The 67,920-nt window shown below is 42.5% G+C and overlaps 4 protein-coding genes and 1 long non-coding RNA gene across 9 annotated transcripts; 1 reads left to right on the top strand and 4 right to left on the bottom strand.

Moving 5' to 3' along the window:
• Positions 1–1,913: 1,913 nt before the first annotated feature.
• On the bottom strand, positions 1,914–4,702 carry LOC149306020 (uncharacterized). Its single transcript, XR_016271710.1, has 4 exons — positions 4,613–4,702; positions 3,025–3,196; positions 2,730–2,920; positions 1,914–2,199 (listed from the first exon to the last, which is right to left on the bottom strand). It is a non-coding gene; the product is annotated as an uncharacterized LOC149306020 (long non-coding RNA).
• Positions 4,703–24,678: 19,976 nt separating this feature from the next.
• DUS2 (dihydrouridine synthase 2) lies at positions 24,679–36,077 on the bottom strand. Of its 5 annotated transcripts, none has more exons than XM_089540810.1 (16): positions 35,995–36,077; positions 35,065–35,201; positions 34,617–34,662; positions 33,785–33,876; positions 33,189–33,232; positions 32,648–32,708; positions 31,862–31,909; positions 31,175–31,240; positions 30,271–30,341; positions 29,916–30,002; positions 29,401–29,569; positions 28,924–29,045; positions 27,679–27,822; positions 27,236–27,323; positions 26,206–26,279; positions 24,679–25,529 (listed from the first exon to the last, which is right to left on the bottom strand). In XM_089540810.1, the coding sequence occupies exons 2-16, from the start codon at positions 35,188–35,190 to the stop codon at positions 25,301–25,303; spliced, it is 1,467 nt and encodes a 488-aa protein (XP_089396936.1). In that variant the 5' UTR covers positions 35,191–35,201; positions 35,995–36,077; the 3' UTR covers positions 24,679–25,300. The 5 variants fall into 5 exon arrangements, with proteins under 5 accessions (XP_089396936.1, XP_089396937.1, XP_089396935.1 ...); XM_089540811.1 differs by lacking the exon at positions 35,995–36,077 and adding an exon at positions 35,329–35,675; XM_089540809.1 differs by lacking the exon at positions 35,995–36,077 and having other exon boundaries at positions 35,065–35,675.
• A 216-nt stretch (positions 36,078–36,293) lies between these two features.
• On the top strand, positions 36,294–38,550 carry LOC149306018 (putative ATP-dependent RNA helicase DDX28). The gene has a single exon (XM_089540400.1). It carries the CDS (start codon positions 36,450–36,452, stop codon positions 38,061–38,063), a length of 1,614 nt encoding a protein of 537 aa, XP_089396526.1. The 5' UTR covers positions 36,294–36,449; the 3' UTR covers positions 38,064–38,550.
• A 1,749-nt stretch (positions 38,551–40,299) lies between these two features.
• LOC149306017 (galanin receptor type 1-like) lies at positions 40,300–50,911 on the bottom strand. Its single transcript, XM_089476733.1, has 3 exons — positions 50,219–50,911; positions 46,642–46,707; positions 40,300–40,617 (listed from the first exon to the last, which is right to left on the bottom strand). Exons 1-3 carry the CDS (start codon positions 50,909–50,911, stop codon positions 40,300–40,302), a joined length of 1,077 nt encoding a protein of 358 aa, XP_089332859.1.
• A 7,199-nt stretch (positions 50,912–58,110) lies between these two features.
• On the bottom strand, positions 58,111–67,704 carry LOC149306016 (dipeptidase 2-like). Its single transcript, XM_089540818.1, has 10 exons — positions 67,607–67,704; positions 66,268–66,394; positions 65,529–65,658; positions 65,127–65,274; positions 64,033–64,099; positions 63,316–63,492; positions 61,899–61,986; positions 60,904–60,979; positions 60,191–60,326; positions 58,111–58,227 (listed from the first exon to the last, which is right to left on the bottom strand). Exons 1-10 carry the CDS (start codon positions 67,702–67,704, stop codon positions 58,111–58,113), a joined length of 1,164 nt encoding a protein of 387 aa, XP_089396944.1.
• Between the last annotated feature and the right edge of the window lie 216 nt (positions 67,705–67,920).

The raw sequence follows: 67,920 nt of genomic DNA, 5'->3' as shown, positions 1-67,920 counted from the left end.
CCGGTAAGGGTCTCACCTCCTGCTGACGTCACTCAATGGTCAAAATGTGACAGGAGCAGCTATTGGCTTTTGCTGTGGCCACGCCCACCCAGTTAGTCCCACCCACCAGCTCCGCCTCTTTTCCCTCACAAGTTGAGAGTTCGATGACGTCAAACGACCAGAACCTCGTGACTAGAAAAGAAGGGGAGTCACGTGATTTCACTGGCTTCAGCTTTAGGGTCATATATTGAAAATATAGGGAAGGGGGACACTTGGCTTAACAACAGTCTGTTTAAGAGGGACCCAGGAGTCCTAGCAGGCCACAAGCTGAGCCTGAGCCAAGAGTTGTGATGCAGCAGCGAAAAAGGCCAATGCGATCCCAGGCTGCACCAATAGAAGTATAGTGTCTAGAATGAAAGGTTGTAATAGTGCCATTGCATCCTGTTCTGGTCAGGCCTCTCTTGGAATAATCCTGTGTCCAGTTCTGGGCAACACAGTTCAAAAGGGATGTTGAGAAGCTGGGGCCATGTGTCCAAAGCAGGGAGACTAAAATGGTGAAAGGTCTAGAAACCATGAAGCCCTTTGAGGAGAGACTTAGGGAGCTGGGGATGTTTAGCCTGGAGAAGACAAGGTTAAGAGGTGATATGAGAGCCCTGTTTAAATATTTGAAGGGATGTCATATTGAGGAGGGAGCAAGCTTGTTTTCTGCTGCTCCAGAGATTAGGACCTGGAGCAATGAGTGCAAGCTCCAGGAAAAGAGATTCCAGCTCAACATTAGGAGGAACTTCCCGACAGTAAGGGCTGTTCGACAGTGGAACAAACTCCTTCCTTGGAGAGTAGTGGAGTCTCCTTCCTTGGAGGTCTTTAAGCAGAGGCTGGATGGCCATCTGTCAGGGATGCTTTGATTGAGAGTTCCTGCATGGCAGAATGGAGTCGGAATGGATGCTTACTCTATCATTCTATGACTCTAAGTACTCCATAACATTGAAATATATATATATCTTTACAAATATAATGACTTTAGGTCAATGAGTTAAGAATTTTATATATTTGATATATACAGTAGCAACTTTACATCATTCTGTAATGTCATGTTATTATATATATATATATATATATATATATAATTTTAAAAAATAAGAAAAGGAATAAAAACCTGCCGAGCGACATAGAATCTAGAATGTTCCCTTATAGAAAGAGAGAAGGCCTTAATTATTAGGAAACGTCAGGAGGAACAAAAGAGTAAATATCCCATTGTTGACGTACCGAGATATGAATTGTAGGAACAGCTGCCGTATCATTTAACAGCAAAAGAACTGGATTGATTAATTAAAATAATCACTGTTTTTGGTTGCTGAACGACATGTGCGCATGTGCAGAAATGGTCGAAGACTTTCAGAGCCGACATCTATAGTTTTGTTGTGGGTTTTTCGGGCCGTGTGGCCATGTTCTAGAAGAGTTTATTCCTGACGTTTCGCCAGCATCTGTGGCTGGCATCTTCAGAGAGTGCTGGCATAGATGTGAGTGGGCTGTGTGTGTGTGTGTATATATGTGTGTGTGTGTGTGTGTGTGTATGTATATATATATATATTATATACTGTGTTAGTGTGATCACACCCTATATATATACCCCACTCACTTCCATACCAGCATCCTCTGAAGATGCCAGCCACAGATGCTGGTGAAACGTCAGGAATAAACTCATCTAGAACATGGCCACAGAGCCCCAAAAGCCCACAAAGCAAGTATGGATGCCGCCATGAAATCCTTCAACATCACTTAAGAATACTATCCTCAATCCCCCCTTTTAGGCTCAAGTGTCCCTCTTTGTGCCGGAGACCTGAAACGTTGGGCGAAGAGTTACTACAGCCTTTAGTCCATGATGTTAAAGAGACACAATTCACCCTGGACCTACTGTTTTTTAAAGCGGTATTTATTATTATTTTCCTTAAACTTTAATAAAACAAACTAGACAATTTAAAAGAGTTATTATTATTTTCATTAAAACCATTTTATTTCCAAACCTTGGCGCGTGTTGCAACACGCTGCAAATTAAAGCAAAACAAAAGCAGTATTAAAAATTGCTGGGTTGGGGGGGGTGGATGAGTTTAAATTCAATGTGTATTTGCTTTATTTAGTCTAACTTTAGGCTGGCAAGGTCTTGTTGTTCCTCGCTTTTCACACCTGTTCATCTCTTGGCTCTTCTGGGTCAGGCTGGTGCTGCGAAAACCAAAGAGAAATGGTTAGTGAAACAAGAAGAAGGTTGCTGGCAAACGCGTGTCCGTCGTACTTTGGCTGCGGAAACGCCAAAGATAGAGGTCTGGCTGATGAAACTTATAGAGATGGAAGAAATGGACAGCTCTTTTAAATCTGAAAGGTTGAGAGGAAATGGACAAAAGAATGGTTTCCAATGATTGCAATAAAACTGTGGTATTAAAGCAGCAAGGAAAACTAGAGAACGCATTATTAGATTGACTAGAAATGAAAATGACATGTGAATAATAGGTTTTAGGTAGAGGAGTATTTATCTTACCTTTTTGTAATTTTGAAAGGGAGCAATAAGACCAAAAAATGTTATTCTTATAGTATATGATGCTTATTGCTAAGGGAACATTGGAAGTTTTGTAAATGGATTTGACAAATGAGACGGACGGTGAGCGTTTTTGTTTTAAATTTAGTGTGGAAATGTATAATATGAATACATTATCATTATTAACAAAATGGAGGGGGGTGGAGAGGAAGTCTAATACCTGTCTGGGCATATTGTTTCCTTCTACGTTTCCATTGTTTCCTCCTTCTACATTTCCGTTGTTTCCTTCTTCTACGTCTCCGTTGTTTCCTTCTTCTCTTCGTGGTGGAGGGTTTGCAAAGTCGTATCCTGCATCTAGTAAGTCTGCCAGATCTTCTCCTAAAATCAGCTGTTTATAAGCTTTGCACAGTTCTGTAATAATAATTATAATAATAATAATGGCTTTCGTACCACATACTAATCGAAAGTCAAGCCGCAAATATGGAGACCCAGGTGTAGAAGGGAAAGTGACATGCCTGTATTGTGACTGCGAAGCATCGCTATTTCAGCGTTCCTTGTTTTCATCATGAGGCTGAATTGTTCTTTTAGCCCTCTGTACTGTCGCTCCAGCGTAGCGCATCGGTTGCGAAGGTAATTGAGCTCCTCTTCCATGATGATGGAGAAAGGAAAAGAGATAATTTGGATTATCTGCAGAAAAAGGGAAGGAGATAATTTGGATTATCAATAGGAGGACTTGAGTGGGATCAAAATGATGATGATTATGATGGTGGTGGTGGTGGCGGCTCCTTGGGCCAGGGATCATCCGTTCCCCTCCAATGTCTATATATTACGTTTGTATATTTTCTCGTTCTTTGCATATCAAGATAAAAAGTAACGGTCAATTGGAGCGTAGTTTGCAAATTTTCCGTTTGATAGTACACTCGTCCCTCCATATTTGCAGATTGGATTATTCACAGATTTGATTAATATCTAGGTCCTCCAGTGCAACTCTGTGGTCAACCTTAACTAAAAATTGCACTGAAAGACCTAGAGATTCCTAGAGAGGACACTCTACTAGGCCTTTGTAGCTCCTCCGGCGCAGTCCAACGGTCAGTGTCTGTTGGACACTGACCACAGAGTTGCACCAGAGGACCTAGAGATCCCTAGAGAGGTGTCCTCTCAGGTGAAAACATGGTGTTCTTGTTATTTGTGGTTTTTCCACATTCACGGGGGTCTTGTGCCCCTAACCCCAGATAATGTGGAGGGACAAGTATATTTACATATAAAGATAAAACGTAACGGTCAACCGGAGCCTAGTTTGCAACATTTTCCGTTTGATAGTATCACCTACCGCTTTGAATATTCCCTCACAAAGCACACGTGGCCAACCGCCCGCCGTTCGCTCAACGAGCGGCGCGCTTTTGAAACTCTGCCCATCTTGCGACCAACTTGATACATTCCCATTGAAAGAAAGGAGTTGGCCTTCCTCCTCTGAGGCTGAGAGAGTGTGACTCAACTAGGGTCACCCAGTGGGTCTCCGTGGCCAAGCAGAGGGGGATTTGAACTTGGCTCTCCAGAGTCAGAGCCCAACACTCTAACCACTATGCCACCAAGCCTTTTAAAAATGCCGCTATTGTTATAAATGGTCTTTCTGAATGGACGTTAGAGCCGGTGTGGTTTGAGTGTTGGACTATATGACTCCGGAGGCCAGGGTTCGAATCCCCACTCAACCATGGAAATCCACTGGAGGACGTTGGGCAAGAAGCCACACATTCTCAGCAATGATGCTGAGAAACCATTTGAGTCTCTAGTTCATTCTGCCTCTCCATGTATATCCATGCTTTTCTTGCCATCCTTTCTTCCACTTTTATTTCTAAAGAGGATAGAAGTTTGGTTCTTTGATGCCAAAAAACTGGCCAGCTTGTAGCTTCAGAAGCCACTCTGGGGATAGGTGAAAGGTGGGCTTCATCTTTTAGCCTGGTCGACCCAATTCCCTTTTGCCTTGATGCTGGAAGTGAGAATAAACCCTTCCCATGATCTGGGCAACATAGCTGAGGGTATAATCTCTTCTCTAGATAGACAGAGGGGTGGATTAGGATACATTTATTGGGGGGTCAACATTACCTAGGAGCAACAGAGATCCAGAGACAGATAGAGAGGTCGAGCAGCTTGTCTCTCCGTCAGGAATGACAGTTGACCAGGAACGTCCAGAGATCTAGAACACTGAACTGTGGAGGTTCAGCTAATCCTCTGAATCCTCTTTACATATCCTCCCACCCTGAAGCCTTGCCATTCAACAACAGAACAATATACAGATTAACATGGAAATCACTCCTCCCAACCCAGGGTAACATCAGGAATAAACTCTCACTCTTCCATCTCAGGGTCACTCTCTCTATATATACACACACACACACATACACACACACACACACATATATATATATCCCACTCACTTCCATGCCAGCATTCTCTGAAGATGCCAGCCAGAGATGCAAAACGTCAGGAGTAAACTCTCACTCCTCCATCTCAGGGTCACACTCTCTCTCTATATATATATACACACACATATACACACACACATATACATACATACACACACATACACACATATCCCACTCACTTCCATGCCAGCATTCTCTGAAGATGCCAGCCAGAGATGCAAAACGTCAGGAGTAAACTATCACTCCTCCATCTCAGGGTCACTATATATATATATATATATATATATATATATATATACATACACACACACACACACACACACACACCCCACTCACTTCCATGCCAGCATTCTCTGAAGCAAAGGAAAAAATAGCTTGGCTACATATGTCTTGGTTTTCATATGTGAAATGTTGAAGAGTATGTAAAAATGCTATTTGAAAGCACCAAAATCTCCAAATATATAATATAGAGAGAGCTTTGGCATGTCCCCTGAAAACTGCTGCCTCTCAGACATTAATAAATAATAATAATAAATTTTTTATTTCTATCCCGCTTTTTGCCAGGCAATCAAAGCGGCGTACAACAGGTTAAAATACATCCATATATACATAATGCCCCCCTTAAAACAAGATTAAACAATGTAAGATTAAAAACTACATATTAAAACCGACTAAGCTAAATAAAAATCATCATGGGTAGAGTTCACTGGATGGGAGTCTTATTTGTGGCCGAGCATTTTATTCCGGGAAGGCTTGCTGGAAGAGATCCGTCTTAATGGCCTTTTTAAAGCTCTCTAGATTGGTAATTTGACGGATCTCGTTCGGCAGGCCATTCCATAAGTTGGGAGCGGCTGCAGAGAATGTCCTCTGGGAGGTCGCCGTCAACCTGGTCTTTAAGGGCTATAATACATTCCTCCCAGAGGACCTGAGGGTATGGGGTGGATTATATGGAAGCAGGCGATCCTTTAGATAGGTTGGGCCCAAGCCATGTAGGGCTTTAAAGGTGATAACCAACACCTTGTACTGTGGCCAGAAACTGATAGGCAGCCAGTGGAGTGACTTCAATATTGGTGTTATATGGTCACTCCTTGCTGTTCCTGTGACCAACCTGGCTGCCATATTCTGTACCAACTGGAGTTTCCGGACTAGGCACAAGGGTAGCCCCATGTAGAGCGCATTGCAAAAATCAAGTCTTGAGGTTACCAGCGCTTGTACTACAGTTTCGAGGTCACCCTGTTCCAGGAAAGGGCGCAGCTGGCGTATCAGCCGAAGTGCTTTACTTTTCATACTTTGTTAAATACAAAAATGATTCTAAAATCTGATTTTGTAAAGGAACCAAAGACGATTTTGGCAAAAGCAGCTATTCTGTCAAAAGATATCTCTGCAGTTAAGTTCTCCTTATTCCTTAGGAAAGAAAAGGCTGGGTTTTTGATCAATGAGGTGTTTGTCCCATTGCAATAATGTGAGCCTGAATGAAAATAACCAGATTGCATCCCATATAAAAACTCGCAGAGTCCCTCGTAAGCACTTTTATGGCCTTTCATTGCAGAGTTTAACAGCTCCTCGGAAGTTGCAAGGGCAAGATTAACTTTCTTGCGCGATTTCTTTTTTAAAACTTTCAATATATATAGGAAACAAACGCTGCCTTTCTTTATTGTTGGTTTAGCGTCCTTCCCCACGATCAGACATTACTTCACAAAGTTCTCGGTCATTTTATGTTTCTGAGATTATTAAAGGGGAAACCCAAAAAAAAAGAAATGAAATCCCCACTTCCTACAGGGTTTGTGGCTTAACCGAACAATTGCTCTACTTCATTCGACGAACATAAATTTTCACCCCAAAGTAACTGAAGTGGATTTTAATTGGAAACAACCAAACTAAGCCAGACAGGAGAGAGCGGAAAAATAGGTTTGAATGTCATGGGAATGCTTCCTTATACAGAATGGTGACCCTATACAATGTGCATAATGCAGTTTGACACAAGTGCTGTAGCTCCATCCTATGGACTCTTGAGATTTGTAGTTTTACAAGGCCTTCCCTGCCAAAAAGCATTGGTGCCTCACCAAACTACAAATTCCAAGTGTCTGTAGGATGGATCCATCGCACTTAAAGTGGTATCAAGCTGCATTATTTCCACAATGTAGATACACCTTTTGGTCTGATATGCGCTGCAGAAATGATGCAGTTGGGCACTGTTTTAAATGCCATGGCTCAATGCTATGGAAGTGGTGGATTTGTAGTTTGTGGCGGCGCCAGAGTTTTCCGACAGAGAAGACTCAGTATCTCACAAAACTAGAAATCTCAGCATTTCATAGTATTGAGCCATGGCACTTAAAGTGGTGTCCAACCGCATTAGCTCTGCAATATAGATGCAGCTCTAGACTCTTGCAACGCGTCAGAAATTAACTTTCACGCATTCCCACTGAGTTTTCTCTAATGTCATTGTTCAGAAGTCAATGCTAAAGTGCATTTTGCGATGTGAAGTCGAAGGCTTTCATGGCTGGCATCCATCTTTTTTGTGGGTTTTTCGGGTTCTGTGGCCATGTTCTGGAAGAGTTTGTTCCTGACGTTTCGCCAGCATCACCAAAGATGCCAGCCACGGATGCTGACAAAACATCGGGAACAAACTCTTCTAGAACATGGCACAGAACCCGAAAAACCCACAAAACACCCCTATGCTTTTGTGATATTGCACTAGTTAAACATTAGGATCGTTTTGTTTTGGTGCAAACATTCTGTTTTTGCCTTGTTGGTTCTGCATTGAATCTTGGAAACGATAGCTGTATTTACTAGCAATGGCTATCTTGGCTACTTTCAAGATAATGCAACCAGGTGGCCAAGTAGATTTCATACATTTCATCTTGGAAAATACTGGGTTAATTCTAACTGACCCAGAAAGTAGGAATGAAAACTTCTCAGTAATGCTAAGAGCTCCCAGGAAATACTTTGGGGAAATGAAAATGTCATATGGCTTGCCAAAATAAAATTGGTTTGCAAAGAAACAAAACCTGGGACTTATGGAGACTTCTTTCTTGGTTGGGATGGGAAGGCTGTATATTACAGTATTTCTGCATGTTACGATTTTACGTAACACAAAGAGGAATGGCTCCTTTTGTGTGCCAGCTGTGTTTTTAGAACAGTAACTCATGTACACAGTTGTAAATCATTGATGAATTGGGTGAAAGAATCAATGTATTTCCCATCTATGCTACTTGCACAGTCCAGGATCACTCATAATGTCTGTTCTCCCTCCAATTCTGCATTGATCTATATAGGAATATTTGGTATATATATCAAGCAGAGTGCAGCAAAGGTAATACAGTATGAGCTTGCAGCAGAAACAGGAGCCATTACTGAGGATGCTTTTGTGTTTTGTCTAAATGTCAGTGTTAAATGTTCAATGTTAAATGTCTTTAATGATAATAAAATTTGAAAAAGAAAAAAGGTGTACAATACTAGTAGCATGCAAAGCAACAGCAGGATAGACATGATATTCTGTGATAAGTATCGTTTTAAATGCTACTTTTTTAGCCTCATGTGATCAAGTCCTTAGTCAAAATAGGCTTAAAGCAAAAAATATCAACCCACAAAACTCAATTGCTTAATCAATTTCGATGGCTTTTCGTAGACTAAAGCCATTCCCGCCGATCTTGATCAAGACACACCATGCAGGTGCCAGCCATGAAGTTCATATAAGGTGAAGATAAAGCGTTAGAGACCTTGAGAGGGTCAAAGGAGAAAACAACAAAGAGGTAAAATCATATCGGGAAAATATAAGCAATCGCAGATAAGTGACTCAAGACGGAAAGATAAAAGGAGTTACATAGAAGCAGGATATACGTTATGGGGACGGAGGATGGGATTGTCACGTCAAAGGGTGTGTCTCAGAATAGGTAAAAATCCATACTTGCCTATGTTCTTTTCCTCCTCAGTAGAAGAGAAAGTTGTTGCACCAGATCTGGGGAGTGACATAAAATTTAATACTTGGTATGGCCTAGAAACAGTTCGGCAAAAGCCCTACAGAAGTCACGAAGGTATCTGTCTTACCACAGGAGCCTGGCCAAGCTTAAAATCTTTGGGACAGACATATCCCTCAATCCTATTGCCTTCACAGGGACCTTCTCTGTGACTGCTCCCAGACTTTGGTATTCCCTTCCTAGGGAGGTTAGAGTGGCTTTTTCTTCGCTGCCTTTCCAGCAGCAGGATTTTTTATTCCAGGTACCATCTTGGAATATAACAAACATTCAAGGGTAGCTGTGTTGGCCATTTAACAAATGCACACAAAAATCCATCAGTGATACCTTTATTGGCCAACTGAAATGCACAATATTCTTGTTGCAAGCTTTGGAAGAAGCTCCATGGGCTTCTTCATCAGGCAAGACAATACAAACCAAATAGAAGAAGAAGAAAAAACCCAATTTGACATGTTAGATGCCTGCATGCTGTTTCAGTCCTTAGTAAAGATGTTACGATGGAGAGGATAACTTTTCTGACTAACATCTCCAACTGTTTTTGGTTTGTAACCTCTTGCCTGATGAAGATGCCCATAGACCTTTGAAAGCTTGCAACAAGTACATTGTGCATTTCAGTTGGCCAACAAAAGGCTAACCGTATGTGTTTTGCTGTCATTGTAAGTATCTACTTTGTAATCTGTTTTGTGTTTTACAAAGAAAGAAATATTTCCTGGCTGCTCCCTAAAACAGGTGTGCAGAAGGGTCACCAGACACACGTCAGTCCTGATTTATTGTTTTGTTTTGTCTTGCTTGTTTCTGACCTTTGCATTGTGCTGATAAACTCCATAAACCAAATTGTAAGGGTGGGAGAGACAGGCCAGGTGGGTTGGCAACACTATATTCCACAGCTATCCCCAATCTTTTTGCAGCCACGCATCCCCACGCACGCCTGGAGATGATGAAGCTGGAATCTGACAAATCTGGGGGGCATGAGATAGTTAAAGACAGATGTTGAAAACAATGTAGAACTGTTAGAAACAAGTTCCTCCCCCCCTTTTTTTTTCTAAGCAGGTTTAAGAAAGTTGCTGAGTCTGTGCTCTTTGCTAAATGTTTCTGAGTGTTGCAATTCCTTCCTTCATCTTTACTGGCCCTCCGCCGCCGCCGCCGTTCACACAAAGTTCAGGGAAATGGAGCAACACCAAAGCCCAGTCTTTTTAATGCCTGCAACAGGAGTGTAGCTATGGGAGAGGGTCAAAAGGAAGGCGCTACCCTTCTCCAAATACGAATTTTGCATTTGGAACCCCTTTTTTGGTATGCAGGGTTATATCCTGGGTCTATTCAGGCTATTCGCATCAGTTATTCACACTACCGGCGATGCATTCTGGGAAAATCTCGATATCGATTATTCCGAATTAAGAGGGGTTTTTGACAGCCCTCTCCCCCCAACTTAATAGGTGACATTCAGGATGTGTGTAAACAACGGAGATTTAACCCGGATTCATCCTGGATTATTTTCACTGTGTGAATAACGCCTACGAAAAGGTGCATTAGAGTTACAAACGGAATGCAAAGCAGCAGCTGGACGGACAAACTTCATGTGATAAGTACCAGCCAAAGACTCTTTTATCCTTGTTAAAGTTCAAATTTTTAGCCCCTAGTCCAAAGTGTGGGCAATTTTCAATGTGTAACTCTCTGCAATTCTAAATATTGGGACCGAAGGAAAATTCAAGGCTGGAGCTGAATTCTTACAAAGTGGGGCAATGCCCTCATTCGGCCATCCCTCCCAATACTTACATCCTTGGACTATACTCATGCCTCAGGATCAAAGATTTTGATTTGGTTTGGATCCGTCGCATAAGTAAAGAGCAACCGGGGTTCATGCCCAGGAGAGGTCTTTGCTAGCAGAACTGTATGTACCCCTGAATCCCGCCAAGGCAATGGCATCAAGTGATTCTCAGCAACGGCGTGCTTCTACTTGGCAGGGAAAACGCCGGAGACAGCAACAGCTGCCCTGCATGTTGCTGGCCTCCCGCAGACTTTAATCCACCAGGTTTACACAGTTGTTGGACGAAGATTAAAGGCAAGAGCCATTTTTGAAAAAAGGAAAAGAAAAAGAGGCACTGACTGGGGAAACTATGACAACAAAGGCAGATTTAGGCTCCCATCGCCCTTCCTTTCTGCTCCTTGTGTTGCATAAAGGTTGGCATTCTGCTTCGAGACATGTGCACGCACAAGTTGCACTATGTGTGCGGGGTGAAATATTCGCCGCAGCGCAACAGATGGATTCTGCTGACAGTGGCAAAAAGACAACTGCACATACAGTACCGTTGTGTGTTATGTGTGTGTTACACACTGCAGTTGTACATTGTTGTTGCCCGCTACAGTTGTGCATTGACATGGGCTGCGCAAGGTTGCTAGCCTGCCTAGGGACTGCATAGTTCTGACGGTCTCAGGAATTTGTAGTATGGTGCTTTCTGACAAAGAAGGGTGAGTCTGTCCATATAATACACATTCTTCCTCGCTTTCTACTACCATCCACCTTTCCTAGCATCATCGCCTTTTCTAATGATTCATTTAAACTCATGATGTGGCCATAATATTAGAGTCATTATCTTGGCTTCCAGGAAGAACTCAGACTTGATCTGTTCAAGGACCTATTTTTCTTGGTCATCCGTGGTATCCTTAACAATCTTCTCTAGCGCCACATCTCAAATGAGTTTATTTTCTTCCTATATGCTTTCTTCACTACCCATCTCTCGCATCTGTACTTGGTGATGGGGAATACAATGACTTGGACAAATCCTAACATTATGCTCCATTGTGTATCTTTACTTTTTAGGATCTCGTCTGCTTCTTTCACAGTTGCCTTTGTTAGGGATGATGGGAGTTGCAGCTCTTCTCCTGGCTTTCACTCTCACCCCCTTGGTCAGCGGAAGAACAACCAGTTTGACCAGTAGCTCTGAGAATTGGCTGAAGATGTCTTCCAATCTTCTCTGGAGTCTGCTGGTTCTTGTTCAGCTCTCAAGACACCAGTCAACACAGTAGTCTTCTTAAAAAGATCTACTTTTATTCTACTATATACACTATACACAAAACAATTCACTACTCACAAAACTCTCACTACTATACTCCTCAATACCCACACTACTATACTCCTCAATACCCACAAAAAGTATTGCCATACATTATTGTTTATATAGACATTTGTCTCTCTATTCATTATACAGTTGCCACCTCCTGGGCGTGTACATACATTATGATTGACATACCATACTTGGCTCAATCTAGACCTCACATTGCATCATACATTACTGTCCACTCAATGACTCTCAGGTGATATCAATTTGCACCTTTTCACTTTGTCATTGCCTCATATGTCCTTGGCTTTCAGGACCTTCTAATTACATTACTTACAACACCTGTGTGACAATTCAATAACTTTTGCTGTGTCATGTTACTTTCAAATACATTCATATACATATTATATTTCTTGTGACTATATATCCCATGTGGCTTTTTCCTGACAGCCTTCTCCAATTCCAGTTTCTGGACTGCATTCTCCTTTGCATTGTAATGCTAGTAGGAGTGTCAATGAGGGCTTCCTTCCACCTCCTATTTTGGAAACTCCTCTGCTGGATTAAAGAACCATCTGTGGGGATTTAATGCGGGAAAGAAAACGCCTCTAGCCAGAAATGTGTGACAATGTGTGTGTATGAGAGAGAGAGAAAGAGGGGCACAGGGAAGGAAGGAAAGGCCCTTGTAAACAGAGGCATCCCAAAACATTGTGATGCCCCAAGGCAGAAAACACAAGTGGTGCTCTCCATGGTGACATATTATTTTGCTGCCCATGAAAAGCACCCTCAAATTCCAAGCCCTTCACAAATGGGATGCTTCATTTTGTCTAAGACAGTATTATGATTGTGATTACGGTTATGATTACTATTACTATATTTATTTGTATCCTGCTCTTTTCCCAGAATTGGGATTTAAGAGTGGCTTCACAATATTAAAAAACAATACAATTAAAAACATAGAAAAGAGGTCCATTAAAAAGGAATTAAATTATTACAAAGTCCCAGGAATGATTTGTTGCTGGTTATTCCCTGAGTAATGACTCTTTAATCGCGATGTGTGTGAAACTCTTAGTCACTTATCGCACAAATTTTCACAGTATAATCACTGTTTAAACCCCTGATTTTCCCCGTGTGATAAAGTACATGGGGTTTTGTTGGCAAGGTTTGTTCAAATGGTTTGGTTCGGAGTTTATCACACTGGGGCTAATTTTGTCATTAAAGAGAAAGTAAAGCGCATTTAAAGCATCCCGCAAATAAAGTGAAAATGGCGAGTAATTGTGCAAATGATGATCACACACAATTGCGCGTATAAAGTGATATCAGAAATGCATTGTCACCGAAATCCCAAAAGTGAAAAGATGCATGTTAATGTTTCTTTGTGACCACTTTAATGGCGGGTTTTGTGCGACGTTGTGTGACATTGTTTCTTACGCAGTTTTCCCGGGATATTCACAGGATAAACTCCCGATCTCTTTCGTGTGATAAACGCCTCTCTCTACAGAACAGGCCCTGTGCTATAGCTGACCCCGTTTGCAGGAAAGCTGCCAACATCAGCTTCTGTGTGGCTCTTCCTTCTTCAAATAGGGCTTAGACAGGCTCAGTCTTGGCTGCGGTGGATGGAAGGGGTATCCTTTCATTTTATATACAAGAGGGCTAAACAACCAGCTGCCTTGTTCTGACCTGGGAGGAATGCAGAAGGTGCCGCAATGCAACCGCCAGCCATAAATTATGGGGCTGCTTGCAGGGTTTCAAAGGTAAATTGGGAATTCTCAAATTTTATATCCCACTCCTCACCTTTTGCCAAGAACCCCTACCAGTTCCTTTTAGGGCTTGTAAAAATACATGATCATTTTTCTTTTAAAGCCGTCTCGCATACATGTAAACAGTCCATTTCTGGTTAGTTGGTAGCATTTAAATCAAGGGTGGGCAACTGCAATTCTGTTAGCCTGCAACTCCCTGCAGACCCAGCCAGCATAGCCGATGTTGAAGAATGATAGGATCTGTAGTCCAAAACATCTGGCCACACTTGCCATTTCTTCATCTAAATAAAATGGCTTGGGGCTAAGTTATCTCAACAACCATTTTGTCCCCTTTCAACTTGCCTGTGATTTGTTATCACCACTGAAGACCATGGGGTCCTTTCACATTGCACAAATACTATAAACCCTCTGGCATTCTGGGGTTTGTAGTTTGGGGAGGAACTAGAGCTCTTTGGCTGAGATTTCTAAGTGCCTCTCTTTGAAATGCATGTCATGCTGCTAAAAAAGATCCATATAGACTGAGGATGAGGAGGAAAGGCGAGCATAAAAAGACTCTGTAAAAAGAAGTTTCTTTGTCAGCGGCTTTGTTAACTAAGGTGTGACTGTGTTGTATATCTACATTGTAGAAATAATGCAGTTTGAGCCCACTTTAAGTGCTGTAACTTCGTCCTATGGAATCCTGGGATTTTGTCGTTATACAGTACAAGGTCTTTAGCCTTCTCTGCCCAAAAGTGCTAATGTGTATATATTTAGTATGTGTACATCTGATTTGTCCTTTTAAACTGGTGTGTATTTTAACTGATGTGTTTTAACTGATGTGGCGTGTCTGTTAATTGTAGTTGTTCCCTGGCTTGATCCTTGGGGAAAAGTGGGCAAGAAATAGTAATTAATAATATTAATACTGATATTAATAGCAACCTCATAAAACAACAAATCTCAGGATTCTATAGAATGGAGCCATGGCAGTTAAAGTGGTGCCAAACTGCATTATTTCTACAATGTAGATGTATCTACATTTAGATGTAGGAGCCAGCATGGTGTAGTGTTTTGAGCATTGGACTATGGCTTTGGAGACCAGGGTTCGAATCCCAGCTTGGCCATGAAAACCCGCTGGGTGGCCCTGGGCAAGTCACAGTCTCTCAGCCTCAGAGGATGGCAATGGCAGACCTTTTCTGATGAAACCTGCCAAGAAAACCCCATGAACTTAGGGTCTCCATAAGTTGGAAATGAACTGAGGGCACATATAGATGCATCGTATATGTCTTTTCTGCTTGGTGGATCACAGGGCTCCATGGATTAAAAAACCAAAAGAAAACCCAGAGCAGATCTCACAGAAAAGTCCCAGTTCCCTGGGAAATCCAATGCAAAGTTTACAGAGAGGACAGCAACCGCTTTTCCCCCCGGCTGCAAGAAATCTATTGAGAATTGACATGCCAAGAGTTGTTTACTGAAGCGAACTACTCTAATAGGTGCAGTACCTCTGGGAGACCCTTAAAAGAAATCCCTGAGAGCCCTGATGGAAGGTGAAACTTAAGACGTATACCAAATCCTGGAGAACAAATAGGTGCGTTTGTCGCAAAGGACAAAGGAAGGCGGGCTTCGATATGACGGTTTATGAGCTCTCTCTTTGTGTGTGTATGTGCACGACCATTAAAGACAAATATCGCAATTGCAGGGCCTGAGTTTTCCAAAGCTGTAAAGAGAAGGGAGACTTGTCCCATCAAAGGCTCATATTGTCCAAGAAAAGCTTGATAGTATGTATGGAAACTGTGCATCAAAATGGCACTTCTATCCGATGAATCAAAAGGGCCATTCCTTCTGTAAGACACCTTTAAGGTCTGTGTCTACATGGCAAATTGAATGCCTAAAAGGACAGAGTTATGACAGCGGCAACATCAAACCATGTAGCAGTCTACCTATGAAGGGAAAAGAAGTGGCAAAGCCTTTAGAAAGGTGTTTGGAGTTTTTAAAAACAGCATTTGCAGAGGGTTTTCTGCTGGTGGTGGGTAATAGATGGGACTTGGCCTGAATCCGGAGAAGTATTTGGAGATCTGGCCACCCATCTGAAGGAGCCGGATCCCTTGGGTGAGAAACGTCAGTCCGGACGCCTCTTGAGAACGCGGTTTGTTTGTGAGCGAGACGGCTGGCGTTGGCTCCTCGTTCTGATCCCAGATGGAATATTGTGAGAACGGCCAAGTTCTCCCCTGGGGCTTTCAGAAGCTGGAGGCAACGGAGGGAGCAGAAAGACGCGGTGCTAAAAATAAAATACAAATTTGTTTCCTTCGCCTCCTGCAGTTTGCTAACAGCTGTAGTCCAAAGGAAGGAACACAGAGAGAGAGAGAGAGAGCTTTTTTGCTGTGTAATAACATCCAGCGTTGTGTAGTGGTTTGAGTTTTGGACTATGGAGATTATCAGTCAGGGGATGGGACGTCTTGTCCCATCCTTATAGCGCAGTCGCAAAAAGATTTTCATATGATGTCATGCTCATCCTGTCCCTCCATTAAACTACGATTGACTGTGGTTGCGCAAAAGTTTCACATGATGTCATGTTTATCCTGTCATTGTCTTGTCGGCGAAGTGGAATTGTCCCATCCTTGCCCTTCATTTGAGCATTGACACCATGCCAGAGTTATGGGCTGGTTATGACTGGGGCTCTATGGCCATGCAGAGATTCAAACCCTGATCTCCAGAGTCATAGAAGATTATTGAATGGGAGCGAAGCCCTTCCTTATCCCATCCGTGACCATGATCATGCGAAAGACATACATACATTTGCACTGATCCTGTCATTAAATCGTCACTGAAGTGGAATTGCTCCTTTGTATTGATAGAAGAATGTGTTCATGCAATTCCACTTCACTGACAGTTTAATGACAGGATCAGCACCTGACCCCAGCTCCCAACAGTCTCTCTGAACTAACTCTTTGTTAGTTTATTGGGAAATAAAACTAACTAACTAACTAACTAACTAACTATATATATATATATATATATATATTCTGACTCTTTTATAATGGGACATCATATAAATACCCACAGCCCACCACTTATTTTCTTGTCCTTAAATGTGCATTGCTATACAATGCAAGCATTGGTAGCAGAAAGTTCTTAGGTGGGAGTTTATTGGTGGCGGAGGAATTGTTAAGCCATGAATGCCCATTACTCCATGGACCCTTCTGCATACAGGAGAGCTGGAACCGAAGTGAATGCGACACAAAAGGCTGAGTGTGTTTTCTAGACAAACAGAAACTATTTCCTTATTGCAATGCTACCTCTAATCCACATACACTCCAGCATTTCATAGATGAAAACTGGGACATGTGTGGCCAAATAGATTACGACTTTGGAGACCAAGGTTCGGTTCCCAGCTCAGCCATGAAACCCATTGGGTGAGCTTGGGCAAGTCACACTCTCTCAGCCTCAGAGGATGGCAATGGCAAACCTCCTTTGAACAAATCTTGCCAGGAAAACCCCATGATAGGTTTGTTTTAATTATGTTTTATGTTTTGATATTGTGTTTTTTAATCTGTCATTTTTTTAATACTTTCTTAAGGAGGGGAGGGATTATAATGTTTTTAATTTTATATTTTACTCTTGTTATATTTAGTGTTGTCAACCGCCCGGATTGGTTCGCCACAGGGCGGTATACAAATAATAATAATAATAATAATAATTATTATTATTATTATTATTGTTAGTCAGAAACAACTTGAAGGCCTACAACCCACACACACAAGTTGAAGTTGACAACAACAAAAATAACACTAGGGATTTAGCTCAAGGAAACGAAAATGCAAATGCATAGAAATATACTGGGGGAGATGCCATGGCAGGAAGCAAAAACACCATTGCGCATTTGCAAACATCCTATATACAGTCTGTTCCCTCAAAACTGGTGATCTGACTGGGAAGACTGGAAACCAAACCAGTGAAAGATGGGGAACTCTGGAAAAGTCAGAGGGAAGAACTGGGGTTTTCTTTTGTAACATCTTAACCACGTTACTCTCTCTCTTTCTCTCTCTCTCTCTATATATATATGGTGATCTTGAAACCTTGCCTGTTGTGTTGTGCATATTTACTTGGCCCTAATTTATGGCCTGCGCATGGATTTGGGAAAGTACAGTTAATCTATTGAGGCTGCTGGTGCCACTTTTCCTGAGTCGCTCTTTCAAACCAAAGCTCGGAATTGAACCCTGGTCTCCAGAGTCATAGTCCAATGCTCAAACCATGCTGGCTCTCAATTTGCAGCATAGGGAGGAATAATTATAAATCTCAGAGAGAACTCTGGTTCTTCACGAAATGGCAAACCTTAGTGTTCAGTAGGACGTTGCCATGATAGTTATAGTGGGATCAGAGTGCTATCATTGTGTCTTGTGGAAGGGTCCCTAAGGAATAGAGTTAGTAGGATACAGCTCTATAAAGGCCCCGCCATTAGCTGTCTGTTGACAAGGTGGCAGTTGTGTTGTTTTTAGTCACAACAATCTGATTGTTGTCCAAGACCTCAGTGTTGTTTTCACTGGGTGGGCCATGGCACATAGGCAAAAGCTGATCATCTGATATTGAGGCTGCCCTCCTTCCCCACCTCCCCAGAACTTCTATTTTGATGTCAAGCTCATGAACCTGTGCATGCATGTGCAAAGATCTTCAAACACGATGACCTTTTAAAGTCAACCGAGCTAAATATGCTGACAGCCACATCAGCGTGGGTGTCGTAAGATGTGGTTCACAGATACATTGGTGTAGGAGGAAACTAATGGAGCGCGACAGTTTTCTTGCCCATCAAGTGTAGAATCTCCCGGTGCAAGGTTTTGCCAAATAACTGCATTCTCGAAGGCTAGGCATCGGTTTCTTAAAAGGGATGTTATAAGCACGTTGCTGGCAAATGGTCATTTCTTGGAAGAAAACCCCAGCTGCATGGCTCAGGAGTCATCTTATTACCAGATCTGGGCTGTTAGAAAGAGTGTGCCATTGTGCAAGTCTAAGGAGAAACCGCTTAAGGTAACCACTTAGGCATCATCCATTTTTAAAAACACAAAAAGAGGAAATGAATCTCTCCAAACAATAAAAACAAAAGGAGCACTGCTTTGCATGACATTCTCATGTGCTAATTTATATGTACAGGGCAAGGCTAAAAATAATTGTTACAGCTTTGAGAGATATACAAATCCCTGGAGTGGAACCCAGGTGAACTATGTGTCAATTTGCATGAAATTCTCATGTGCTGATTTATAGGTTCAAGGGCCAAACTAAAAGTCATTGTTACCGCTTTTAGAGAAATTGAAATAACAGACCATGCAGAACTCTCCCCCAGCACCAGATTTCAAAGGAGATGATTTTCTTCCTATCAACTGTCTTCACTGTCCAGGTTTCACAACCATACATAGTAATGGGAAATGCTATGGCCTGGATGATCCCCACTTTGGTATGTAAGAGAGATCTTGTAGCACCTTTGAGACCAACTGTAAGAATGAAGTGGGCAGCATGAACTTTTGTAGACTTAAGTCAACCTCCTCAGATGCATTTTATATTTATTGATGTATCTTTATACTTGAGGGTCTTAAATGGTATAGTGGGCTTCAGCCTTGGAGCAATCTTCTCCATGCAAAGCGCTGCTTCCCAACTCAAACTCAAACCCTTTCTAGGTAGTGCTAGATCACCGCAGCCCATCACTGCTCCCCGTGACACATCCACTATGCCCACCATGTATTTGGCAGCATTTGTTCTCTATCTCTCTTGCCAAAATTGGTGCACATGTGCCAAATAGGTCACCTGGTCATGCTGCATCTATTAAAGAATGCTGTTGTCTTCTGCTCTCTTTGTTCCACAGGGTCAGCAGAAAAGTCAGTGCATATGAAGAAGCCAAGGAGCATCAAGTAAACAAGCAAACGGCTCCTCCATGACGGGTGTGAAGTGTGTGGGCGATCTGTTCTCATTCTCGTCTTCTGCTCGTTGTTTTGGCCAGAGGTTTCACAACCTGGAGGCAACGGGGAGGAACGGAGACAACCTCAAAGGCAAGAGCCGATCATCGCTGCATTTATTTGTGGATGCAAACAGGATGAGGTTAGCCTGTCTTCTTCTTCAGGATGACAGAAAAGTTGACTTTTTTCTGGAACAACTCACTTTCACCTTCAAATTGCTTATACATCATTTAGTTTAATTTTGTGCGAAAAGAGGAAAAAACTTTCTTCTAAAAAAACCCCAAACCCAGATATATGGTTTTAAAACTCTGCTGTGTCAAAGTTCCAGTTCATCTAGTAGAACAGTAGTTTGCAACAATCTGCAAGGATTAAAGCCTTTTTTTGCCTCTGGCTACAGCATGCCATACCACAACTCCCATCGTCCCTAGCCAAAAGTGTGGTACAAGCAGTGGTCATTCCATTATAGTTCAGGGGCAGGTTTCATGGGGTCCTGAAGATGCAGTTGGAACACGACTTCCATCATTTTTTACCCACTGGCTATGCTGGCTAGGTATTATGGGAGCTACCACATCCGGAAGGTCAAATGCTGCCACGCAGCATCAATTGCTTTCAAATCTAAACTGGGCATAGTCTCATACCCGCCACATGCAATTTTTGGATACCGTTGACTGTGCTTCTTCAGAGAAAACTTTAAAAATCCATACATCTGGCAACAGATTCGCTTTATTTGAAGCAAAGGAAGTATTACTGGCTTCCTCTTTTTCTTTCTTTCTTTGAGTCGATAGCACTAACTGCCTTATCGCCCATTTCCTGAAAGCAACCGACGGTTAGGGCAGCAAGCGGGGGGCAGAGAGAGACGTTTACTCCTAAACTTCAAATCCAGAATGAGGATTTCATACAGGTGTCCCTGGAATACTCTTTTATGGTGTCTTTCATAGCTCACAGAAAAGAAACTACAGTGGGACCTTGTTATCCGCTGAGGTTTCATTTCAGGATCCCCTGTGGATAACAAAATCCATGGATGCTCAAGTCCCATTCAATATAATGGCAGAGCAAAATGGTGTCCCTTATATTAAATGGAAAAATCAAGGTTTGCTATTTGGAATCTATACTCTTTTTCTTAATATTTTCAAGCCGTGGATGCTTGAATCCGTGGATAAAAAAATCTGTGGATAAGAAGGGCCACACAATGCAATGTACAGAGTTCCTCCGACAGTCACCCATCCCTGCATCCAGCCACTGTGCCTACAAACAGGGCTGGGGGGTAGGAGTAAGGAATAAAGGAGTAAGAGGTTTTTACAGGAGTAGGAGTAGGAGTAAAACTAAGGAAAAAAATCTTACTCCAGAGTAGGGCAAGGAGTACCCCAAAATAACCACTACTCCCCAGCCCTGCCTAAGAGGCACTAATAGACATCTTCTATATGAATTACTAAACAATTACTAAAGAAAGTTAATACCAAATCTCGCACACTATTTCACAACCTTCAAGTTGGTTTAATGAAAGTATTCTCCTAACAGGGGTCTCCCTCTATGTCTTATGGCCCAAATGTCTGCCTTTGTTTTTAAAACCATTTCTATGCTATTTCTTTTGTGTTTCAGATGCTATTATGCTTCTCTCTCCCTTTTCACGTTTAATTTCATTCTCACTTGCATCTGCGATTTTTATACGCCACTTTGGAATGACGTTTCGTTTATAAGTGTGATGCCCAAATGAACGCCAATTATAATAATGAGGTTTGACGGGCAGATTGCAATTTTTTAAAAAAAGCAGAACTTCAGGCACTCTTCAAGCCTCTCTGTGTAAACTCATTTCATTGTCATTTGCGTCTTCGACGGCTACGGAGATTTCCATGATAGGAAAGGAGGGAAGCCTCCGTGCTCCAACTTCACAGAAACGCTAATTTAAAACAGAGCTTGCAGCAGAAGGGCACCTGCAGGTATGGCCAAGGGATTAAACTAATCTAAGAGAATGAAGGATTAGCTGTGGCCGAAGATCTGCAAGAGAGGCTGTCAAAGCATGTCATGTCTCCCCTTCCCTCCCTTGCAGTGACTCAGCTGGGAAGCCCAAAGCATCGGTACTCACAGTCCCTTGCCAGCATACTCTCATCTCCCAAAGGATGTGCTGAAACCCCAACTCAGAAGGTTTAAACTCTGCTGTGTAACATGAGCAAATAAACAGATGAGTGCACGGACCATGGACTGCTTTAACATTAACCCTCTAGTTATCTGTAAACTATTGCTAAGAGCCTGACTAGAGGTTCTGCAGAAGGCCCAGACCTAGGAATCCAGGTTCCTGTCGAAAATCTGGAGCAGGTCCATAGGAGGGCAACCAAAATGGTACAAGGTCTGGAAACCATGCTCCATGAGGTGCACCCTAGAGAGCTGGATATGTAAGAGAAGGTTAAGAGGTGATATTATTGCCCTGTTTAAATATTTGAAGGGATGTCATATTAAAGACAGAGCAAGCTTGTTTTCTGTGGTGCCAGAGACTGAGGAGCTTATCACAAGGGAGGGAAGCGCCTGCATCCCAGGATTAAATCTCGTGAATATCCTGCAAGAGTGGGATTGTTTTCGATGTTGCACAACATCGCCATTATCCCAGCATTAACCCATGAATAAAGCAGCCAGATTGTGCCTGAAAATAAAAAGTGGCATGATTGGATCGCTTCATTGATGCCTTAATGCTGTGACAATGGTGAATGTGCTCAACGTCATCCGAAAACAATCCTGCTCTTGCGGGATATCCATGGATTTAATACCCATTTATTCATGGGATGCGGGTGCTTCCGTGTGATAAACTCCTAGGACACAGAGCAATGGACTCATACTATAGGAAAAGTGTAAGTCAGCTTACAAAGATGCAAGTGACCAACGGGATTCCAGCCACTAAACGAAAACTAAGACCAGAGTGCAGCTCATACAAGCACGTTAGCATCTCAGAAAGCGTTCCCCACCCTCACCACAGTTGCCCACCCTTACTATAAATGAACTGACCATATGTTAAACCAAGGCCATATGGTTTTGTCTAGTCTCACCATTTGTTAATCCAACCCGTATCAGTTTTGCAACATGAAAGGCATCTGCCAGTTTATTGAACTATCATTTCCTTCCTGTCAACACAAATGTTGAAGATGTTTTACAGCTAGCATTAAACCCAGGTCATAGTACAATGTGACTTTGCTATCCACTGGAGGTTTGGTTCTAGGAGCCCTCATGGATACCAAATTCCATGGATGCTCAAGTCCCATTATATACAATGGCAGAGTAAAATGGCAAAATGCAGTCAAGAGCATCGGACAAGTCCTTATCATAAGGATTTCCCTGATGTCCTTCCTTGCATTCTGGCTTTTTTGTGGGACAGCAAACAACGCACACACATGCAAAAAGTGTGCATTCAGCAGAAGAGTAGCTGGTGCCAGCCAGACAACAGTCACCAGTTCACAAGAGCCTTTTGGCCGTGACGCTTGCGGTTTGCGTCCCAGTTCCTTCCACCCACCCGCCCCCAAGCCACCTGCTTTCGCATGGTGACTTTGACTTGTCGCAACTGAAGTGGTGACAAAAAAAAGCCTACTGTGAATGAGGACTCCTTTATAACTAGCCAACACCTGTTTTTGCTGCACTGCCAGTCTGTTAAAAACCTTCTTTTTTAAAAAACAAACCTTGCTGCAAAGGAGGTCACAGTGGGCCAGTTAAAGAAACAAGCAAAAAAAGCACCCAAGCATTTTTGTAGCCTGATCCGGAAAGCAGCTGAGCTGCCATGTGTGGCTGCTTGGCCAATGTCCTGAAACCGCTGTTCCCAGGCAGGGATGGGGTTTTTGCTGTTCAGACTACGTTTAGCCTAAGGTTCAGCCCAGCATTTTAAGGCAGGGCTCGGCTCAGAGCCCGGGACATTCCGAAAAGCATTCCACTAATGTTTCCTTGGGAGAAGGAAGTCCCCGGCGCAGGAGTAAAGTAAGGCCAAAGGCCGCATGAGAATCTCTTCGGACGTGCCTTACAAACCGTAGGGCCAGGACCAGGAGTCCCCTCCACAGAGCTCAGTTTGGAAAGCATGATTTGGATTTTATTACTGTATATACTCATGTACAAGTCTAGAAATTTAGGTTAAAAATTGACCCCCCAAAAAAACCCTTTGTCGATTTATAAAAATAAAAATAAGCAAATAAACTGGGGTGTGGAGCCATGACAGGGAGTGCAGTCCTCCAAGTGCCACCAATGAGGGCAATGCACCCCTCAGTCCCTTGCAGCTGTTTGCTGTTGTTTTACTAGATTGTGGAGACTGATACAGAACACAGACAAAAGTATAGACATGCAACAGAACAAAATTCTCCAGCACGACAACCCCAGCTGCTCTCAAAATCAATGGGCAAATTGCAATCAACTGTGTATATTTGCAGCTGACCTAGTTTTCATGTATGAATCTAAAGCTAGTCATTGATGTTTTTTGCCATGAGTCTGCCAGAAAACAGAAACCCTGAAGGCAGCAGCAGCTTGGATATGGGCTCAGCCACAAAGCAAATCTCTCTGCTTGCTCCTTGTTCAAGATCCTTGCTGAGCCAAGGAATGAAACAACTGAACTGTATCTTACATGCCCTCTCCTGTCAATAAAAAGTACAGCAGCTCACACTCCACCCCATCTGTTCCATTGGGTTGAGAAGAATCCTGTCTTCCTAGAGATAGACAAGACATAGCAGCTTCTATATAAACACCATTGTGTTCATATAGGAGCCATTGTGGTATAGTAGTTTGAGCATTGGCCTATGACTCTGGAGACCAGGGTTCGAATCCCTGCTTGGCCAAGGGAACCCACCTTGGGCAAGTCACACTCTCAGCCTCAGAGGAAGGCAATGGCAAACCTCCTCTGAACAAATCTTGCCAAGAAAACCCCATGATAGGGTCACCTTAGGGTTGCCATAAGCTGGAAATGACTGGAAAGCACACAACTTATAAAACACAATGAAAAGATGAATAAACAGAAGTTTCAATTTAGAAGTAGATAGAGCAGTTAATTAAAATTTAGACAAAGCAAGTGAAAATCATAATTTTGAACATACAATGTACTTTTTTATTGTTAGTCAAGAGTATAATGAAAATAATGAGAGGTCTAATGTTTTAAATGTAGTTTTAAAACACACACTGTGTAAAATGTAAGGTTGGAAACCTGTATGGCAACTTCTGCTTTCATCATGATCACTTTCCCTCTTCAGCTACAAATGTGGATTAGCACCATCTGCAACTAAGCATATGGCATTAAACTGACTTTCAATTATCTGTGTGCTATTTGGTTTATCACATCTCTTGCTCGATTGTGTTACTGTTTTCCCCACAAACAGAGAACCAATGGAAACTGGTAAAGTGTTGCTTAAAGAACAGTGAGCGTTTCAGGATGAGCTTTTCTTCTTCCCCATTCAAAATGAAGTTACAGTAAAAAGAGAATTCAATGCCAAGTCCAATAATCTTTTTCTCGATACAATGGAAATGTATGTATTTGTCCCAGTCCAAAGGCACCAAAAGAAAAACAGCAAGAAGCCAAATGTTTGAAACACAATGTGATTCAAAATCCACATTTACCTGCTCCAACTGTCTGCATCCAAAAGAAATAAAGGGCATGTGGAAACTGATTGCTGCATAGTTGTAAAATGTCTGTTTCCACACTCTTGTGGCACTTAGGAAATATTTGGGTTAGGTACTCCTGGAGGAAAGTGAGGTTTCTTATACGCAGCCTCTGTTTCGAGGCTGTTTCCATGGTCTCCATTGTTCAAAAGTTCCTGGTCTTGCCTCTTGCGTTTGTTAACCAAGTGATTTGCCGCCTCACTCCGCTTCCCCTCTGGGAGGCCAAGCGTCCTTAAACAGGCAATAGCTGCTGCTTGTTCTGCTAACTTTTTGGACTTTTCCCTGTAAAGAATCAACACAGAAACTTAAGTGTTCTATTAAATACAGTTTACCAAGTTGTCCGAACTCTAAACTATGTTTCAAGTTAACTAGAGCAATTATAATTTGACTATGGCCTGTTACAGACTGCCAAAATAAAGCTGCTTCGGGTCTCTTTGGAGGAATGCTGTTTTAATGATGCATCGGTCCTAAGAGTTCGGAGGTTGCGCCAAAGCCATACTCCATTCCTAAGCACTGGAGTGCAGCTTTGGTGCAGCTTCCGGATTCTTAGGATGCATGCATCATTTAAACAGCATACCTCCAAAGAGACCCGAAGGAGCTTTATTTTGGCAGTCTGTAACAGGCCTATGGCTTGGTTCAACAAGTCATAAAACTGATGTTAATCTAAAATAGAAGCAGGTCCTTCTGAACCTTAAGAGGAAAAATGGGAGAATACCAACTTGAGGATTGCTAGGACTTGTTCCCAGAAGGTTAAATTATGGTTCAGTACTATATGTGAACCCGTCAAAGCATACAAAGTGTTTTAAAGAGTAGGAAACAAATGAAAATGTTAACTATGATCCTTCTTCTTTGTCTTCCCACTCCATTCCAGATTAAACTGTTACCCAGACATGGGTGACTACAGATGTGATGCCCCTATCTATCCCTCAGACCTATTTGGGGAAACAAAAACGCTTACCATAAGGTTGATCTATACTTTTGTTCTGCTACTGTGACAATAGAGCAGAAGAGTCTATCTCGTGGTCTTTCAATCTAAAAGAGAAAGAGCTCATTTGATGTAGACTTTATAAAATGAAACACAGATGATCCAAAAGATGGTTCTGTTGAAGTACAACATCCCAGAAACTGACGTAGTACTGAGACTCCCAGGTACCAGATGAAAACATCCTATGCTGGAGCAACCACCAGCTCCCTTAAGGCACCCTTCTCACATTAATTCAACATGTGTACTGTAGCCTTTAGTTTAAAATGCCAAATCTGGCTCATCAAGAGCAGTGGCATTTTAAATCAATGCTGAAAGCAAATGCCAGCAATAATACCATTCTATGGCCAGAAGCCAAAGACTCTCACAGCTGGTTCTGCATAGCCAAAGGGACTTGAATTCTTGTTTCTTGAACAGTTGCCCCACAATAACACATGGCACACTTTTGCTGGAAATAAGGAGAATTTCAAAGGCAGTTTGTGATGTGACATGGCTGGGCCTGCTATTGGGGTGTCCCTAATGTATCTCTGGAACATAGCCTAATATTTCACACTGCCCGAAAAACCCACAAAAAACTATGAATGCCAGCCATGAAAGCCTTCGATTTCACATACTACAAACTGTGTGAAATTAAGACAAAGCTCCTTCACAGATGTCTCAATATGTGTTTCTACAGCAAAGGGATAGCCATTCTTTCTCTATGAGGGGACAGTTTTTTACTGGTACAGCCCCTTGCTTTTCACGTGACATATTCCTTCACAGAAGAAGTCTCCATGAGGCAAGACGCTAAGTTGTCTATTTCACGCAAATACTTTAACCAGGATGCATACTACCTGGGATGCTAACTTGTGTGTGAATGTGTGAATCAGCCTAAAACTGCAATCCTAAATACACTTTCATGGGGGTGTGCCCCGCTGAATTCCACAGGGACTATTTCTGAATAGGCATTGCAAGACAGCTCTGTGTCCTTTAAGTGTAGTATTTACTGAAGAACAGAGACACTTACCGTTTCGTAAACTGGTTGAGGGAGCTTTTCTTTCCTGCACCATTCCAAAAGACACATTTTGGGTGTAATCTGTGGGGGATATTCTCGCCTGAGGATTAAAACAAGAATGATGACTATAGAAGACTTTGTTGTGGTGCCTTCAAGTCGTTTCTGACTTATGGTAACCCAGAGGCAAACCTATCACAGGGTTTTCTTTGCAGAATTTGCTCAGATGAGGTTTGCCCTTGCCTTCCCCTGAAGCTGAGAGCGTGGGACTTGACCAAGATCATCCAGTGGGTTTTCATGGTCAAGTAGGCATTCAAACCTTGGCCTTTCAATGTCAGAGTGTCAATGTGTTTAACAAAATATACTTACAATCAAAGGGGAAGAGTTGCCTCCCACCCGCCATGAACAGAAGGCATTTGCTACCAAAAGAAACAACAATAGGAATTTCTTTTGCTTACTTATCAAATCTAACTGCCACTTTAATCACATCTGTGTCTTCTATTTGGTCATCTACATCTTGGTCCGTGGCTTCTAGCGAACTGTTTTTGCCTTCCAAAAGAGCTGTTGTTTCCTCATAGAAATGGCACATCTCAAAGACTTCACTAATATAGAATTGAATAAAAAATTCAAAGACACAAAACATTTAAGTTAACGCTAGTAACATCCTCTCTAACTGAAGACCTGGAAATATAGAAGAAAACAGTGGTTTTAAAGGCAAATCCGTGGATGGCAACTGCGCAATTGGGGCAGTGGATTGTATGTAGTTCTAACCTCAAAGACCTGTTGAGATGGTAACTCTCTATTGCATGCAATACATGAGCTGATCACAGGGAGGCAGCCAAAACCACTTCTAGACTCAGAATAGTCAGACATGCTTATATTAAAAGTTGAGACTGAACTGTCTTTTAATTAGCTGGTAAATTAAAATGGTACTGAAGGATTTCAATGAGAGCCTGCAACGAAACCCCTCAATATCATCTTAACTGACAACATCTCAGACGGAATGCAGGCCAGTGACTCTAATATCACCATTTTTTCCCTATATGATTTTTAACATATTTGCCTGTTGAAGAAGTCAGTGAACTTTCAAAAGCTTGCATGATGTATTAACAGGGTAAGTTAGTCATGACTAAGTGAATACCATTGATTTAAATGGCAACCAAATGTAAATCACTGAGGTCACACTGCTATATCCACTTACCCTGGAATCAGTGAGCTTACTTCTAAGTATATAGACAGGATTGTGCTTTTGTGCCAGATCCAACCCCCCTTGGAACTCAAGTATGGCTTTTAATAATAGAAAAAGGCAACTAAACACACAGTTCTCAAGATGTAAAGAGATCTTGTAGCACCTTTGAGACTAAGCGAAAGAAAGAAGTTGGCAGCATGAGCTTTCGTAGACCTAAATCTACTTCCTCAGATGCATTGGTTCTCAAAAGAAACTCAATTTTTATACAGTACTTTTTATTTGCTGAAAGGAAAGTTTAACTTGCAGTTCACCAAACAAAATCTCTTTTTATCACGCAACACACACATTCAAATGCATGTCTTCCCTTTCCAAACTTTCATAAAACTTTAACTGAAGTTTTAGTGTGCTCATATGTATTGAATATTTAAACTTAAATAAGAAAACATAATGCCTTTGCCCTTTTCTCTGGCACATTACACTGGTGATTTTTATCAAGGGACACATAGACTCTTACCAGATTTCCTGCATGGACTGTGCTGCATGTAGCTTCTTTCCTTGTGCATTTTCTAACTGTTCCCTTAACATCTGGCACAAACAGTACTTTGTGTTGGTGTAGTGGTTATCGTATCTCACTGCCTGATTAAAAATGAGACAAAAAACAGATGTTGCTCACTCTTAGGGAGGATACGCAAAGTTTGCTTCTTTAAATGTGTAGCAACAAGAGAATCAAACACCTATCAGAATTATGTCAGGAGTAGACATAATGCTGCCCATGTGCTATATGTGGCCCTTGAAGCCCACATCAGTCCTCCAAAGCCACCCAACTCCCTTTAAATAAATTGGGGGGGTGGGGAATCAGCACTAGTTTGGGGCAATTTTTGCCCCAAATCATGCAGAGAGCCCTAAACATTTGAAAATGCACGAAAATAACCCCCCAACTCCATACATACAGACTTATTAAAAATCAAGATTCAAACAACCAAATCCATACATATTTAATATATTCCTGCATGACGTCCTTCAAGAGACATGGACCTTCCTTCCTGAAGATAGAGGGGTTCCACATTGCGGCACGGGCAATCATCACCGACGAAGCTCCTGTTGCCTTCCTGAAGGCCTCTATGTCAGAATATTCTTTAATGAAGTCATGAGATCCTCCACTGAAATAAAAATAGCATTGTTCTCATCAGCACTGGTAAAGCAAAACAGTAGCAGCTGCCCTGGTTTAGTCCTTGCCTTTCCACAAGACTAAGAAAGCCTGAGTTGTACAAATGAGAGGATGCAAAAGTAATGAGTAAGACAGCATCCTTCAACTTCCAATTATTTGAAGTGTTTGATCACAGTAGGTTAGTTTAGTTTTCAATAGTGGGTACACTCAGTCTTGGATGATGCGGTGATGACATTTTTCCTACACAAACTCCTCAGATGTCTGTGTCTACTTTGTTTTTCTTTGATTTACTCTCCATTACTAGATACAGATGAAAGAAGCTATCTCATCCCACTTACTTGGCTATTACTGGAATAGAGACTGCTTCAGAGATAGCTTTGATCAAATCGCAGTGGACAGGATGTTGAGGCCTCTCTTCTTTCTTCCTTTGCATGGGAGGGAACAAGAGTAAATAAACAGATCAAAGATTTCCACAGAGAAAATTCATCTTAGCAGACAAAATAGCATGCTAGCCAGGGTCATCAAACGCCAAACTCCTTTGCAAGAGGAAAAGACAGAATTTCTCTATCCATACAGACCAGGCTGAGGGAAGTGTAGTCCACACAAAGCCCTCCAAAGTGCCCTTTGGAAACAATGAAGCTCTCCAGACCTTGGCACTTATGTAGAACTGATGGAGACAAATGACTAGTTTACCTTCCATGAACTGCAATAGCAGCAACTCCAGTACATTCTATCTTCTTGACCAAGCTGATTGTTTCTTCTTTCTTAAAAGGGAAGACAAAATGGGCAAGTTTAATACTTCTGTTCAACATGCATAGCTCTTGCTCTATGATCTGGCCCTAGGCACAATGGCAGTTGGGGACTGGGAAAGGCAGTCAGCCTCAATTTGCATCCGCATGTTGAGTATACTATTTGAAGAGATACATATCTGTGTAATCCAAAGCCATGATATCACTGCTCTCTTGCAGAAGAGGCCTGTAAAGAGGAGAGTCTGCCTACATCCCGATAGTCAGAGCAGAGTGATTAAAATAGTACTGAGACCCCTGGAGATTTGGGTCCCATCTCCAAGCTATCTCATGATGTATATGCAAATATTCCAAAACCCTTCTGGTTTCCAAAAGCATTTTGGTTAAGGGAGACTCAACCTGTATACAATAAAGACAGCCAGGAATTTCCCACAACCTCATATTCCTCTTGAAGCTGTTAATAACAGTTTCCCAAGAGATCAGAGGCAAATGATATTGTGGTTTACTGCTTTAAGCCAACCTTCTCATGTTCACAGAACAGCAGAAACATTCTCACATGTGTTGCCTCTTCTGTCTGTTGCAGTGGCTCGTGTGAATAGATTGTTTGCTTTAACTGTTATTTTAAGAGTTTGAATGACTTCAAATTCCAAAGGTTAACAATATTTATTTTCTATTTCCATTTTTAAAAAATCATAATTGAATTTCATTGCTCTAGACAACCAGGATAACAGTGTGTATTGGCCTGTTTCTGCTCAAATGCAACAGCGGTCAACAATTAGTATTTCCTAGCCAAAGTACTGTACACATTTGTTCTGAGATCAGCTATTTCAAATACCACAATATGTTCGCACCGTTGGCAGGATTCGGATTTTGCAGGTCACTGGCTTACAAATTCCTTTGACAAGAGTAGTCAGAATCTAAAGAAAGAAAGACAAATACTTTTTCAATCTAGTACAATCTAGAAATATTGGACAAGTCTTGCTCAGCCCTCCTTGCCACTTAAGATGAGTGTTGCTCTTTCTACTATTCAGTTTTTCTCTCAGTAAGAAAGAAGGAGTTACTACAGCACTAAAAGGTTTCCTATGGCTTCATCTTATGAATGCTTCACTGTCGGTTCAAATTGCTGGACAATCATCATATGGAAGTCTCCAATATTAAGATTTCTGACAGAAACTGGGGAACATCTCATAAAATCTACTGAAGAAAAATGGGGTCACATCTCAAAATGTTCAGGAGATGGTGGTTTTGTTACTTAAAACCAATGCATTTTGGCCTTGCCTGCTCTAAAGGTTTTCAGGGGTTATGTAGAATCGAAGTTCAAAACGTTCTGGATCAGTTACAACTGCTGTTGTAAAGTATGGCAAACAAACTGTTTACATGAAATCAAAACAGTTATGTACTTTTGATACAATTCAACCTGCAGATTTCAGGACTGTCTTTTTTTACTGTCCATCTGCCCTCCCCAAGCTAATTCTTTGTTAGTCATGTCACAAAACTATAGAAGAACAAAATAAAAACACAAAATAGAAATTACTTACAGATTCTATTTTTTCAGGATCAGACAGCAGTGCCGCTCCCATACCTCCCTAAGAAAATGCACACAAATACATATTCATTATCTGAGCAGCACATAAAGCATCAAAAGCCGCTACTCTATAAACATCTAGCAGAGTAACAAGGGCCCAAAGGAAGTATTAATGCATCCCAAATTGTAGAGGAGAATCATCCTTCCTTCCATGGAACGAATACTACTCTTACTGTACCATCAGCTATTGGTATGAGGTCCAGTTCAAAGAGATGTACAGTCATCTGACTCAGACAGCTTTTTTGCTCAAGGTAATAGAAGTGCTCTAAAGGTTTCTTGTCTCCTTAATAGAAAAGCTAAAAACATAAATTATTTGCTATGTACTACATCTTGTTCTCTCTTCTGGAAAGTTCAAATCAGCTTATACAGAGCACCCATTGTCCAGAACACATATTTAATCTCAGTCAGCCTCAAGATCTGTTTCTTTGATATGTGTCTAAAAAATAAAACAAAGTCCAAAGCTCTTCAAAGCATAACCTCATGTCATGCTTTAAAAAAAAAGTCTCATGTGACATGCCATCAAGATGTTTTGTATTTGGAGGAAGTAAAGAAGAAATGGCAACAATAGAAATGATGTGTATGGAATGAAATGTCAACCAATTCAAGGACGCTATACAACAGGAATTGGCACAGTACAGTCCTCCAGATGATGCCAGACTGCAACTGCAGCTAGTACCATTCCTCACTTTAAAGCCAAATGGATGATCTCTGAAGAAATAAAGGACAAAATTTAACCTACCTTAGTGGAATATTCTTTGGGGCATCCCATGTTGACGTCAATGCCAGCCACATCGTTCTCTCTGAAATAAAGAAAAGCACAAATATGAAGAACACAGGGCCAGAGTGGTGGGCATGTTAAGTTATTCTTTTCAAAGGTTTATTACAATCTTTGAAGCTGATCGAGGGACGCAGTAGAGCCACTATATTCTGCTTTGGTCAGATCTCACCTGGAATACTGGGTCAAGCTCCAGAGAGTAGACCTACAGGGCTTATGGTTGGGGATATTTGAGGATCCAAGCAGTACATAATTCAATAGACAATAAACCACTCTAAGTGTCAGGTGATAAGTAACAGATAAATTCAAGGAATACAACTCTTGCTTGCTAATGTTTTGCTTGACCAACCTACAATGCTGGTATCAGAGGTTATCAGTTTTGCTCCTGATTGTTTTTTATCAATTTACTTGGCAAGGCTGTGCTTACTGCTAAAGGTTATGCTAAGCCAATTTTCAGCAGGCCCCAAAGAAGAAGGAGGAGGAGGAGGTGGCTAGACACACTTACACAAGTCTGGCTACTGCCAAGGCCCTCTCAGCATCTGCTGTCCCCTGAAAACAGCAAGAAGAAAAAGGTGTCAACAAAACGCTCTTATATTTTCTTTTCCAACTTTACCCCTCACTTCTTTAGCCTTTGAGCTACCATGCAGATGGATGAATACAAAGTATAATCTAAATACAAACACAAGAGCACTGATAGAGAGTTACTGTAAATAAATAACTATGGCAAACCTCAACACGAATGGAGAAACATAAGCAAATGGGAAACAGTACCTTGTAGTATCAGAATAACTGTGATCTTAACCAAACATTATTTTTAAAAACTGCTTTCCTTAATTCATTCTCTTACTGCATAAACATTTAAACTTTGCCAAAATAACAAGACTTGCACCAGACAAGCCTTCAAACAGAAGGCAGTACTCCAACATCCGTCCAAGCAGAGATCCTCTGTAAGGTAGGACATATGGCCTCTCTACTTCTACACCAATGAAGCTGCAAGCGGATCTACTAGATCTGGCTTTAGCAGACTCCCTCATACCAATTGTGCCGAGTACAGCTCCTGTTGGCTTGGTAGGAAGTATGTAGTACCTAGCGGCTTCTTACCATCTGAAAGACAACACGGTCTTTTTCCTTTTCACAGGTCCTAAACACAACTCTCTCATTGGGAGCAACGAAGTCCACAGTTCCAAGCACTTCTGCAGGACAGAGAAGTAAAGCAGAAAAACATTAAATTAAACATGTTAACAAGGATAATTTCAATTCTAAGGTTTTATAAAAAAGGATTGCTGACAGCTATTTAAAAAAAAGCATTGGTGTTTTATTTTTCATTTTTTCCAGTTCAATTTGTTGAGCATAGTATTGTTAGATTAATACGATGGTGCTTTTTGGCACAATTAGATTTCACAAAGGATAATTTGAACAATCTATGGTAATTAGTCTTGAATAGCTTGAAATCCCAGTGAATTTCAACTTTCAGGGATAGGAAAGAGACATTACTACATTGGTTTATTTCAATGTACAGGTTTTGTTTTTTATAACAACAACAACAACATTTATTTATGTCTTTCTTTTTTTACAAAAATCATAAGTCACCATAAGTCAGAAATGATTTGAAGGCACACAACAACTGTAGAACACATTAGTTTTAAAGGAATTCAAAAATTTCAACAGCATGGTGAAGATTGGATACAGCAACCTAATCCTAAACATTTAATTGACCTAATTAATTCAATAGACAATTAACCACTCTAAGCGTCAGGTGATATATTGTGGCCAGGATCCAGTGTGGGACATCTGCTGTTGAAACTGCTTCTTTTGGAGTAACTGGGAGCGGAAATCTCTCCGACCCAAAAGCCTGTTCAGGGGGGGCTGAGAAAACCCAACTACTTCACCTGATTTGTTATTCAAACGATTAAATAAGTAAGCAGATACTCGCCATTTACAATCCTCTTGCACTGAAGCATCTTTATGTCAATCAGTTCCTTAAAGAACAAGAATCAAGAGTTAAAACAATTGCGTTGGAGTGAGTCTCAGACCAAAGTGCCATGAGTGGAGAACCTGCGGCCGTCCAGCTGTTGTTGGGTTTCCAGTTATCGTTAATCTCTGGAATTAATTAGTTCCATTAATTAGCCTGGCTAACGATGAGGGTCTAAGGAGTGGGAGCATACCAACATCTCAAAGGCCACAGGTCCTTAACCCTGATCTACATAAAAGAGACCAAATCGTGAACACATTTGTCTCAACCCAGGGATATATGCCACAATATTATACTGACCTAGGATCCCATTGTTGTGGCTCTGTGCCTTCAAACTGAGCAACCCCAACCTTAGTCAGGTTGTTTTCAGCCACCAAAACCAGTTCTGGCGTAAAGGAAAACGTTCTACCTCGCAGTAGACGATGTCAGCCCCGTAATCCAGAGCCAGCAGCCTCATCGGCAGGGTCCCCACCCGCACCATGGGAGCCAGTATGGCCTTGTTTCGGAAGCAGAGCGAAGTCGTGTTCACCGTCATCTGTTTTGCGTCTGGAACGACAACGGAAGAATGAGGGATAAAACGTAATTTGAATCCTTGAACAAAAACCCCTCAATTATTGCAATTCTCGTGATAATGGCAACACAAAGGCCTGGGGTTCAGGCGCAGTGCTAAAACCTGGTTGCGGAGCTCAATGGTGGTTTGTTTCTACGTCCTCCTAAAGCTGCCTGACCCAACTGCTGTCGTCCTCCGCACTTGCGGCTTTGACTTAGGCGGATCTGATTATTTACGGCTTTGATTAATATGTCCTCTCTAGGAATCTCTGAATCTCCTCCAGTGCGACTCTATGGTCAACTTGGGAGGACCTAGAGACTGGTAGAGAGAAGGCTTGTCTAGGCATTTGCAGCTCCTCCTGAGCAAATCTATGGTCAATGTCTGGCAGATGTTGACCATAGAGCTGTGCCAGAGGACCTAGAGATTCCTAGAGAGGCTTGTCTAGGCATTTGTAGCTCCTCCAGCGCTAGTCTATGGCCAATGCTTGGCAGATGTTGACCATAGAGTTGTGCCAGAGGACCCACAGATTCCTAGAGAGGCTTGTCTAGGCATTTGTAGCTCCTCCAGCGCTAGTCTATGGCCAATGCTTGGCAGATGTTGACCATAGAGTTGCCCTGGAGGACCCACAGATTCCTAGAGAGGTGTTCTCTCCAGGACCAGTGTCTTTTATCTGCGATCCTTCCACTTTCACAGAACCATAGAGTTGGAGGAGACCCCAAGGGCCATCCAGCCCAACTTCTTGCCAGGCAGGAACTCAAAACCAAAGCACTTCCGACTGGTGATAAAGACCTCCTTCTCCGCCAAGCCGGGGCTCCACGCTTTGCCTTTTTTAGTTTCAGGCTCTCCTGCGCATGCGCGCTAACCTCGGTGTCGTGACGTCGCCACGCCACGCACGTTTCAACCAATGGGAGAGCGGCAGCGAGAGAGAGCGAAGGAGGCTGAGAAATATAATATAGCGGCGTTTCAGAGGTTTTGGACTTCATCTCCCAGACGCCTCAGCCATGTTGGCCAATAGCCTGGGCTTCTGGGAGATGAAGTCCAAAAGCCCTGACAGGGGCGTTAACGCAAACGGCGCGGGGGAAGATGACGTCAGTAAACGTTTCGCCCAATGGAGGAGAGCCGCAGGAGGCAGGCGGCGCGGGGAAATGACGTCAGCGACCGTTTCGCCCAATGGGGGGAAGCCTCAGGAGGCGCGGGTTTAAAACGTCATCAGGGCGCGCCCCAGCGCCAGTCTCTTCCCCCTCATGGCGCTTTCGGTCTGTGGAGCCCTGGGCCGTTTCCTGAGTCGGAGGCGGCTGTGGGGCGTCCTCCGCTGGAGCTCCGAAGGGCCTGAGGAGGCGGGGAAGGCGGAGGCGGTGGTGCGGATCCCTCACTCCTGGCAGCTGCGCCTGGAGCAAAGAGGGCAGCCTGGGCCTAGCAAAGGAGGCAGAGAAGTCAAAGGGGGGAAGCTACTCCTTCGAAGCCGTCGCAAGGAGCTGAGCCAGGCCGCGCGGCTGACTGTGGGCCGCTGGGAGAGGCCTCGCCTGGTCTCTGACGGCTGGAAGCACCGTCTCTCTCGGGGGGACTACTTCCAGCTGGAACGGACCAGGAAAGAGGCTCCTCAGGAGAAGGACCCTGAGGCCGTCTCTTTCGAGGCTCTGGGCCTGGAGCCTCAGCTGGCCTCACTCTTAGTAGAGGCCTTTGGCATCTCTAGGCCCACTCCGGTCCAAAGGCAGGCCCTCCCTGCCCTCCTCAAAGGCAACAACGCTCTCTGCGCCGCCGAAACCGGAAGCGGAAAGACCCTGGCGTACCTCCTCCCCGTTCTGCAGCGGCTCCTTCGAGACCGACATCTGCCTCGCAGGCTGGGCTCCGTCGCTTTCCCTCGCTCCTTGGTGGTGCTGCCTTCGAGAGAGTTGGCGGCGCAAGTACGCGGCGTCGCTCTCCCCTTATGCGCCCCTCTGGGGTTGGAGGTCAGGGAGATTGGCGGCGGGCGAGGCATCGGCGGCGTACGGCGTAAGATCCGTGGTGTCGCCGTGGACCTTCTTGTGGCCACGCCCGGCGCGCTCTGCAAGGCCCTGCGGAGGAGGATCTTGTCCTTACAGGAGCTGCGGTTCCTGGTTTTGGACGAAGCTGACACCTTGCTGGACCCCACCTTCATAGACTTAGTGGAGGACGCGCTTCGGCAAGCGCCGCTCGCCGCCACTAGGAATGAAGCTGACGACACTTGGGACCCCAAAACGCAATTGGTGGCGGTGGGAGCCACCCTCCCGAAAGGGTTGCGGGAGCTTTTGAGCGAAGTCGCCGACTTGGACGCTTTCAAAACATTGACCGGCTCCAGTTTGCACTACCTTCAGCCTCACGTGGAGCAAAGGTTCGTGCGCCTGAAGGGCGCCGACAAAGTGACAGAGCTCCTGCAACTCATCAAGGACCGCCGGCCCTCGTCCGGAGCGGTCCTGGTTTTCTGCAACAACGCAAGCACCGTCAACTGGCTGGGTTACATTTTGGATGACCATAAGGTGAAACATCTACGCTTACAGGGCCAAATGCAAGCACAGATAAGGTCCGGCATCTTTGACGCTTTCCAGAAAGGCCAGTCCGATATATTGGTCTGCACCGACATCGCGTCCCGGGGGCTGGACACCACCCATGTGGAGCTAGTGGTCAACTATGACTTCCCGCCAACCTTACACGATTACTTGCACCGGGTCGGACGCGTTGGACGCACGGGCAGCAAGTTCCCTGGAACCGCGGTCAGCTTTGTGACCCACCGGTGGGATGTGGACCTTGTCCGGAAAATAGAGACTGCCGCTCGCAAAAGGACTCGGTTGCCTGGGTTGGAACCGGTTGTTTCCAAGGCGGCCTCGCCTAAAGCAAAATAGTTCCGGACTTATTTAAAGGACCTGTGTTTTGTACGTTCTTGCTGAGCAAATGAGCATCACGGCCAATGTTCAGTCAAAGAACCTTGCGATAAATAAAGTCAGAAACATAAATGGCTCTTGATGTGGGATTTTTGAGAAGGGGGGGCTGTATGTATATATACTCTATATACTCATGTATAAGTCTAGAAATTTTAGTCTAAAAATTGACCCCCAAAAACTGAGCTCTTTTGGAGATAGGACTCAGGTCTAAACACAAAATTCATTTATGTTTCATCTTTAGCTGATACACATAGCCTGAAGGCAGTTTTATATATGTAGCTGTACATCCGGAACAAACTCTAGCAGCTGGTGTTACTAATTGTACTGGTTACTTTAGTAAATGGTTTTGAGGTCTGGCTCTGGTCCTGTTAGTTATAGAATTAGGGCTAATAACATTTGGATTGATCCAAGCTGAGCCGTGGAATGTTTTAATGGGGCTTTTTCTGTAATACAAAGACAAAGAAAACAAAATACATTTCTTTCAATCACAGATGAATCAGTGCAGCACTTTGTATGTTTAAAACAACAGCATAACACAGCAATAACAAAGCCATTGGCTTTTCAACAAATGGTTTGGATCATACACCAGTGTAGATTTTGGCACTGGACAAAAGCATGTTTGTACAAGAACACTAAGCAACCATGTGGCTTGCAGGCAGCCTGCACCTTCAGGCAGAAAAGCAGATCCTCACGTCAGTCAAACCACTTTAAAGTGCTTTAGTCCTCCATCCTTGCTACATGTAAAGCATGAATGTAATGCCAATCCTACACCTTCATGCACTTTTATCTTTGCTACTTTTGTGTTCTCTTTCTAGTTATCACAAAAAACACCTGCAACAAAATGCTGCAGCATGGAATGCTTATTTAGGATTTTCCATTTCCCTCCCACAAGTTCAACAGTCAATATGCTGAGACCTCATTCAGCTGTGAAGTTGAAGGCTTTCACAGCCAGCATCCATAGTTTTCTGAGCATTTTTCAGGCTATGTGGCTGCATTCTGGAAGAATGTTTTCCTGGCGTTTTGCCTGCATTTGTGGCTGGCATCCCCGGAAGATGTCAACCACAGATGCAGGCGAAACGTCAGGAAGAAATTCTTCCAGAACGTGGATGCATAACCCGAAAAACCAACAGGAAACCTTATTTAGCTGTTTGCAGGAAGGTGTCTTGCTCCTTCCACACCTTATGATAACCTGTTAAAATGTTTTCTTCATTGCATGGGTGTCCACCAAGCCTGATGATTCCTTCCTCTTCTTCTGGCTTCATAAGTAACAATATGAACAGAATATCAAAAATAGAGGGAATTATTCTCTGCATACGCACACGTGCACTTTTACCCACACTTAATCAATATAAGCAACAAGACAAAGACAAAAATATGGAACTAGCCCTGGTTGTTACAGATATGTTTGAAAGTGGGGCTTTGTTTGGCAGTGGTTGCTAAAATATCCGATACTGAAGAAGCCACTGAAATAGATACCTGGAATGTGAGCGTGTAGATTTGTTGCCCTGTGTAGTTCCTTCCCAGGACCACCCAAACTAGAATTGGACAGATCAGTTAAAATGCAGAATAAATTATACAGAATAAGAGAAATTGTGCACACATGAATAATTCAACTGAGTCTTGGTGCAGCTCTTGGTACAACCTTGTTGTTGTTATTTGGGGCAAAATTCAGTCCCCAAAAATTCAGCCAGTAATATGAGGCAATTAAGGACACCATTCACAAGTAGCAAAGAGCATGTTTGTGGGGATGAAGGTCAGTCTTTAGTGCTGTTAATCCACAACAGCAAATTTGAGAGACATTCTTTTGCCTGCACCTCCATTGCCTCTATCTCCACTTCTCCGTCTCTGCAAAGCAGATGCATTTGATACATGGGGATATCTTTCCACGAGTCATAAAACATCGTGGTTAGAAGTAAACACAGGTACATTGTGGCCTGTTGCAAACAGCTTAGGTGGCTTCCGTTTTGGATAATGTTGGAAGCATCTTCTAATGCTGTCCTCCTTTAAGTCGCAACTGGTCCAGCTATGCAAAATGGCCTCAACGGTGACAATGAGGAATGGATTACTTGTGTGACTTCGATGCCGGATCAAATGTTTCCTAGGCGAATTCATTCAAAATGTGCAATTCCCCACCTCTTTTCATCCTGTTTGTGTCTTTTTTCTTTTCTTTATAGGGCTTTGGCTTCCAGTTTCTGTCTCAGACATTGGTCGTCGAGTGAGTGGTGGAAAAGTTCTCCATGCGAACCCTCACCAGCTTTTCCACAGGAGGCGGCGGAAGGAGGAACTTGCACCCAAAGACTTGTCGGCAGGCTTTCCGGAAATTTTCGGACAGGAAGGCGTAGATGATGGGGTTGATGCATGAGTTCCCGTAGGCTAAGCAATGAGAGATGATGCGAAAAGTGAAGGAGGCATTGTTAAGGGGAAACCGCCCAAACTCGGCCCACATGGTAATGATGTGGTGCGGGAGCCAGGAGATCAGGAACACAGCAATCACAAGTAGCACCGTCTGGGCTGTCTAGAGAGGGGGGAACACAAGGACTTTTAAAATGACCGATAGAAAATGTGGTATCGATGTTACACAGAATTAATAAGAAATTTTATACATAGAAGCAAGGGCTGTATCTGATTTTTTCTCTCTCTTATAGAACAATCTTCTAAAAGTACAAACATACCTAGGCATCTGTATGGCTTCCACTGCAAACAGTGGAAAATATTAATGTGTTTCTCAGACATGCTCAGTTCATTTACATGTTGCACTTCAGCATAGTTTTCCTAGTCTTTTGTACTTTATATTTCTTTTTCTAGACTTAGAGTCCAGTTGTTCTAAAACAATGCTTTCATTCCACCTGTCCTACAGCTAATCCGGTATAAATACTTACAGTATATTTCAAACCATTTGTATAAAAAACAGTGCAACCACTGTGGACACGCTCTTGTGTATTATGTGTTTGCATAGGTTTGGGCTATGTGATGTTCACTATCTACAGGGCCACCGGTCTTTCATAGGCATTTTTGACTCTTTTTACTTGATTTGTACCTGCTTGCATAATTTGATGGAATAATTCTTTACAATTCATGTGTGTCATTTGGTATGGATTCATAATATTTCCAATGGATTCTGTTCAGATGAATACTCTTAAGTTTCCAGCGTTAATACTGCAAAACCCAAGTTGCAATGGTATGTCAGCAATATCTGCATGTGTAATAACTGCCAAACAGTTATGCACAAATATGCCAGACATATGTTTGCAGAAAAACCAAAGAAAATGTTGCTACATCAATTTGCACGGCTTCATGGTTTTCAGCTAGACATTCTCAGTTGTCTTCTTTCCTATGGGCCAGTTTATACATTCAGGGAAAACTAAAGAGGTTTTTCCTAGCTTCTACCACTTCCAACTATCTTTTGAGGACTGTATCTTTGCATATTGTTTCATATAACAAAAACAAGGAGAATGCCCCCCTTGTACATGTAAAGTTAACCCCAGAAGCTTAGCCTGACATGCTGTTTTTCTGTATGATAGAAGGGGGTTGCTATTACAACCCTATAATGCCTGGGTCAAAGAAAGACTCTCCTATGCAAGTCTGCCCAGGTTTCTGAGATCTTTGGGGGGGGGGGGGGCTTGTCTCTGTCCCACCATCTTCTCAGGCCATGTTGAATGGAAATTTAGGGAAAGGGCCTTCTCTGACTGCTCTCAAACTTTGGAAAACCCTCGGGGGGAGCGGCAGAGACGTTGGATAGTTTCTTCCTTCCAGTCTTTCTGCTTCCAGCAGAACACTTTTCTGTTCCAACAGGCTTTTCTGTTCCAACTTGCCAGACTGTGATGTTTGTCTGACCTTAAAAAAGATTAATGTTTTTAATGCATTTGTTTTAATTGGCCTGAATTATATGGGTAATGTAACTGCATTCTAATAATAACTTTGCTTTCAGTTATGATTGGGTTTTAACCGTGTTTGTTCTAACCTTTGTCAGCCACCTTAATAATGACAATAATGATAAAGGATAATAACTGCTTGCTGTGAGCATTCAATCTGCTTCTTCGGGAGTCCAGCAAGCCTGCACTTAGCTGACCATTTGCCAATTTTGAAGAGCCGCAGCTAACAGGACCAACGGAGACCAGTGTTACCTAGGCAGCCAGACCAAGGACTTTATCACAGGCTAGAAAGGTAGAATTTTAAAAGAATAAAAGTGTCTTTAGCTGGTACTTATCACACGACGTCGCGTCTGTCCTGTTGCAGCCTTTCTTTCCATTATTTACTGCAGTGCACCTTTTCACTGACAGGCGAAACCCGTCAATAGGCTCTCAATCTCCCTGCTGTTCCGTGATTGCCTTAATTTGATAGTTCCCTTCTTCTGCAGTTCAGCTTCTCAGGTAGTTACATTGTGTGAATGAGTGCAGTTTTGCTCCTTCCCTTTCTCCTAGCAATCATAGCAGCCAAAATATTCCTGAAGCCAGCTGCTATGTGCACATTTACACAGTAGCCAGCTTCAGGAGACGGTTGGCAACTGTGATTTCTTTCTTTCCTTCCTTCCTTCCTTCCTTCCTTCCAGAAGGTGGCATTTGGCAGTGCAGAAAACAGATCCCGCCGCAGTGGATCACAAAATTGCTATCATGGGGGAAAGTTTGTAATGAATTCATACCAAACTTGTATGTTTCTGTTCTTAAACTATTGTGATGGCTTTTATGGCCAGCATCCATAGTTTTTTGTGGGTTTTTTGGTCTATGTGGCCATGTTCTGGAAGAGTTTATTCCTGACGTTTCACCAGCATTTGTGGCTGGCATCTTCCGAGAATGAAGATGCCAGCCACAGGTGCTGGCGAAACGTCAGGAAAATAAATCTCTTCTAGAACCTGGCCACGTAGCCCGAAAAACCCACAAAAAACTATCACGATTATGGTGGGACAGAAATTTGGTGTGATAAAGTGGCTTACACACTAAACCACTTAGGGAGTGCTAGTTCACGGATAAGTGGTATAGAAACGTACTTGTTATTGCTATTGCTATAAAGTCCCAATGCTGGGCCTATAACATACCCTCCAAGAATACTGATTTGGCAGGGGCAGTCCTGCTTCATCCATTGCATTGCCCTTTTGCTTTATCCATTGCATTGCTCTTTTAGCACTGGTTCCTCTGAGCGGCTCACAATACTGCCTCTGGTCTGAATTTGATTTATTGTCCAAAAATCACTGCTGTCATGTGAACCTTGCATTGGTTTTTACATTGCCAAAGTGCTGTTCGAAGCTGTGGGCTAATTATGTTGCTCTTGGTTACCTTTCTCCTTGGTGGAAAAAACAATCATTTTGAGCTGGACCGTTCTTCGGTCACACACTGCAGAGATTTGTTTTGGTCATTCTCAAAAAAACAATTTCCAAACAGCCTAGCAGGAGGAAGATGTGGGAGATGGAAGCAGGCAGGTGGAAAGGGCATTTTTTGCTACAGAAACTGCAGTAAGCTTCCAAGATCTGGAAAAAAAAAACTTCCTAGAATAGAATTGTTACTTTAAAAATGCCAAAATCACATATGCCAGGGTCACAATAGATGTTGAGGAGGAGAAAAAATGTATAGGGGAATGTATATGAGCCAGTATGGCATAGTGGTTTGAGTGATGGGCTCTGGGAAACTAGGGTTTGAGTCCCCACTCCGCCACAAAACACCCTTTTAGCCTGTTCAGAGGTGGTTTGGCACTATCTACCTAGCTCTGAAGCTGAGAGAGTGTTACCCAGTGGGTTTCCTTGGCTGAGGAAGGATTTAAACTCTGGACTCGACTGTCCCAATCCAACACTCAAACCACTATACCACACTGACTTTCACAGATGAAGGCATAAAACACTTGAACCTTCCTTCTACAGCAGCCGTTCTCCAGCTTGGTTACAACTCCTTATCATCCCCACATTGGTCATGAGTAATGGGAATTGCAGTCTAATACATCTGAAAGGTGCCAAATAGTGCCAGGCTGCCCTAATGACCAGAGCTGTGTAGAATGCAGTTGCGCGCTCTCTCCTCTGCATCATATACTCTCACCGACATCAGAATAATAGGTGTTAAAATCTGTCATTATTTTGTTGCCGGAGATATGGCAGGGAAGTGGAAAAGCTGCGGTAATGACCAGGGAAAACAAAGCAAGGCAGAGCATCTCGGCCGAATGTACCTCCAAAATGGGAAACTGATTTCAGATTCAATACGTATCAGAGTAAATTATTTTAATTATATGCCTCTCCTAGTTGCCCAGTAACATGAGCTGCATAAGACTGATCACTTTGCAAGAACAAAGCATTCTTTTTTAACAGTGGCTGGGAAGCCAAAACGTCAGAATTGCACACCCAAGGGATCATAGTTCATACTAATAATTTTCCTCTTCCTTTTAAAGAGGTTCCAAAAAGTTTGCTGCACCTATTATTCCGTGATGGGAGAGAGATGCGAAATACTGGGCTTCTGGCAAGAGCTACCAGATAGCATTCCTCCAACATAATACAGGACATGAATGGTAAAGCAACGTGACACTATGGTTAAAATGGTAAAAGCAAACAAGCTAGGAGAGGCTGCAGCAGTTTGCTTTTGCCTGAGTCTACTGGGAAAGATTCTGTCCTTCTTCGCCTTTGTTGAGTTAAGTAAGAGCATATTCTGCACTTTGAACTCAGTTTGCAGCAACTGAAGTAGCTGAAGACAAAGGAGGAAGAGAGAGAAACTGGGACATTTAAAAACTGAATTGACAACTGAGAAAGAAGGATGACAGAGGATCAATCAGGGCTGTCCTTGCCAAACTGGCTTGTGATTCTAATAGTGCAAAACCAGTAACTTTTTCCAGGATCTGGACAATTCTTTACCTGTGATGCACTGTTTTCTGAAAAGCACTAGAGAATATGCAATGCTATTGCATCACCCTACTCCCCATCCTTTACATCAGAGATGGCCAAATTTGGCCCTTCTTCTCTAATAGGGGGATGTTAGTCCTGCAACAATACAGCCTGAATTATTATGAAAATATTATTATTATTATTGTTATTATTATTATTATTATTTATGAATATAGCAGGCAGTAATATAGACAGTTAAGGCTTGCATTCAGCTTCTCCTCCCAATTCACTGTTTCTAATCCTCTCATTTTTCCTTCTTGACAGCTGGTTTCAGTGTTTAAAGCCACTGAAAGAACACAGCATCGGTGATAAATGGAGGAGCCTGTCTTGGCTTCATGCGTGGTTTGACTATTGGACTACGACTCTGAAGACCAGGGTTCGAATCCCAGCTTGGCCATGGAAACAGCAGGTTACCTTGGGTGAGTTACACTCTCTCAGCCTCAGAAGGAGGCAAAGGCAAATCTGCCCTGAACCAAGAAAACCCTGTGATAAGATTGCCATAAGTCGGAAATAACTTAATGACACACAACAGTAACAATAGATGCACTACAGCTCACTGGCTGAGAATTGCCTTTCCCTAAATTGCAAATCCCAGGATTTCATAGAATGGACCCATTGCAGTTCAAGTGGAATCCTAGTGTTGCAATTGTGCGGTGTGAACAAATGCTAGATATGTATAATTGGTGGGTTTTTTACATACTTGTAATTGTAGATAACATATCTTTCTTATAAGAAAAGGTAGGTATAATTGGAAAAGATATTGAAGAGATGCAACCAGTAGCTGTTCTTTGCTGCTATTGTCACTAGCTTATGTAATGCATCTTCACGGTTCTTAGGTTTCATATCTGATTGCAACTAATGGGTGGGGGGGAATCCATATTCTACACAAGAGCTGCTAATGGAGATTTCTGGGCTCAAAGAACTAGAAGTCTGTGGCTGCATTAAGATATCTATGAAAGTCAATATTCCTCGTGAAGAGAGTGTCAAGGAACACTTAGAGGCCATACCAGCCGGAAATCATAGAATTGGAAGAGACCCCCAAGAGCCATCCAGTCTAACCCTCTGCAGTTTGACCCTGCTTTAATTAACATGACTCCATCCTATGGAATCTTGAGATCTGTAGTTTCTTGTGGCAAGAGATCTGACAGAGAAAGCTAAATATCTCACAAAACTACACATCCCAGATTTTTTTTAACCTCCTTTTATTCTGTATCCTCTTTTAACTGCGCTGGTTTATGACCATAATAAAGATTCTATTCTATTACCAAAATTCCATAGCATTGAGCCATGGCAGTTAAAGCAGTATCAAACTGCATTATTTCAGGCTAAGACAGATACAGACATAGACACAAGCACCCCCCACAAAACTAGGAGCCCATTCACACTATAGAATTATAGTGCTATTATTCTACTTTAATAGCAACATCCCATGGAATCCTGGGATAGGTAGTTTAGGGAGAGGCATGTGGGATTCTCAGTCAGAGACACATCTGTACCACTGACCAAACTACAAGTCCCAGGATTCCAGAGGACAGAACAACAGCTGTTCAATAAACAGAATAAAAGCACTCAAATTGGAATAAAAGCACTAGAATTCTGTAGTGTCGATGGACCCCAGGTCTCAAGATGGCTTCCACATTAAAACAAATTCAACGGAGCTGAAACGTAGAACAGGTTTCTACATACCTTTCTCTTTGATCGCTCTGATTTCCTGGAAATATTCTTCACCTTTTTATGGAGATGATATAACACCTAATGAGAGTAAGGGATAACGTGTTCATTTACTGACATATAGATCAGTCTATCTATCCATCCATAATCTTGCTACATGCAGGATTTCAGACACATTTTCCCAATCTAGAGGTTAATAAATCTTTCTCAAGAATTTGTCGGGTTGCAAATTGGTTGTAGATGGATACACAGAGCCTGTGTGCCTCAGTGGTTTGAGCATTGGACTATCACTCTGGAGATAAGGGTTTGAATCTTGGCTCAGCCACAGAATTAGATAAGATAAATATTTATTATGGGCACAGACTAACATAAGAACAGCAAAATGCAGCATGCAAAGTATGAAATACCATAACAAAACTCATAGAAGAAATAAAAATACATATCCAATGTAAGCAGCCACGGAAACCCACTGGGTGACCTTGGGCAAGTCACACACTCTCAGCCTCAGAGGATGGCAATGGCAAACCCCTTATGCAGAAGGAAACGACTTGAAGGCACGCAACAACCACAACAACAAAATGTATGTAGCCCTGAAGCTGCTATTTGCATTTCCTAATGGTACCAAATAGCAGCTCCAAAGGGACAAAAATCATAGACTAAAGAAGGGGAAAGACTTATATCTCCCCCTCTCTTCCCTATACAACGTTGGGTTTCCTCAAGCCAGAGCAGCACATGCTACTGCTTTCATAACCCAGAAACATGCGGGTTAATTGCATTCACACAATGAACATCATAACATCCTATGGTTTGTTTGCCTCCGAATTATTATTATTTGTTGCTGAGCAGTGACAGCAGGAGAAATTATATTGCCCTCATTTCCTGCTTGTTGTGGCTGCTGGACCAGATTGGTCTTAGGTTTGATCCAGCTATAGGGATCTTATATATCCTCTGAGCAGGTATATACTGTAAGACATCCAATTTCTCTGTAATGTCCAACATTTCAGCAGATTTATTATTTAGGGTTTCCAGGGCTCAGGATCGTTCAGCATTTTAAACCGGCTCCAGCCTCCAGCCTGAGAGAGTGTGACTTGATTTGCCTTAGGGTCGCCATAAGTCAAAAATGGCTTGGAGGCACATAACAAAAAGATCTCAGCCCTTGGTTGGTGTTCAGTTTTTGTGGGTCACCTCCAGGCAGGACACAAGAGTGCAAATTGTCCAGGACACAAGAGTGCAAGGATGCAAGAGTGCAAATCCGCCTTGAATCCCATTGTGGGAGAAAGGCAGGATATAAACCCTTGAAATAAAAAAATAAAATAAAATAAATTTTCAGTTTCAAGCAAGAGGAAAAGGCTGTGCCCAAATCTCCAGTTCAGCCAGTAGAGCAGCTGCTTGCAATAATTGGCAAGCCTTAATAGATTTGTTGCTGTAACTTGCAAAAATTCTCCCAGAGGACTTTGTATATACTTGTTTAGCCTTTTCTTTCCCTCCTAGTTGAGGTGCCAGGGCTCACCCTCTGTTCTGCTCTGCCTCTGACTTCGATTAAATGTTCTTTATCTCAGCTCCCAAAGAGATGAGCAACTCCTCTGTTATGTGGAGGTTATGTCATTGAACATTAACACGTAATGTTCAGAGACATAACCAGGAGCCATCCCTATGTCTCATTTTTTGACTTTGAAAACTCAGATTGGACATTTTGAACTGGCAACCCAAGTATTAACTGAGAGGGCTGGAGTGACAGTCCAAGAAAGAAAGAAAGAAAATCTTCCAAGGTCTGGCTCAGTTTAACTCAGATTCTCTTCCATCCAAATCATTCAGTAGTAATATTGAGAATTAGGCTGCTTTTCTTCTGCCTCACTGCTTTCGGTGAGCATGCTAAAGAGAAGGGCATAAATACATTTAATAGATGGACTTTCTTTTCATTAATTGGCTTAAGTACTTTAAGTCTTCCAGCTCTAATGGTTAAGTACATTCATTGCTTGGTTACAAGGACGATGTAACTGCGTTTTCAAAAGGTTAATCTACATTTTTTTGATACACTGGATAAATTATTTTTCTCCTAATGTCTTTCTTCAAAGAGAGGGAGAGATGGAGGGAAAGATTATCTACAGATTATAGTTAAAGGATCTATATGGAGCTATGAATCTAAGGTTAAAGAATCCATGGATATGGAGGGTGGACTATGCATTATATTGGCTGTCCAGGGATTGCTGTGATCTTCTGGTTCAAAGGCAGGCTTCTTAGCCACAGTTTTGGAGCATTCATTTGGGTAATTCATAAAACTGGCATAGGATGTACCATGGCACTAAGAAAGCAATCTCATGCCAACTGGATGCATTATGGTTATTTACCAAATACAAGATTGGAAACATCTCTTTATTTTGAGGTAGTGCCAGCCTCGGTGGGAGGCAAAACCAACTCAGTGCATGCCAAGTAAATACAGTCCTATTGGGGAACTAAATCCATTATATTTGACTATTTGTCTTCCACAGTGACACTTCCCAATGCCCCATAAGGAGGGAAAAGAGGAAGGTGACAAAATCTTTGCTAGCAGGGAGGGGACCCTTACTGTTTATGAGTAAAGGTGGAACAAGTTTCACCAAAGGTGTAATAAGACAGCGTAGCATAGTACTTAAAGTGTTGAATCAGGAGTCAAAGTTCAAGCCTCCTCTCCTGGAGTGAAGCTGGACAGCTTCTCTTCCTCCCAACCTGGCCTACCTTTTAGGGTTGTTGGGAGCAGTGGCAGCAATTTTTAAATAAACATAAAACAACAGAGCCTTCTACCCTTTGTTAAATATTAACACTGATTACGAAAAAATCAATTAAGGGAAGTAGACGAAATGCAAGAAGGAAAGATTATGCGTTGAAAGAGCCTGGGAAAGTATTCAAAGGCCCCATACAGATAGGCCAAAATAAAGCTGCTTCAGGTCACTTTGGAGTTATGCTGTTTAAAGGATGCATGCGTCCTAAGAGTCCGGAAGCTGTGCCAAAGCTGTGCTCCAATATTTGCCCCCTGCCGCCATTTTGAGGTTGTTATCTCCAAAATGCTCAGAAATAGTAATAGTTTGTGCGTTTTGCATCTCAGACCAAGGAAAATAAGCTCTCATTTATTCTGTGTGCAGAAATGGTTCAACTATTCACAGGCACAGCTTGGAAAAGGTGGCCATGCTGGTGGGGGATTTTGGAAGCGGTAATCCAAAAAGGCAACTTTTCCAAGCTCTGTGGTGGTGAACATGTTGACAAAGATGCAATGAATTTTCTTCAAGGGAGACAGCTTTGGCCCACTATTTGCCCTGAACCCTAAGGTTTGGCCACCCATAAAGATATACCAATGAACAGTTGGGGAATGGCATGATTTTTTCATAACTTTCTAATGCAAAAGGTAGTGTGTAGGTCAATGACACAATGGCACTTCTGGAGGTTTCACCTTTTGCATTGGGGTGGGCAGTCCAGAGAATCTGGAGGGGCTGAACCCCATAATTCACTCCAGGCTGCCATTTTCCCCACCCCTGTTCAGAACCACTAAAGATTCTGGCATGCCATCCTCAGGCTGCTGCCAGCCATCAACATCCCAACCATCCCCATCTCCACCCACCTTGGCATAGCAGCAAGAGATGAGCACCAGAGGCAGCAGGTAACCCACCACCAGGATGGTCACCTTGTAGATCTGTTTGGCAACTGGGTTCTCAGCCCAATGCTCCCAGCAGAAAGAGCTGTTGGGTGCCTGTTGGTGCCCACTCACGAGGGCTTGGTGCTGAGCCACTGGAATGGCGATGAGGAGGGACAGGATCCAGATGATCCCTATGCCAAGGATGGCATTGCGTTTGCTGCGGATGCATAGTGAGCGCTTGGCATGCACCACGGCGATGTACCGGTCCACTGACATGGCCGCCAAGGTGAAGATGCTGACCAGCATGGTAGCCATGGCAAGGTAGTGCACCGACTTGCAGAAGAAGGCACCAAATACCCATTCTGGTAGGGAGTAGATGGTGGCCTGGAAGGGGACGCAGAAGAGGAGGAAGGAAAAGTCGGCAATGCTGAGGTTGAGGATGAAGATGTTGGTGGCACTGCGTGATGGCCGTCTTCCCGGCCGGAGACGACCCAGAACGACCAGCACGAGTGTATTGCCCACCATGCCCAGAAGGAAGATCACTCCAAACAGCACCGGGACAATCACGGTCTCAGGGCCACCTCCAGACACACTGGGCCAGCAAGAGGAAGCGTTGGCCTGTTGGAACGCAAAGTCATTGCAGCTGCAAGTGGTACCATTGGTTCCAGACTCCTCCATGGAGTAGGATCACTTCATGGGATGCCCAGCCCTGCCCTGAGTCAAGCTCTCCTGTTCTCTGCAAAGAAACAAGGGGTCCGAGTATTGTTCTCCGGTGGAGATGTTAGCTCAGACTCTTTGACCTTGGTGTCAAATACTTCTCCAGGATGAAGACTTGTTGGATTCCTGGATGTTCTCTTTCTGATTACTTTCTCCAGGACTGGTGACAATGTAGATGTTCTCTCCTCCAAAGATAACTGCATAAGGAGCTGGTGGACTTGTTTTCTTCCAATTTTGAGGTCAGAAGCAGCAGCGCAAAATAAAGGGCTCATCCAACCTGGAGGCAGGAGAGGCTGCCGGCACTTTCAGCTCCTTCCAGATGAGGTGCCTGTGGATGTGGTTGTGTGAGAACGGCTATAGCTGGCAAGCCAAGCTGTTTCCAGCTCCTCCTCTCTTGTATAGTAGCAGCCTGGAGGGAGGGAAGAGGATTCATGGCTGAGCAGAGTTTCAGACTCTATATATGCTCTCAAGGGCCTTTTTGGGAGCTATTTGGGATTGAACTTAAGAAATTTCGGAAGCTGAAACTCTCACACCCTTTGGCCTCCCCCCACCTTAAACCAAACAAAACATCCATCTGTTGACCACCTTGAGACCAGTCTCTGGTTTCTTCCACATAATACCAGGTTATTTTGCCAACTGAGGCAGAAAAAGAAATACATCCCACAAATCCTTCTTCCTGACTCCAGCAGTAAAAAGAAACATTAAATAATGAACAATCAGTTGCCATTCCATGTCAGGATGCAACATGTCAGTTATTTCATCTTGACATGCAGGAAACTATTGTAGTTTTCTCCCTGCTGTAGGAGGAAATGAACAACTTTGGCTAATATTCTTCCTATATCTGAGCATCCTAAAGTGTTCCAGAGGACTTTTTTTCTGTACAGAAAAAAAGATAGGGTTTTGTGCACCTCTTTTCCAATTCCCTGCGCAGAAAACACTGCATAGAAAATGTATTTCTTACACAAAACACACCATGTGCATCCTCTGCACAGAGAAATGTTCTGGAATACTTCGGGACATTCATCAAATACTAGGGGAAAGCTGCACAACATTCTTGCTACTGCATTATTCTTTCTGGAAGCAATTCCTGACAGTCAGGACATCCATTTTTGGACCAATAAATGGATAAGAGAGTATATGCTTTCTACCCCTACTTTTCATGACCACCTGAAAATCTGCTCTCAGAGAAGCCATAGCTCTGAGCTTGTAGGACCTGAGCAGAGCAGATGAGGATAGGGATCTTGGAAGTGTCTCATTCACAGACTTACTATGATTTCAAGATGACTTGCAGACAGTTAACAACATTTGCAAGATAATATGTATTCCTGCTTGTGGAGAATATCCAAAAGCGCAATGCTGGTAAGGCTTGAAGTGAACCTGTGTCCCAGGAAATATTTTACGTTACACAGAATAACTTGTCTGCAACAGTTCCTCTGCCTAAAACAAATGTTTGTTGGAGCATTGCATAAGAAAGCCTGGGCTCCTTTTCATGTTGTTTACTGTGCAATAGAGGTTTCAGATTTCTGAAAAGCATTTGTTTTTCTCTCTGGATTTGATTATATGCTTTGTAAAGCTGTCCTTCATCAGACTTTCTCAAAAGCACTCCAGTGGGAAATGAACTCAGCACACTTACTACGGGGATGCGACAGTTGGTAAGTGGACTCCTCTGGCAACAAAACCATTAGCAGCAGAATCTGGTGTGAAATGGTTAGCTAAATAGTTTCCACTGGCATCCGTTTTCTATGAAATTTATTTTTCAAGATTGATATTGGTGGGGGCTTTTCTGGACAGTTTCTTCCCATTTCCATTCTCTCTCTCTCCCCTCATCATCATCCTCATCCCTGCCATTTCTCTCGGGTTTATCACAGGCGACGAACCCGGTGCGGAAACTAGATTTAAAGTGAAAACAGCCCACTTTTGCAGGTTGTTTTTCACATGACGTTGGGGGTTAACCCGAACAGAAAGTAGGAAAATAAACCCCGCAAATGCGGGTTGCTTTTCAGATGACGTTGAAGAGGAATAACGGGAAAATAACCCGAACGGAAAGCCAACACAGCTTTTTAAACTGAGCCACCTTGGGTCCCACTCTGGGAGAAAGGGGGCATACAAATGAAATAAATAAAATAATAATGATGATTAATAATAAGGTGAGAGGGAGAGGGAAACCAGGACAATATAAAAGTAGCTGAGAAAGTGGGAGGACAGAGGATGAATTGTCACTCTCCCTACCAAATTGTGAAAAACCAGCCACAGAAAACACATTTTTGGTATAGAAAACATCGGTCCTTTGAAATGTTTAGATCCTAGGAGAAAAAAACTGCCCCAATCCTCACTTCTCTATTATTCTTCCATCTTTTCCAATCAGGAAACAAATAATGAAGAATATTGCGAAGTCGAAGGCTTTCACGGCTGGAGTCCATAGTTCCTTGTGGATTTTTCAGGCTGCGTGGCCATATTCTGGAAGAACTTATTCCTGATGTTTTGCCTCCATCTGTGGCTGGCATCTTCTCTCACCTTTTCCTTTTCGTGGAATATCCAGAGGCGTTCCAAGAACAAGCAGCACTGTTTTGTTCCAACTTGCAAGCTAAGGTGAGATCTTTTTATTTCAAGAGAGATGGCAGCAAAAGGCTCCATTTTCAAGAGGTTGGGTTAGCCAGTTTCAAGTCCTTTAACACAATGGATGGGAGCAGGAGCACATGGCGTTTATTAATGGAAATTGCCGGCGTTCTCTGAACTACTTGCCATCATTTTTTAGACGTCTTGGAGAACAAATGAGGTGCCAGGGGACTAGAGACAAGAAAATGCTTTTTCCCCTCTCTTCAAAAAAGGGGGGAAAAGATCCTGGAAACTGCAGACCAATTAGCCTGACTTCACTACCAGGAAAAATATTAGAACGGATTATATATGAGTGTGTCTGCAAGTACCTTGATGACAATGCAGTGGTTAGTTGTTGTTGTTGTTGTTGTTGTTGTTGTTATTTCTTACCCGCTTCTCCCCATAGATCAAGGTAGGGAACAACAACCATTAACAGACACACCACAACCGTTAAAACACATCCGTTAAAATACAGATCGATTTCAAAGGACGTGCATACAATTTCAAAGGGCAAGATATACATATATTAAAACAATCCGCATTCAGAATTCATCATTCACAATTTACAAATCGCCCGGATAAGCCTGCCGAAAGAGACCGGGCTTTAATGCTCTTTTAAATTCAGACAGCGTCTTCGGCTGTCCAATCTTTTCCAGCAGGTCATTCCACAGTTTAGGAGGAAGCTGAAGGAAAAGTAGGAGCCATCATGGGTTTATCAAGAACAAATCCCAGCCCCCAAAATCTTATATCTTTTTATTTATTTATTAGATTTATATCTTGCCTTATCGTCCAGGTTTCTTCATCCTCCCTCTCCCACCCCCAGCTGGATTAAAAGTGCTATTCTAGGAAGTCCCAGTGAGTGAGAAATGAGGCTTTGTGCTGCGATCAATCACAGTCTTTAAAAATAGTTTGGAGAGGTCCTTACCTCTAATGGCCATAATCGCTCTCCAGGAGATGACAGGAACTTAACCTGGCACAACATGTACTTTCCCACTGAGTGACCTAATAAAACCTCCTGGACTTTTCTGGTGGTCTCTCATCTGAGAGCCTGTCCTTACCTAGCTTCCAAAATCAGACAGAATAAAATGTGTACAGGGGTGGTATAAGCAAAGAATGGGGTGAATGATAATTGCCTTATATTTGAAGCAATGTCACATTGAGGATGGAGCAAGCTTGTTTTCTGCTACACCAGAGACTATGGAGTTTATCACATGGAGGAAATCCTGTGCAAAAACAGGATTTAAAAGGTAGGAAAAAAACGTCAAAGCAGGTTGATTTTCACACACGTTGTTGTTAAACTTGTGTTAACCCGAACGGAAAGTAAATACAAGCCATTCCCTTTTATGTTCAGAATTTTCTGAAAGTAAAAAAGGAACGGTTTGGTCTGCTATCCCTCCACTTTCTGTTTTGGCTAACCTTAGTTTAACAATAACATCGTGTGAAAATCAGCATGCTTTTGTGGGTTTTTTCCCCCAATTTAAACCCCATTTTTGCTTGGGTTTTCCCCCATGTGATAAACTCCTAGGACACAGAGCAATGGATGCAAACTACAGGAAAAGAGATTCCACCAAAACATTAGGAATAGCATGCTGACAGTAAGAGCTTTATGGCCCTTGAAGCCCCAACGCTATGATTCTAAATGCAATTACACTTTTAGGTTTTTTTGGAGGTTGAGCAAAGCTAGTGCCCTATTGAGAGTTACACAAGCCCTGTGTGCAAACCTCAGAACATTGCCTAGGAATATAAACATTGGTGGTCGACGAGGAGTCGGAGTGCTGTTTTGCCACAAGGATCTGCACAGCTGTGCCACCCATGGTGTGAATGGTTGCACAACCACACAACCCAGTGCTGCGGCCTGTCGCACATTTTCGCCAAGAAAGCATGCCATGGTTACTTGTTTCACATTTGAAACTCTTGTTATCAGCAATTTAAAGGCGATGATAAAAGTCTCGCCTATAAATCTGGAGGTCTTCTCACCCAAACTGCAGTGATAACAATCTGGCAGGTAGGTTTTATTTTCACCTTTTTGAAAAATTCCAGGAGCAGACACGATTACCTAAATTGCATTTATGTACCGCCTTGAGAAGCAAGATCCTTGCTGGGTTTTACAAGGTGTCACAGATTGTCAATGTGATTAAAAACAAATAGAACATAGGGTATCTTACCTGCTTTATCCCCAGCTAGAGAAAACCTCGCATTTCTTTTTCTCCACAGGCAGCTAGGGACGTGTAGTTGCATTTATGAGAAACATCAGGGGAAATGCACAGCCGGTACTAGGCACCAACTAGCTCAGTGTCAAACTAAATATTTCACAGATTAAAAGTGGCTAAGAAACACCAAAGTGAGGTCAAGGTGGCATAGGTTATAAATGAGAAATAATACACAAGCTAGAAGAGGCTGCAGCAGTTTGCTTTTGCTTCAGTCGACTGGGAGTCCTCCCCTCCTCTTTCCTCTGCCCTACTGAGTTAACTAAGTGCAAACTATAGTTTTTGTGGGTTTTTCAGGCTATATGGCCATGTTCTAGAAGAATTTATTCCTGACGTTTCACCGGCGTCTCTGGCTGGCATCTTCTGGCCATGAAAGCCTTCGACTTCACATTTAATGCAAACTTTTGCACTTTCAGTTCAGTTTGCAGCAATTGAATCAAGCTGAGGACAAAGGGGGAAAGTGGGGAAAGGAGAGAGAAACTGGGACATTTTAAAAGTAGCTAGAAAAGTGGGACAGCAGAGGAATAACCAGGACTTTCTCTGTCAAATTGGGACAGCTGGAAGGTGTGCAAAATTAATATGTAGGTTGGCTCTGTACTGGGGTAAGATGTACATATCTTCAAGCCCAGATGAAATCCTATTTGCTCCTCTCATATCCTGATCTTGCTGAGCAGCTGCACCAATACAGTGCAGGAAAGATCAGGCATCATTTTTCTTGTTTGCCACTTCTGAACTGCAACACCTTTTCCAGCATTGAGTCATTGGCTGAGAAAGACAGAAGTAGGAATCAAAGTCCATTTGTGGACACACATTTGGGAAAATCTAAATGCGCATATATATATATATATACAGAGGGAGACAGAGAGTGAAACACATACAGATAACCAGCGTCAAGCTCTGGGAAACTTGCAGCTAGGTTTTATACCAGCAGTAAAGTGATTCATTTCCGGGAATCTGATTAAATTGAGCCGAGGATCATTACTGATGTTTGAGATCATGTTAGCAGTGCACCGTACAAAAATGAAGTACTTTACTGCTGCTAGAACATGCAGCTGCTGCGACAAGACCTTAATTGCTTTTGAAATGCACTTGTACAGAGATATGTGTGCTGCTGAATTTTGTAATACACACACGCACAAATATCGCCATGAGAGCCATCGAGGTTTGGGCATGGGACTGGGGCTCTGGAGACCAGAGTTCAAATCCCGACTCAGCTCATTCCTAGGAGTTTATCACACTGGGGCTGATTTCAACATTAAAGAGAGATTAAAGCACATTTAAAGCATCCCACAAATAAAGCGAAAAATTGCGAGTAATTGTGCGAATGGTTATCACACACAATTGTGCAAATGAAATGATATCGGAAACGCATTGTTGCTGAAATCTCGGAAGTAAAAAGATGCATGTTAATGCTTCTTTGTGACCACTTTAGTGGCGGGTTTTGTGCGACGTTGTGTGAAATCACTATGTGTAATTATGTCATTTTTGGGAATATTCACAGCATAAACTCTCAATCTCCTTCATGTGATAAACTCCACAGAGGCTATCATCATCATCATCATCCACTTGAACTTTTTGCCCTTAGGACCCCATCTATATCCACTTTACATCCCCTCAATGTAGTCTCTTAATAAAAAATATATTTAGTTTATTTAGTGCGCTTATTTTCATCTGCGCATTCAAATGTATATTCACATTTTAACATCTTTTTTAAAGAAACAAGGCAGGCTGTGTGTTTCTGCATTTTATTAGAAACAGCAGTCAGGACGTCCTTCAAAAACATTACATTTAAAGTGCTTTATTGCAAGCTTTTATTGCCTTTTTATTTTAAAAAACAAAGTAGGCCATTACATTAAATGAAATTATAAGCATTTTAACATCTTGTACAGAAACAACATTGTTCAAATTAGAACAGTTTTATTTAAATCAATATGCATTTAACTCAATGCATCTGTGAATTTTATACATTAAAAAGTTTTGGGAGAAGAGAAGGAAAGAGAGATCAGGGAGGGATGAAAACCACTGCATTAGGACCATTTTATTTTAGTATTAACATCCCTCTTTCCTGCACTATATTTCTGTTGAATCTCTGCCCTGGAAATAATAACTCTGTTTACTTGCCATTGTCCATCTTTACTAGTTCTGAGACGGTAAAAAACATCCAGGCAAGTATTAATCGTTTTATTTTGGAACGCACTCATTTAAAAATAAACCCACCTGGGAAATGGGAATAAAACGTTTTAGGTAGTACCAGGAGTTCACTGGAAATGTATGAAAAGAAGCAAAATGTTCATTATAATTCTCTTGTTCAGCATGATGTTCTTGCAAATGTAGCCGTCGATGGTCCCAATGCAAAATTCAGTACAAAAACGCAATCCCAGGAGGGGGCTTTAGCTCCAGGCGGCAGGAATGTTGTACATCTTCCAGTGAAATTTCCTGTTCGTTCTCTAGCATGGAAATGCTGTCATCCCGTACCTAGAAGAAGCCATATTTAGAGTTAATCAAAGAATGCACCCCAATGTTAAGTCATTGGTATACATGTACCCGATGTCACTTTTCACAGTGGAAAGTTGGCATGAAAGACCGATGAAACGTATCCAGAAAACAGAACCAGTGCATTGATATTCATTATAGCTGCATCCGCACTGCAGAAATAATTGTGATTGTTACCACTTTGACTGCTGTGGGTCAATGCTATGGAATCATGGGATTTGTAGTTTGTTGTAGCTCCAGAGCTCTCTGACAGAGAAGGCTAAACATCTCTCAAAGCTAGTTCCTCGAATTCCAACTTGGATTATTGCTGCAGTGCAGATGTCGCCTGTTAGTGTTGTTGTTGTTGTTGTTGTTGTTGTTGTGTCTTCAAGTTAGCACCCCAACTGAGGGGTTTCCAAGGCATTGGTGAAGGGGATTGAACAGGGCATAACGCTAGTTCTCTCCCATGTTAACCAATGGCCAGGAACCAGGACTCTGGACAGCGAACCTGGAAACCGTATCTAGATATTGATCTCTTTGCTTATTTAAATTCATTTTACAGAACTTATAGCCAGGCCCAAGCATTGTTTTGTGAGCCGTGGCAAACCTAACTTTGAGACTGCTCTCACCCACATCTTCTCCCCCTTCTCTACCTAAATCTAAACGGTCAGTCAGACGTTGTGGTTTTAAGTGTGACTATGCAAATAATCTCACACATTGTTCACACTGTGGAACCGCATCTCTGCACATCTCTGCAACCTTTGTTGCTCCCGCACACCAGCACTCGAATAAAGATGGAGTCAGTGATGCAAATGTCTTTAAAGCACATTCAGGGCATGCAGAGTTCGATCCCAGGTCTATTTGCATTGGTTATTCACACAGCCAAGAATGCCATTATTTTAGGAAAACCCATGAGCTCGATTATCACAGGTTAAGTGGGGGGGTTTTGCAGCCTCCCCAAAAACTTAATCGGATGCATTTAAAATACATGTGAACAACAAAGATTTGGCCCAGATTCTACCAGGACACACACACACATACATCAGCAGAAGTAGCTATGATAATGAAGCTCAGTCTTCATAGCTCCATCAAACAATGCAAAAAATTGGCCAATATAATTTTGGGGACATTTAATTGTATTAGGATATAATTGCAGTGTAATGCACTGGTAAGGGGTAGCATTTTGTTTGCGACATTGTTTTCTCTGCCTCCTCTTTCACTGCCTCCTCTGCCAACCTGGCTAGAGTTTTGCACTTCATGCAGGTGTTGGCAGTGGAAATGAGCTTCACAAAGGAGGGGGAAGCAGGAACGGGAAGTCCACAGCATGCTGCCTTATGGTACAAAATGTGCATGTGGGAAGGAATTGCAGAGTAGGTAGAACAAGAGAGGATATCCAAAGATGAGAAAAGACAGGGCAGAGGTGGTGGACATGGACAGAATGTCCTATGCTCCAGTCAGCTAGTGACCCAGGAGTCAAATGGTTGTAAGCCAAGAGCTCTCAGGTACTTAATCCCATCCAGGTCAGTCAGAAGCTATCCAACAGGATGAAGGGAAAAACAAGAGGGGAGTCTTCAGCCAGTGCAGAAGTCCTTACAGCCAACCAGTAATCTAAATAAAGGAAGCCAGTAAGGACTAAAAGGTGGAGACATCAGTCATAGCCAGTCCAAGGTCTAGAGCATGCCAACACAGAGAGTACTGCCAGTCACCAAGACAGAAGGGTTGCAAGCAACAAAGACGCCAGGGAGTCACTGGGAGATTTGTAGGCAGCTGTCTCTGGACACCAGGTGCTTAATGAGTGAGCATATCCTGTTTAACAGCCACTGGGATCTCCATAGCCTTAAAACCCCATTGCTAGCAGTGAAGCCACACAAAAATCGATAGCTGGCTTTGGAAAAAGAGAACCAGCATGACTCAAAATAGAATACAGTAATACCTATAGTAATGGCTAGCTAGCCATTTTTCTTACTTTTTCAACTTGCCGGAAAACGCGGAGGAAATTTTCTCTCAAAATGCCCTTCAGTTCGTGCTCCTTCCAGCCTCTCTTCAGCAGTTCTTTGATCAAAGCTGGATATTTGGAAACATCTTCCAGCCCTTTAGGGTATCTATCAGCAAAGCAGTCACAGAATGAATTGTTAGAATTCACATGTGAGACTGAGGCTGCATCTGCCCTGCAGAAATAATGCAGTTTGACGCTGCTGTGGCTCAGTGTCATGGAATGCTGGGATCTGTAGTTTGCTGTGGCACCAGAGCTCTCTGACAGAGAAGGCTAAAATTCTCACAGAACTCCAAATCCCAGACTCCCATAGCATTGAGTCATGGAAGTTAAAGTGGTGTCCAACGGCATAAATTCTGCAGTGCAGATGCAGCAAGGAGCAAAGACACCAATAGTTTAGAGAAACAAAGGGTGGATCTACATGGTAGAAATAATGCCGTTTGACCCCACTTTAAGTGCTATAGCTCCATCCTATGGAATCATGGGATGTACAGTTTTACAAAGTCTTCAGCCTTCTCTGCCAAAGAGTGCTGGTCATAATCAGCACCTTTCCCTGGGTTGGGCTGAGAAATAAGCCCCTTTCCCCCCATTTGGTGGTAGTGATGGAGAGAGAGAGAGAAACCATTTCAGGATTGGTTCTGTGACGGAAAGGGAAACGTCATCCATCTTCCTCAGTTTTTACTCACTTGCTCACTCCATCAAAGTCTCCACCAATTCCTATATATTCTGCACCTATCGTTGCTCTGATGTAGTCAAAATGATCTATGAAAGGAGATGAATGGTCACAGAGCATTAGTACATGGCAGGGTAAAAGAGTAAAATCATTCAGAAGGACTGACCATGATGTGTTAAGCCTGATGTCCATATGGAACTGGAGTGGGAGAACAGCATTCAAACTGCTGCCTAGCCAAGAAAATCAGGGCGTCTTTTATATGGAGAGATTCGCATCTGTGAATTGATTCAAAATCAGTTCACTGTTCCCACTATGTATTAAGGCAGTGAATCTCTCCATGGCATTCAAATCCAGTCTGAAGTTCCCATTCACCATCGTTCCAAATCAAAATGGAGGCGCCTCCGTTTCCTGAACGGTGGTTGCGCAATCTGAATTGATCTGATAGCTTACTCACACTATCGGAGATGTGGATTGTTGTGGTTCTTTTAAAAAGAAGCGCTAAGGGATCCAGTGCCAAATGCACTGGTTTAAATGGCTTTTTCGGTTGCCCCCCCCCCCAGCAAACTGCACCGAATACAATCAGTGCAAGTCTGAATGACGGAAATAAACTGGTTTCCAAACCAGGTTATTTCATAGTGTGAATGGGGCCTCACTTGGCCACTTCATTCTAAACTATTGGGAAGAGTACAGTACATGGGAAGCATGGAAGCAGGCTTTGATCCCATTGGAGATCCTACTGGTACCAACATTGGCCTCATTTCATCACCAAGGTTTTGGGGTGCTGCAACCCTCGCTTGGTTTTGATCAATTAGATCAATTTTGGACTTCATTCCGATTACATTCAACTGTTTATGTTGGCCAGGATTCTGTTATCAGCCCTATAGTGTCATGATCACGATTAAGGCTCTTCAAAAGGCACCTATGATCTAGGATATAGCAGATGGTTACATGCATCTTTATTCTTCCCTCTTCCCCAGATCTAGAAGAATTTGCAGAAGAGCCACAGACCTGCTACGGTGAAAATGTCAACTACATTCTTGCCGCAAGCAAGTATCTCAGCGTGGAAGGTCACCATTATGATTCCATTGTTTAGCTTCTGTAGAAAGGAGGAGAGAATAAATAGCTCTCCCATTCTGTTTAAGCCACAGAGACACCACAAATGTCACTTGTGTCTCCACATGACATTTTCTTCATCCTGAAGTATTTCCTGGAAACTCTCAGCATTTCCAAGCACTTTTTATTGCTACTTCAAGAATCAGTTTAAGTGATTTCCAAAATGTATTTTCCAAAATGAAATATTTCGCTACTTGGCTACCTGTCTGAATTATCCTAGAACTAGTTAAGATGGATGCTGCCAGTGAACACAGCTGTGGTTTCTAAATGATTTGTATTCATGATCCCCCATGTACTCAATACATTTCATTTCATTTATTGTAGTAAATAGCCAGCATAAATGTATTCGATAGTGATTGTTCATGGAAAGTGGGTGAAAATGTGAGTCTGCTGCATCCTAATCAACAGGAGAACACACTTTCATTGTTCACAGCAGCCGCTGCCTAGTAAGACAAGATGGGGAAGCAGGGTTGGTCCAGGAGATGTTCCTTAGGGTGTGGCCACACTACTGAATCAATGCAGTTCAACACTGCTTCAACTGTCACGCCTCCATCCTATGGAGTCCTGGGATTTGTAGTTTGTTGTGGCCCCAGGGCTCTCTGTGACAGAGAAGGCAAAATAGCGCACAAAATTACAAAACTCAGAATTCCATAGCACTGAGCCATGGCAGTTAAAGTGGTGTTGAATTGCATTAATTCTGCAGTGCGGATGCAGCCTTTGTTACTTAACTACATAAATGATCTAAGTACAATGATTCCTTGCTTTCTGATGGGGTTTGGTTCCAGGACCCCCCTGTGGATACCAAAATCCACGGATGCTCAACTCTCATTATGTATAATGGTGTAGTAAAATGGTGTTCCTTATATCAAATGGCAAAACCAAGGCTTCCTTTTTGGAATATATATATATATATATATATATATATATATATATAAAAGCGTATGTATATTAATGCTTTAAACTTTCTTTAGTTTAATCCTTTTTTAGAGTTTGATCATGTTTTTATATTTGGGGAGAGGATTGGGGATCTTGGAATTTTAATGCATCTCTTTTTAACTATATGTTTTTTACTGTTGAGATTAAGTGGCATATATATATATATAATTATTTTCAAGCTGTAGATATTTGACTCCATGGATACAGAGGGCCAATTATATGCTGAACTGATCCAAGTTAGTTAATTGATAGTGATCTAAGTTAAAGTCCACCTAACTAAGTAGCGGAGGCAGACTCTTGGCCCTATCTCTAGTCCTCTGCTGTGATGTTTCCTTTGCATGACTTGTCACTGGCGCAAGAGATCAGTTCCACCCACCAGCTGGTGCAAAATGTGATCAGGGACGTTCCTTGCGTTGTTGCAAATCGCAAAGGCTGAAGAGTGGCTGAAGATGACTGGTGCTCTGGAAACACCGAGGACGGCCGCTGCTGTTGCATCCGAGGCGTGCGATAAGTCTATTATCATCCCCAGTCGATTCATCTCTCTCACCACTTCCTAGCACAACACAAGACGGTTGGGCATCAGCGGTTTTGTTAACTGTGCCCAAAAAACAACTCCACATGTATTTCATTAAGGCAATGGCCTACTTATCCTGGACACATCCTATTTTTTACTATTTGAAGTTTGGGGGAAAGCTAGAAAATTGGGATGCAACTTTGCAGCAGAGACATATAAGAGACAGGGGCAAAAATCACAGCATTACGCTGATCATTCAGACATTTGCAGCTGAAAACAGGAATGGACCTGAATCTGATTGTTTAATCCAAGCTAGAGCAGATTTATTGACTCAATTGCTGATCCCACACTTATGAAAATCCCATTGTTTCAATGGATCTACTCTAACTGGGCGACGACAAGTAAAGTTTAGGCCAGGATAGGAATGATGTAGCTCTCCAGATGTTTTTGGATTGCAACTCCCAGCAGTCTTAGCCTGACATATTCATATTGCAGATACAAAGCTTTTTGCATTACGAGAAGCACAACAGCTTCCTTCAAAGCAAATTGAAAATAAACATTGGAAAGGAGCTTACATACTTCACCAAAATCATTCAAGCTGTTAATATTGGAATAAAGCTCTTCACGCTCTGAGGACGACTGTGCCCTTCGGAAAAAAGAGGAAAGAAACAAAAGTGCAGGGAAAAAAGTGAATTATCCAAATGGACGAGATGTTACTTGAAGAAGCATACAGTGAAATAGCATTATGAAACATTTTCTCTGCTACCCGGAGGGCATATAGTTTCAAATTAGCAGGGAAAATGTAGATTTTCTTCTTTTGTTCAAAGGCAGGAATCAATATATTCTGGTTTATCTTTGTCTTCTGGGACTCCATGTAGAGAACAGAACAACGTGTGCCATAGAAACAGGTTCCCTAAGCATCTCAGGGTCAAACTAGCTGTTAATGTACCTAAGCTTTGATAAACCTGCTTTTCCTCTCTCGCAATGGAATTTCTTCAAAGATATGTGCTACAGCAGCCAGACGAGCAAATTTACCTTCCAGTGACCAATAGCAAAACATAGCATGCTAAATGTGAGATACAGAGGTGATGAAAAATCAAATGATATGACAAAGCGGTGCTTTTCAACACTTGAGGGAACACCTTTTCTAAGGATATTCTAAACATGCCCTTTAGTTTGACTTTCAGTATCCATGTTTCTTTGTTCATCCAACTGGACTCCCCATTTTAGCCTAGGAATTATCTATAGTCTTATCTATGTAGATAATTCATAGGCCAAAATGGGGAGTCTAGTGGGATATAACAAAATGGCGTTTTCTATGCAAATCAACCATATGTGAATTTTGTGCAGAATAAGTCCCCAAGTACAGCATCTTTTGGGCAGCAAATGTTGTCCTTGCACAGAATATTTTGTTTTCTGGACAGAGAAGCATTCATTTTACACAAGGAAATGGACAGAACTGGATATGGAAATTGATAGAACTGGTTTGTTGATAGCGGACTTCTTTTGTGGGGGACATAGCCATGGACAACATCGTGATACGTGCTTATAATTCATAATGCACCACTATACCAAGGGATCCTTCAGTGTCTTTAACCAGGATTGCCCAAAGAGACTCCCATCTCTTTAAAAACTGAACAAAACGCTGGAAAGTATACTTGCTCATTGGTTACCAGGGTGTGTTGCAGTTGTGCGTCAGTGTCATGTAGCGAACACCCAGTTCATAAAACATCCTCAGAACCGCCAGACTGCTGTCAATGGAGTGCCCTCCTTCGATGCCGATCAAGCATGCTATCTTGCCACGGCCAACATCAGCAATGCCTGGAGGATTATTATTATTATTATTATTAAAGTTATTATTAAAGTTATTATTAAAGCTTATTTCTATAGCGCCGTAGGTTTACACTCTCTCAGCCTCGGAGGATGGCAATGGCAATCCCCATCTGAGGAAACTTGCCTGTGATAGGTCTCCATAAGTCAGAAACAACTTGAAGGCACACAGGATTAAAAACAAATATCCCTGCTTTTCTAAAACTGGAACCACCTCCCATTTCCCCCATACATCTCTTTTTCACCTTGGACAGATGTCACCAGTTCCAGTTCTTGATAGCTTTGGCACATCCGTTTGATCACGTCAATTTGTTCCAGCGTGAGACGGACTGCATCTTTGTTCTGAGCGCCACAAGGAACATATGCGGACCAAAACTGAAAGAAACATTGGTAACGTATGCTTATTTGCTTGGGGGGGGGGGGGGAACTCAACCTATAGCAGTTTGATTCCACTTTATCCACTTTCTTAGCATGCAAATAGCCACTCCATCCTGTTAAATCTTGTAAGTTGTAGTATACTGGAGTTCTTTAGCAGTGAGTTCAAAGTGCCACCTATCTACTTTCTGTAATGAAGAAAACTGTGACTCTAGGAACCGGGGTGAATTTATGGGTGCAAAGACTGTGAGCTGAACTTTGGTACTGAAGGGGGAAAAAATCCTGGACTGAAACCTGTGTCATGTGGTTAAAGTGGTATCAGACCATAACAGCTCTGCAGTGCAGATATACTCTTGTTAATACAAAAACCCTCATGGATGGTATCCAATTTGGACTACACAATTATACTGCTATATTCCATCTTAACTGCCGTGGCTGCATCCTGTAGCAAACAATACACTATAATTGTGCGGCATGAAAGGGCTCACAGGCTTACTGGATCACTTGTGTATTGTATTTCTTTTCTCCCACCTTCAATTGATTTCATTCACCCTAGCAATAAAATAATTTTGAGTGCAGAGACCTACTTTCACATCCCAAGGCACCTACCTGAGCCCCAACGTTGCCGGCCGAGAGCTTGTGAATATTTGTGGCGGTGGTGCCGAGGGTCCTTAGGTCAATTTGACTCAGCTTGTTCTGATAAAGCCATCTCAGCTTCAGAGGAAGGTCATTGTGTCTAGACGATAAAAGGATAAACCAGAAGCGGCAACACAAGATTTGACTTTTTTTAAAAGATGCATTTCCCTCGGGTCATCTTTTCAAGAGAAAATAGCTCGTCGTTCGGATATATTCTGACAATGTCATTTCATATCCTCCAACTGTCCTGATTTGGAGGGAACAATCTCGATGCATCCTCTGCCATCCTGCTTGTTCATCTGCTTTTAAAACGTCCCAATTTCTCTCTACATCTCCCACTTTCCCCCTTTGTTCTCCGCTTACTTCAATTGCTGCAAACTGGATCAAAATGGAAAAAGTAATTTACATTCAAATAACTCAGCAGATAGGAGAGGAAAGAAGGGGCAGAATCATGCCCTCGGCAGTAAACTTAGGCTGTTCTTTCTTCTTAATAACTTTTGCCATCTTGACCATATTTTGATATTGCTTGGCTGCACACATCCCAGTTTTCACCTGTGAAATGTCGGAGCGTCTTCCATTTGCAGAACTATGCTTGCAGCAAGCACCAGGTGTTTGTAACCATAAAATTTAGCATTACAACAAGGGTGAGCAAATTATGACTCTCCAGATGTTGTCGAACTGCAACTCCTATTAGTCCCTAACCAACATACCCAATAGCAAGACATGCTGGGAATTGCAGTGCCTCAGCATCTGGAAAGCCAGACTTTGCTTTCTCCTGCTTTAAACACTGCCTTGCTATCTGCTATCTTTAGCTGAAATGCAAAAGGAGATGATAGAGTTCATTGTGTTTTGAAGAATAAACTTTGATACGATTGCAATGGGGGTCTAATCTGCACTGCAGAAATAATCCAGTTTGACACCACTTTAGCTATTATGGCTTCATCCTACAGAATCCCGGGACCTGTAGTTTTGCCTTCTCTACACAAATGCAAAAGATCATCGCAAACCTCAAATGCGAAGATAACATGCGTTTTCTGTTTTTGTCAAAATTCTACTTTTTCTTTCTTTGTAATTCTGTAACAATACATGCCTATAGTAAAATAATAATGAAATTCAAAGTAAGATGGAGGCAGGAGAACCATTCCCACCAAACAATTTCCCTTTAAATGGCTTTGTCCATTTCACCATTTCTTACTCGTCTCAATCTATCTCACTATCTCCAGCTCCAAGGAAGGCCTTTCAATGGAGTGTGTAGTAGCACAGGTGTCCCCTCCACTGCAGTTGTCAGAGTGGAAAAATAGGTTCTACCTACCCATCAATTAATGGGGTGCTTTTCATGATAGTAGCAACCTTCCGGTCATAGCGGCGAGCTCTAGAACCCCAAACATCACCATACAGGAGCAACATCATGAGCAGATTCAACCTGGGCTGGAGGATGCACTTCAAGTCCACACACGTGTCCATTGGACACAGATGCTCCTTTGAGAATGACACTGTTGTTTAGATGCCACCGCTATGTTTATCTCTTACTAGTCTAATTCAGGGAAGGGGGAAAGTGAAGAGTAGGAGAACTCTAAGCCCAGCTCTCAGTGCATGGTCTTGTCTAAAGCCCAAAGTCAGAAGAAG

This window comes from Sceloporus occidentalis, unplaced genomic scaffold, assembly GCF_023333645.1.
Source record: "Sceloporus occidentalis isolate IW3139 unplaced genomic scaffold, rSceOcc1.0.p SCAF_10, whole genome shotgun sequence".
Lineage (NCBI taxonomy): Eukaryota > Metazoa > Chordata > Lepidosauria > Squamata > Phrynosomatidae > Sceloporus > Sceloporus occidentalis.
Note: the sequence above shows the minus strand (reverse complement) of the source record. Positions and strands in the feature narration are given on the sequence as shown.

Coding starts and splice junctions, on each gene's coding strand:
- DUS2 (XM_089540810.1), bottom strand. CDS start 35,190: ATGACGGTGAACACGACTTCGCTCTGCTTCCGAAACAAGGCCATACTG. Junction 32,709..33,188: donor TTGGCAGTAGCCAGACTTGT/GTAAGTGTGTCT, acceptor TCTTTATTTCAG/AGAGAACGATGTGGCTGGCA. Junction 31,241..31,861: donor ATCCTGAAAAAATAGAATCT/GTAAGTAATTTC, acceptor TTCTTTCTTTAG/ATTCTGACTACTCTTGTCAA.
- LOC149306017 (XM_089476733.1), bottom strand. CDS start 50,911: ATGGAGGAGTCTGGAACCAATGGTACCACTTGCAGCTGCAATGACTTT. Junction 46,708..50,218: donor TCTCTTGCTGCTATGCCAAG/GTGGGTGGAGAT, acceptor TACTCTCATTAG/GTGTTATATCATCTCCATAA. Junction 40,618..46,641: donor CAGAGCGATCAAAGAGAAAG/GTATGTAGAAAC, acceptor CCCCCTCTCTAG/ACAGCCCAGACGGTGCTACT.
- LOC149306016 (XM_089540818.1), bottom strand. CDS start 67,704: ATGATGTTGCTCCTGTATGGTGATGTTTGGGGTTCTAGAGCTCGCCGC. Junction 65,659..66,267: donor CCGGCAACGTTGGGGCTCAG/GTAGGTGCCTTG, acceptor TGTTTCTTTCAG/TTTTGGTCCGCATATGTTCC. Junction 60,327..60,903: donor GACTTTGATGGAGTGAGCAA/GTGAGTAAAAAC, acceptor CTTTGCTGATAG/ATACCCTAAAGGGCTGGAAG.
- LOC149306018 (XM_089540400.1), top strand. CDS start 36,450: ATGGCGCTTTCGGTCTGTGGAGCCCTGGGCCGTTTCCTGAGTCGGAGG.